This window comes from Pseudophryne corroboree, chromosome 3 (assembly GCF_028390025.1).
Source record: "Pseudophryne corroboree isolate aPseCor3 chromosome 3, aPseCor3.hap2, whole genome shotgun sequence".
NCBI lineage: Eukaryota > Metazoa > Chordata > Amphibia > Anura > Myobatrachidae > Pseudophryne > Pseudophryne corroboree.
In genome coordinates this window covers 362,049,953-362,122,041 of record NC_086446.1, presented here as the reverse complement: position 1 = coordinate 362,122,041, position 72,089 = coordinate 362,049,953, and the positions used below count along the sequence as shown (strand labels likewise).

The following is a 72,089-nucleotide window of genomic DNA, read 5'->3' as shown; positions in this document are numbered from 1 at the left end:
CCGAGCGCGCCCGAACGTCATCATCCCGCTGTCGGATTCTCGCGAGACTTGGATTCTATATAAAGAGCCGCGCGCCGCCGCCATTTTTCACACGTGCATTGAGATTGATAGGGAGAGGACGTGGCTGGCGTCCTCTCCGTTGTATTAGAAAAAAAAAAAACTGAGTGACTTAGTTTTAATTGTGGGGAGGATTGGGGACGGGGAGCAGCTGTTAGGGAGTACAGTGCAGGGTTTTGAGTTTAATCCGTTGTTTCTCTGCCTGAAAAAAAACGCTCCACCATATCTGTGCTCACTCAGTGTGCTGCACTGCTGCATGATATATCTGTGCTGAGTGCACTGCTCACACTGCCTAATTGTGGGGACTGAGGAGCAGTTATAGCAGGAGTACAGTGCACAGTTTTGCTGACAGTGACCACCAGTCCAGTATACGTTTGTCTGCCTGAAAAACACTGTGGTGTTTTTTTTCTCTTTCTTCATGCTAGTTTGTTTAGCAGTCTGCTGACAGTGTCCACCAGGTCCGTTATACAGTATATTATATATATAATTAAGCACCAAGCAGCAGTACGGTAGGCCACGGCTGTACCTACCTCTGTGTCGTCAGTGCACTCGTCGTCCATAAGTATAAGTAATACTATACTATCCATCCATCTACATTGTATACCTGTTGTGTTTTTTTTTCTTTCTTCATAGTCATACTAGTTTGTTTAGCAGTCTGCTGACAGTGTCCACCAGGTCCGTTATACAGTATATCATATATATAAGCACTAAGCAGCAGTACGGTAGGCCACGGCTGTACCTACCTCTGTGTCGTCAGTGCACTCGTCGTCCATAAGTATAAGTAATACTATACTATCCATCCATCTACATTGTATACCTGTGGTGTTTTTTTTTTCTTTCTTCATACTAGTTTAGCAGTCTGCTGACACTGTCCACCAGGTCCGTTATACAGTATATAATATATATAAGCACTAAGCAGCAGTACGGTAGGCCACGGCTGTACCTACCTCTGTGTCGTCACTCGTCGTCCATAAGTATAAGTAATACTATACTATCCATCCATCTACATTGTATACCTGTGGTGTTTTTTTTTTCTTTCTTCATACTAGTTTAGCAGTCTGCTGACACTGTCCACCAGGTCCGTTATACAGTATAATATCATATATATAAGCACTAAGCAGCAGTACGGTAGGCCACGGCTGTACCTACCTCTGTGTCGTCAGTGTACTCGTCGTCCATAAGTATAAGTAATACTATACTATCCATCCATCTACATTGTATACCTGTGGTGTTTTTTCTTTTCTTTCTTCATACTAGTTTGTTTAGCAGTCTGCTGACAGTGTCCACCAGGTCCGTTATACAGTATATCATATATGTAAGCACTAAGCAGCAGTACGGTAGGCCACGGCTGTACCTACCTCTGTGTCGTCACTCGTCGTCCATAAGTATAAGTAATACTATACTATCCATCCATCTACATTGTATACCTGTGGTGTTTTTTTTTTTTTTCTTTCTTCATACTAGTTAGTTTAGCAGTCTACTGACAGTGTCCACCAGGTCCGTTATACAGTATATCCTATATATAAGCACTAAGCAGCAGTACGGTAGGCCATGGCTGTACCTACCTCTGTGTCGTCAGTGCACTCGTCGTCCTTAAGTATAAGTAATACTATACTATCCATCCATCTACATTGTATACCTGTGGTGTTTTTTTTTTTCTTTCTTCATACTAGTTTGTTTAGCAGTCTGCTGACAGTGTCCACCAGGTCCGTTATACAGTATATCATATATATAAGCACTAAGCAGCAGTACGGTAGGCCACAGCTGTACCTACCTGTCACGATCCGGGTATCTGGACGCCATTACTTACCCTTCAGATGCCTCCTAAGGCTGGCTCAGCGTTCCAGGACCGGATCCCGCTGTTCCTGAGTTTCCACATGCAGAATGTCAGAGTGGTGATTTCATCAGCCGCGGCCTCCGCTGTGCCCGCGTGGTTAAATGTGCGCTTGTCAGTCTGGCGTCTCCTGTCTCCTGTGGCCGGCGTCGCCATTACTGTTTCAATTCTCACATGGATTACAAACCAAACTTCCCTCCAAGTGTCTGCATGGGCGCAGCCATCTTGGATTTTGTCATCTGATCATTTCCACCAATCTGCTGTCTGTATTGTTGATTTGCATAATTGCCTAGCCAACCCCTTCCTTGCTGCAGGTATAAGTAAGCTGTGCCTGAGCAAGGAAGGCGTCAGTGCTTTGGTTGTCTAACCTAGTTCCAGTTTGTCTCTCTCCTGTGGTTGTCTTCCAGGTTCCAGCTCCTGTCTCCAGACTTCTGCTATAGAGACCCGCACCAGCATTCCATCTGCGGTGTAGCCTGACTCTCCGATCCATTCTGGACTCACCTGTTTCCAGTTACAACAATCACCTGCTTCCAGCCCAGCTTCCAGCAGTGTACAGCTTCTCTTAAAGGGCCGGTGTCCTTTCTGCAGTTTACCACTCTCCACCGGTATTATTATTTCACCGCTCTCAAACTCCAAACTTCATTATTATTTCACCGCTTTCAAACTCCAAACTTCATTATCAATCACCTGCTTCCAGCCCAGCTTCCAGCAGTGTACAGCTTCTCTTAAAGGGCCGGTGTCCTTTCTGCAGTTTACCACTCTCCACCGGTATTATTATTTCACCGCTCTCAAACTCCAAACTTCATTATTATTTCATCGCTCTCAAGTTCGTTTATTATTTAACTGGTTCCAGCCAGTATCCACTCCGTACCAACAACAGTCTGGTTCCAGCCAGTATCCACAGCAGCCGTTTTATCTTCAGCAGCCCAGCCTTTCCTGGAACACCAGCTGGTACGATCCTGGGTTCTCTCCATTGCTACAGTCAGGCCTGGTAAGGACTTTCCAACTAGAAGATTATAAGAACTGTCTCACACTACCAGTGCCTGTGGCCCTTGCCACCCTGTAGTACCCAGGAATTGTATTTATCCTCTGTTGACTTTTATGTTTCCTTTACTGCTGCTGTGTTACGGAGTTTTGTCATAATAAACATCATTGACTTTTATCCTGGTTGTCGTGGTCACGCCTTCGGGCAGTTATTCTACATGTTACTTACATGTCTAGGGGTCTGATACAACCTCCCAGGTTCCGTTACATCTCAGCCGCTACAACTGAGGCTGCCTCCCGTCAGCTCAGGCCCTCAGTTGTGACAGTAAGCACTGACCTAATGAATCCAGCCGGAGACCAGGATCAAGCGACCAGGCCGATGCAAGAACTGGCAGCCCGACTTGAACATCAGGAGGCTGCACAGGGCCACATCATCCGCTGTCTCCAGGATCTCTCTACACGGCTGGATGGGATTCAAACGACCCTCCGTGGACCTGGCACGTCCGGTGCGTCCACTACAGTGACACCAGCTGTAACCCCACCCACCTTACCCATTTCCAGTCCACATCTTCATCTTCCAACGCCAGCAAAATTTGATGGATCTCCAAGGTTCTGCAGGGGATTTCTCAATCAATGTGAAATCCACTTTGAGCTTCTACCTGGCAATTTCTTCAGTGACCGTACCAAAATTGCCTATATCATCTCCCTTCTCAGTGGCTCAGCCCTTGACTGGGCATCACCTTTATGGGAGAAGTCTGATCCCCTGCTATCCTCCTATACTGACTTTGTAGCTACATTCAGGCGCATCTTCGACGAGCCAGGCCGGATAACATCTGCTTCATCTGAGATTCTCCGTTTACGCCAGGGAACACGTACTGTGGGACAGTATCTTATACAGTTTAAAATCCTGGCATCCGAACTGGCATGGAACGACGAGGCCCTGTATGCTGCATTCTGGCATGGCTTATCAGAACGCATCAAGGATGAGTTAGCTACCAGAGACTTGCCCTCTAAGTTGGATGAGCTAATTTCTCTTTGCACGAAGGTTGATCTACGTTTCAGAGAGAGAGCAACCGAGCGAGGAAGATCATCTACTCCTAAATCTTCTGCTCCTCCTCCTCGTCAACCATCTCCATCCAAGGATGAGCCTATGCAAATTAGTCGTTCCCGTCTATCTCCCGCTGAGCGCCGAAGACGTCTCTCTGAGTCTCTCTGTCTCTACTGTGCAGCTCCGTCGCACACTATCAATGCCTGTCCCAAACGTCCGGGAAACTCCAGATCCTAGCTCGCCAAGGAGAGGGCCGGCTAGGAGTAATGATCTCCTCTCCATCTCCTCATGACTGTAACCTCCCAGTGTCGCTCCAAATTGCTCAACGTTACAGGAACGTCATTGCCCTCCTTGATTCCGGAGCAGCTGGGAATTTCATAACCGAAGCTTATGTTAAACGGTGGTCCCTACCCACCGAGAGACTGTCCTCGTCCATCTCTTTGACTGCCGTGGATGGCAGCAAGATTTTTGACGCAGTCATTTCCTTAAGGACTCTTCCAGTTCGTCTGAGAGTGGGAGTTCTTCATTCTGAGTATATTTCTTTTTTAGTGATTCCAAGAGCCACACATCCAGTGGTTTTAGGCCTTCCATGGCTCCGTCTCCACAACCCATCAATTGACTGGACGACTACGCAAATACTGGCATGGGGTCCCTCCTGTGCTGAGACTTGTTTAGCCAAAGTTCTTCCTGTTTGTTCTTCCTTCCCCAGGTCATCTGATGTTCCGCCTCCTCCATATCAAGACTTCACGGACATGTTCAGTAAAGCCTCTGCTGATATCCTTCCTCCTCATAGAGAATGGGACTGCCCAATTGACCTCATTCCAGGGAAGGTTCCACCGCGAGGTCGAACTTATCCGTTGTCTCTGCCTGAGACACACTCCATGGAAGAGTACATCAAAGACAACCTGGCGAAGGGTTTCATCCGACCATCTTCTTCTCCAGCCGGCGCAGGCTTCTTCTTCGTTAAGAAGAAAGACGGTGGTCTGCGTCCGTGCATCGACTACAGAGGTCTGAACGACATTACCGTCAAGAACCGATACCCTTTACCCCTGATTACCGAGCTCTTTGATAGAGTTAGTGGTGCAACTATTTTCACAAAGCTGGACTTGAGGGGTGCCTACAATCTCATCCGAATCCGTGAGGGTGACGAGTGGAAGACCGCCTTTAACACCCGTGACGGACATTATGAGTACCTCGTCATGCCCTTCGGATTGAGCAACGCTCCAGCAGTCTTCCAGCACTTCGTGAATGAGATTTTCAGGGACATCTTGTACCGCCATGTCGTGGTTTATCTAGACGACATCCTCATCTTTGCTAATAATCTCGAAGATCATCGTTTCTGGGTAAAAGAGGTTCTTTCTCGTCTCCGTGTCAATCACCTCTATTGTAAATTGGAGAAGTGTGTGTTTGAAGTTAAAACCATTCCGTTTCTAGGTTACATTGTGTCCGGTTCCGGACTAGAGATGGATCCTGAGAAACTCCAAGCAATCCAGAATTGGCCTATACCCTTAAGCCTCAAAGGGGTCCAGAGGTTCTTAGGGTTCGCCAATTATTATAGAAAATTTATACGAGACTTTTCCACCATTGTGGCGCCTATCACTGCATTAACCAAGAAAGGTGCTAATCCGTCCAAGTGGTCCGAGGAAGCTACACAGGCCTTTCACCTTCTGAAGCAACGGTTCATCTCTGCACCAGTTCTGAAACAGCCCGACACCGACTCCCCTTTTATCTTAGAGGTAGATGCCTCCTCCGTTGGAGTAGGAGCAGTGTTATCCCAGAGGGCCAAAGATGGACATCTACATCCTTGCAGTTTCTTCTCCCGGAAGTTCTCCCCAGCTGAGCGCAACTATGCCATTGGCGATCAGGAGTTGCTAGCCATCAAGCTCGCTCTGGAGGAGTGGAGATACCTGTTGGAGGGAGCTTCCCACTCAATCACCATACTTACCGACCACAAAAATCTTTTATATCTCAAAGGCGCACAATGTCTGAATCCTCGTCAGGCCAGATGGGCACTTTTCTTCTCTAGGTTTGACTTTAAACTCCAGTTCTGTCCGGGTTCTCAGAATCGTAAGGCCGATGCCCTTTCCCGCTCATGGGAGCAAGAAAATGAGTCCGAGTCTGCAGACAAGCATCCTATTATTAATCCGTTGGCATTCTCCACGGTAGGGATGGACTCTACGCCTCCACCAGGGAAAAGTTTTGTTAAGCCAGTTCTAAGGAAGAAGCTCATGCATTGGGCCCATGCTTCCCGTTTTGCTGGACATACAGGCATTCAAAAAACCCTTGAATTTATTTCTAGGTCCTACTGGTGGCCAACTCTGAAGAAGGACGTTATGGAATTTATTGCCTCCTGCCCAAAGTGTGCCCAACACAAAGTCTCCCGCCAGTCGCCTGCGGGGCAACTGGTTCCATTATCTGTTCCCCGTCGACCTTGGACCCATTTGTCGATGGACTTTGTTTCCGATCTACCTATCTGCAACAAGTTTAATACCATCTGGGTGGTAGTTGACCAGTTCACCAAGATGGCACATTTCATCCCTCTCACCGGTCTTCCGTCAGCTTCCAAGTTGGCTCAAGTGTTTATACAAGAGATCTTCCGACTTCACGGTCTTCCTGAAGAGATCATCTCGGATCGTGGAGTACAATTTGTAGCCAAATTTTGGCGAAGTTTGTGTCAAGCCCTCCAAGTCAAGTTAAAGTTTTCCACGGCTTACCATCCTCAGACCAATGGTCAAACCGAGAGGGTGAATCAGGACTTGGAGGCCTTCCTCCGTATATATGTGTCTTCCTCTCAAGATGACTGGGTTCAACTCCTTCCTTGGGCCGAGTTCAGCCACAACAATCAATACCATTCCTCATCTTCTTCTACACCATTCTTCATTAATTATGGATTCCACCCTAAAGTCCCAGAATTCCAACCGCTTCCCGCAACTTCTGTTCCAGCAGTGGATGTCACCTTGCGTCAGTTTTCAAATAACTGGAGGAACGTCCGCGCAGCCCTGCTTAAAGCCTCATTCAGGTATAAGAAGTTTGCCGATAGGAAGCGTAGAGCGGTTCCTGCTCTCAAGGTGGGTGATCGTGTGTGGCTGTCCACGAAGAATTTGAGGTTGAGAGTTCCCAGCATGAAATTTGCACCTCGCTACATCGGACCCTTCAAGATTGAACAAGTCATCAATCCTGTTGCCTACAGGTTACAGTTACCATCCTTCTTGAAAATACCCAGGACATTTCATGTTTCTTTGTTGAAACCGCTGATCCTGAATTGGTTTCATTCCGCACTTCCTCCAGCTCCCAAAGTTCAGACTCAACGGGGAGTCGAGTACGAGGTGGCCAAGATTTTGGACTCACGTTTCCGTTACGGTCAGTTACAATACCTCATTGACTGGAAGGGCTATGGTCCTGAAGAACGCTCTTGGACCAATGCCTCAGACGTCCATGCTCCTGCCTTGGTCCGAAATTTCCACGCAAAGTTTCCTTTAAAGCCTAAGAAGTGTCCTGGGGCCACTCCTAAAGGGGGGGGGTGCTGTCACGATCCGGGTATCTGGACGCCATTACTTACCCTTCAGATGCCTCCTAAGGCTGGCTCAGCGTTCCAGGACCGGATCCCGCTGTTCCTGAGTTTCCACATGCAGAATGTCAGAGTGGTGATTTCATCAGCCGCGGCCTCCGCTGTGCCCGCGTGGTTAAATGTGCGCTTGTCAGTCTGGCGTCTCCTGTCTCCTGTGGCCGGCGTCGCCATTACTGTTTCAATTCTCACATGGATTACAAACCAAACTTCCCTCCAAGTGTCTGCATGGGCGCAGCCATCTTGGATTTTGTCATCTGATCATTTCCACCAATCTGCTGTCTGTATTGTTGATTTGCATAATTGCCTAGCCAACCCCTTCCTTGCTGCAGGTATAAGTAAGCTGTGCCTGAGCAAGGAAGGCGTCAGTGCTTTGGTTGTCTAACCTAGTTCCAGTTTGTCTCTCTCCTGTGGTTGTCTTCCAGGTTCCAGCTCCTGTCTCCAGACTTCTGCTATAGAGACCCGCACCAGCATTCCATCTGCGGTGTAGCCTGACTCTCCGATCCATTCTGGACTCACCTGTTTCCAGTTACAACAATCACCTGCTTCCAGCCCAGCTTCCAGCAGTGTACAGCTTCTCTTAAAGGGCCGGTGTCCTTTCTGCAGTTTACCACTCTCCACCGGTATTATTATTTCACCGCTCTCAAACTCCAAACTTCATTATTATTTCACCGCTCTCAAACTCCAAACTTCATTATCAATCACCTGCTTCCAGCCCAGCTTCCAGCAGTGTACAGCTTCTCTTAAAGGGCCGGTGTCCTTTCTGCAGTTTACCACTCTCCACCGGTATTATTATTTCACCGCTCTCAAACTCCAAACTTCATTATTATTTCATCGCTCTCAAGTTCGTTTATTATTTAACTGGTTCCAGCCAGTATCCACTCCGTACCAACAACAGTCTGGTTCCAGCCAGTATCCACAGCAGCCGTTTTATCTTCAGCAGCCCAGCCTTTCCTGGAACACCAGCTGGTACGATCCTGGGTTCTCTCCATTGCTACAGTCAGGCCTGGTAAGGACTTTCCAACTAGAAGATTATAAGAACTGTCTCACACTACCAGTGCCTGTGGCCCTTGCCACCCTGTAGTACCCAGGAATTGTATTTATCCTCTGTTGACTTTTATGTTTCCTTTACTGCTGCTGTGTTACGGAGTTTTGTCATAATAAACATCATTGACTTTTATCCTGGTTGTCGTGGTCACGCCTTCGGGCAGTTATTCTACATGTTACTTACATGTCTAGGGGTCTGATACAACCTCCCAGGTTCCGTTACATCTCAGCCCCTACAACTGAGGCTGCCTCCCGTCAGCTCAGGCCCTCAGTTGTGACACTATCTCTGTGTCGTCAGTCGTCGTCCATAAGTATAAGTAATACTATACTATCCATCCATCTACATTGTATACCTGTGGTGGCTTTTAGTTGTGCGCAAAATATGGAGAACAAAAATGTGGAGGTTAAAAAAATAGGGAAAGATCAAGATCCACTTCCACCTCGTGCTGAAGCTGCTGCCACTAGTCATGGCCGAGACGATGAAATGCCATCAACGTCGTCTGCCAAGGCCGATGCCCAATGTCATAGTACAGAGCATGTAAAATCCAAAACACAAAAGATCAGTAAAAAAATTACCCAAAAATCAAAATTAAAAGCGTCTGAGGAGAAGCGTAAACTTGCCAATATGCCATTTATGACACGGAGTGGGAAGGAACGGCTGAGGCCCTGGCCTATGTTCATGGCTAGTGGTTCAGCTTCACATGAGGATGGAAGCACTCATCCTCTCGCTAGAAAAAAGAAAAGACTTGCGGCAAAAGCACAGCAAAGAACTGTGCGTTCTTCGAAATCACAAATCCCAAAGGAGAGTCCAATTGTGTCGGTTGCGATGCCTGACCTTCCCAACACTGGACGGGAAGAGCTTGCGCCTTCCACCATTTGCACGCCCCCTGCAAGTGTTGAAAGGAGCACCCGCAGTCCAGTTCCTGATAGTGAAATTGAAGATGTCAGTGTTGAAGTACACCAGGATGAGGATATGGGTGTTGCTTGGGCTGGGGAGGAAATTGACAAGGAGGATTCTGATGGTGAGGTGGTTTGTTTAAGTCAGGCACCCGGGGAGACACCTGTTGTCCGTGGGAGGAATATGGCCATTGACATGCCTGGTGAAAATACCAAAAAAATCAGCTCTTCAGTGTGAAAGTATTTCAACAGAAATGCGGACAACAGGTGTCAAGCCGTGTGTTGCCTTTGTCAAGCTGTAATAAGTAGGGGTAAGGACGTTAACCACCTCGGAACATCCTCCCTTATACGTCACCTGCAGCGCATTCATAATAAGTCAGTGACAAGTTCAAAAACTTTGGGCGACAGCGGAAGCAGTCCACTGACCACTAAATCCCTTCCTCTTGTAACCAAGCTCGCGCAAACCACACCACCAACTCCCTCAGTGTCAATTTCCTCCTTACCCAGGAAAGCCAATAGTCCTGCAGGCCATGTCACTGGCAAGTCTGACGAGTCCTCTCCTGCCTGGGATTCCTCCGATGCATCCATGAGTGTAATGCCTACTGCTGCTGGCTCTGCTGTTGTTGCTGATGGGAGTCGATCGTCATCCCAGAGGGGAAGTCGGAAGACCACTTGTACTACTTCCAGTAAGCAATTGACTGTCCAACAGTCCTTTGCGAGGAAGATGAAATATCACAGCAGTCATCCTGCTGCAAAGCGGATAACTGAGGCCTTGACAACTATGTTGGTGTTAGACGTGCGTCCGGTATCCGCCGTTAGTTCACAGGAAACTAGACAATTTATTGAGGCAGTGTGCCCCCGTTACCTAATACCATCTAGGTTCCACTTCTCTAGGCAGGCGATACCGAGAATGTACACGGACGTCAGAAAAAGACTCACCAGTGTCCGAAAAAATGCAGTTGTACCCAATGTCCACTTAACCACGGACATGTGGACAAGTGGAGCAGGGCAGACTCAGGACTACATGACTGTGACAGCCCACTGGGTAGATGTATTGCCTCCCGCTGCAAGAACAGCAGCGGCGGCACCAGTAGCAGGATCTCGCAAATGCCAACTCGTTCCTAGGCAGGCTACGCTTTGTATCACCGCTTTCCAGAATACACACACAGCTGAAAACCTCTTACGGCAACTGAGGAAGATCATCGCAGAATGGCTTACCCCAATTGGACTCTCCTGGGGATTTGTGACATCGGACAACGCCAGCAATATTGTGCGCGCATTACATCTGGGCAAATTCCAGCACGTCCCATGTTTTGCACATACCTTGAATTTGGTGGTGCAGAATTATTTAAAAAACGACAGGGGCGTGCAAGAGATGCTGTCGGTGGCCAGAAGAATTGCGGGTCACTTTCGGCGTGCAGGCACCGCGTACAGAAGACTGGAGCACCACCAAAAAAACCTGAACCTGCCCTGCCATCATCTGAAGCAAGAGGTGGTAACGAGGTGGAATTCAACCCACTATATGCTTCAGAGGATGGAGGAGCAGCAAAAGGCCATTCAAGCCTATACATCTGGCCACGATATAGGCAAAGGAGGTGGAATGCACCTGTCTCAAGCGCAGTGGAGAATGATTTCAACGTTGTGCAAGGTTCTGCTGCCCTTTGAACTTGCCACACGTGAAGTCAGTTCAGACACTGCCAGCCTGAGTCAGGTCATTCCCCTCATCAGGCTTTTGCAGAAGAAGCTGGAGGCATTGAAGGAGGAGCTAAAACAGAGCGATTCCGCTAGGCATGTGGGACTTGTGGATGGAGCCCTTCATTCGCTTAACCAGGATTCACGTGTGGTCAATCTGTTGAAATCAGAGCACTACATTTTGGCCACCGTGCTCGATCCTAGATTTAAAACCTACGTTGGATCTCTCTTTCCGGCAGACACAAGTCTGCAGGGGTTCAAAGAACTGCTGGTGAGAAAATTGTCAAGTCAAGCGGAACGCGACCTGTCAACATCTCCTCCTTCACATTCTCCCGCAACTGGGGGTGCGAGGAAAAGGCTACGAATTCCGAGCCCACCCGCTGGCGGTGATGCAGGGCAGTCTGGAGCGACTGCTGATGCTGACATCTGGTCCGGACTGAAGGACCTGCCAACGATTACTGACATGTCGTCTACTGTCACTGCATATGATTCTCTCACCATTGAAAGAATGGTGGAGGATTATATGAGTGACCGCATCCAAGTAGGCACGTCAGACAGTCCGTACGTATACTGGCAGGGAAAAGAGGCAATTTGGAGGCCCTTGCACAAACTGGCTTTATTCTACCTAAGTTGCCCTCCCTCCAGTGTGTACTCCGAAAGTGTTTAGTGCCGCCGCTCACCTTGTCAGCAATCGGCATACGAGGTTACTTCCAGAAAATGTGGAGAAGATGATGTTCATTAAAATGAATTATAATCAATTACTCCATGGAGACATTCACCAGCAGCAATTGCCTCCAGAAAGTACACGGGGATCTGAGATGGTGGATTCCAGTGGGGACGAATTAATAATCTGTGAGGAGGGGGATGTACACAGTGAAAGGGGTGATGAATCGGACGATGATGATGAGGTGGACATCTTGCCTCTGTAGAGCCAGTTTGTGCAAGGAGAGATTGATTGCTTCTTTTTTGGTGGGGGCCCAAACCAACCAGTCATTTCAGTCACAGTCGTGTGGCAGACCCTGTCGCTGAAATGATGGGTTGGTTAAAGTGTGCAAGTCCTGTTTATACAACATAAGGGTGGGTGGGAGGGCCCAAGGACAATTCCATCTTGCACCTCTTTTTTCTTTCATTTTTCTTTGCGTCATGTGCTGTTTGGGGAGTATTTTTTAGAAGGGCCATCCTGCCTGACACTGCAGTGCCACTCCTAGATGGGCCAGGTGTTTGTGTCGGCCACTTGGGTCGCTTATCTTACTCACACAGCTACCTCATTGCGCCTCTTTTTTCTCTTCTTTGCGTCATGTGCTGTTTGGGGAGTATTTTTTGGAAGGGCCATCCTGCCTGACACTGCAGTGCCACTCCTAGATGGGCCAGGTGTTTGTGTCGGCCACTTGGGTCGCTTATCTTACACAGCTACCTCATTGCTCCTCTTTTTTTTCTTCTTTGCGTCATGTGCTGTTTGGGGAGTGGTTTTTGGAAGGGCCATCCTGCCTGACACTGCAGTGCCACTCCTAGATGGGCCAGGTGTTTGTGTCGGCCACTTGGGTCGCTTATCTTACTCACACAGCTACCTCATTGCGCCTCTTTTTTTTCTTCTTTGCGTCATGTGCTGTTTGGGGAGTAGTTTTTGGAAGGGCCATCCTGCCTGACACTGCAGTGCCACTCCTAGATGGGCCAGGTGTTTGTGTCGGCCACTAGGGTCGCTTAGCTTACTCACACAGCTACCTCATTGCGCCTCTTTTTTTCTTTGCGTCATGTGCTGTTTGGGGAGTATTTTTTGGAAGGGCCATCCTGCCTGACACTGCAGTGCCACTCCTAGATGGGCCAGGTGTTTGTGTCGGCCACTTGTGTCGCTTAGCTTAGCCATCCAGCGACCTCGGTGCAAATTTTAGGACTAAAAATAATATTGTGAGGTGTGAGGTGTCCAGAATAGACTGAAAATGAGTGGAAATTATGGTTATTGAGGTTAATAATACGATGGGATCAAAATGACCCCCAAATTCTATGATTTAAGCTGTTTTTTAGGGTTTTTTGTAAAAAAACACCCGAATCCGACAAAAAAAATTCGGTGAGGTTTTGCCAAAACGCGTTCGAACCCAAAACACGGCCACGGAACCGAACCCAAAACCAAAACAGAAAACCCGAAAAATTTCAGGTGCACATCCCTAGTTAGCACACAGTATAAATATTAGGCCATGCGAGCTGCAGCTTTCACCATGAGGGAGCTGCGGCTTTTAACAGCCATTATGGACTGCTGCGTAGGCCGTGCGGGACCATATATCCCTAATTCCAGGAATCGTGCGGCCTATGCGGCAGTCCGCAGAGCACTGCGGGTGAGGCTACGCACCAGGCGGGCCATTGTGCAACTTGAGCGGCGGTGATCCGACCTCTGCCGCCATCAGCCGTACTTGCTGGCGCAAGTGAGTAAGCCACATGAACAGTTGTTTGCGTTAGTGTGTATTTTCAAAAATAAATGCTTAACAATATTAGCAGAAATCTTCACACATAAATCCTGGAAGGTATGCATATAGACTGTGTGGGGGTAGTCCAGGCAGGACACACTAGGTAATGCAGTGGTAGGGACCCATGTGTAGGGGTGTGGCCAGTCTCTTTTGAGGTTATAGACAGACAACACTTTGGGTTTTGAAACTTGTTTAGAGTGCATGGACTGTGGCCATTCAGATATATATGCAGTAAACATTAGTAATGCTAGCATGTTAATAGCAAACAAATGGAGCTAAATAAATAGAGGCCAGCATAGGCAACGTTTACATATGTGTTCTGTCTAATGAAAGTGCACAAGCTATAGCATTATCCCTTGAGGTGCAGGTGGAGGGCCAAGGCACAGTGATTCATGCATGTATGTAAAATTCCATTAGTTGTGTTGCCACAAAAACAAAAACAATAAAAAGTAGTTTACAACAAGATAAAACATTCTGAAAAACAACTATAAAACATTTTAAATAAAAAAACACAATGGTAACATAACATATAATACTATAACATAAAATAAATGGGTTAAAATAGTATAGTAAACATAATTACATATTTGTGTGTTTCTATCTCTTTAGGGAGTGTACAAAGGCAGGCCACAGAAGCAGAGGGATCTGCACCATCTCCGCAACCCTCCCAAACAATCCTCCTCCCCTTCTCCACAACCCTTCCCCATCAAGCCTCTTCCCCCTCAAGAACGTGACCCCCATCAAGACTCCTCCCCCACTCAAGAACCCGACCCTCATCGAGACTCCGACCCCTATCAATCTTCATCCTCCACATCATCATCTTCCTCCACTCAAGCCCCTGACCTACCTCATACACTCTTCTCTTCCCCATCTCAAACACCCCCTCCCAATCCAAACATCCTGGAATTTCCAACACCTTCCCAATCCAATCCTTCTTCCCCCATCCAACTGCCAACACCCTTCCAAGACCCTTCCCCCATCCAAACTATCCCCCCTTTCAACACCCTTCCCCCATTCAAACTACCCACCCCATTCAACCCCCTTCCTCCATCCAAAGCTACCCAGGAGAGTGGGCAGCTGAGGCCCCTGAGGAGGTGGAAGGTGCTCTTCCGGCATCGGGGGAGAGTAAGTAATTTCGACAAAAGAAATGTATTTGTAAGCTATTTGAAATGTAGATACAACTACATGTTTTAAAAATGTGTCCCTGCAAATGCTGTGCTGAAACACATTCCAACATTCCCTGTCTCAGCTTAGGAATTAATGCATGCTATCGCTGAGTCAGGACATGCTTGGATATGCAGTTCCACAGCAGATGTAGAGATGCAGTCTGCAAGCCTGGGCCTACACCCGAAATGGTGAGGCCTGGCCACTCCAGATGTGGGTGAAGTACACATTCCAGCATGGCCTGCACCAGTTTTAGCATGGCTATTTAAAAAAAAAATTGCAGGCCATGCTGGTATGTATAGTTCATCAAGAGCTGGAGGGTCAAAAGTTCAACATCCCTAACCTAGGTATTGACTGGTTAAAATGTGCCTTGTGCCTTGCTTCTATATTGCGTAATGTGAGTAAATAATTTTGTATTGTTTACATTCATTACAGATGCTGCGTTTGGAGATCCCAGTGTGGGAATGTCTCAAATATTGGGCAGGATGGAGCACTACTGCCATGGCCTCCTGGATGAAATCCTGGCCTTGAAACAATTGTTTCACAAATTTTTTGTTTGTATATAAAAAAAAAAAAAAAAGATAAGCATGTTTTCAAAATAAAAAGTTCAAAATTGTTGTGTTGTGTTCTGTAAAAGGTAAATAGCATATATCTAGAGATGTTTCATCACTTGTAAAGGGTTAAAATGAAGATTGAGACATGAATAGTTAATCAACTACTAACCGACACTTAAAAACCAAAGGCTGTGACATGACAGTTAGGAGCTGATTGTTTGGTACTTTATCGCTCCCCATTTTAACACAGACTAAACCAAAAAGCATATATGGTAAACTGTGTAATGTACGTTATGTCAGTCAGGGATTACACACATTTAAATTATGTGGTATTGAACAAATAGGGCTACAAATATTTTAAAAGATATATATTTGAAGCCTTAATTGAGGATTGTTATTGTGCAATTAGGTTGCAAACACTTCATTTTTAAGACTTTGAACACTTAATTGGACAATCACATTACAAATCCTTAGCCTAATTGGTTTCTTAATTTAGAAAGGGATGGGATGAAATATTTACAAAAAAATAACAAGCACTGTGCGAATATTTGCAAACTAACGATATCATGTGCATGCCAACGAAGGAATAGCACATATATGACAGTCTCCGTGTTGATAGCGATGCATTTGGCACTCATGCGAAGCACAATAGTAAACACCCACTTTGTGCATTGCTGCACGGTCGTTTGCAGTTATATGTGGTAGTGATGAGCGGGTTCGGTTTCTCGGAAACCGAACCCCCCCGAACTTCACCCTTTTTACACGGGTCCGAGCCATACTCGGATTCTCCCGTATGGCTCGGGTAACCCGAGCGCGCCCGAACCTCATCATCCCGGATTTTCGCGAGATTCGGATTCTATATAAGCAGCCGCGCGTCGCCGCCATTTTCACTCGTGCATTGGAAATGTTAGGGAGAGGACGTGGCTGGCGTCCTCTCCGTTATTGTTGAACTTGATTGTGCTGTGCACTATTGCTTAATTGTGGGGAGGGCTGGGGAGCAGCTGTATAATATAGGAGGAGTACAGTGCAGAGTTTTGCTGATCAGTGACCACCAGTCATCCGTTCTCTGCCTGAAAAAAACGCTCCATATCTATGCTCACAGTGTGCTGCATATATCTGTGCTCACACTGCTTAATTGTGGGGACTGGGGAGCAGCTGTATTATATAGCAGGAGTACAGTGCAGAGTTTTGCTGACAGTGACCACCAGTATACGTTGTCTGCCTGAAAAACACTCCATATCTGTGCTCAGTGTCCTGCATTATTGTGGGGACTGGGGACCACCAGTATAATATTATATAGGAGGAGTACAGTGCAGAGTTTTGCTGACCAGTGACCACCAGTATATAATATATAGCATTACGGTACGGAAGGCCACTGCTGTACCTACCTCTGTGTCGTCATTAAGTATACTATCCATCTACATTCTATACCTGTGGTGCATTTTAGTTTTGCAGTTTGCTGACACAGTGACCACCAGTATACTATATATAATAGCAGTATGGAAGGCCACTGCTGTACCTACCTCTGTGTCGTCATTAAGTATACTATCCATCTACATTCTATACCTGTGGTGCGCCTCTTTTTTTCTTTGCATCATGTGCTGTTTGGGGACAATTTTTTTGAAGTGCCATCCTGTCTGACACTGCAGTGCCACTCCTAGATGGGCCAGGTGTTTGTGTCGGCCCCTTGTGTCGCTTAGCTTAGTCACACAGCGACCTTGGTGCGCCTCTTTTTTTCTTTGCATCATGTGCTGTTTGGGGACTATTTTTTTAAGTGCCATCCTGTCTGACACTGCAGTGCCACTCCTAGATGGGCCAGGTGTTTGTGTCGGCCACTTGTGTCGCTTAGCTTAGTCACACAGCGACCTTGGTGCGCCTCTTTTTTTCTTTGCATCATGTGCTGTTTGGGGACTATTTTTATGAAGTGCCATCCTGCCTGACACTGCAGTGCCACTCCTAGATGGGCCAGGTGTTTGTGTCGGCCACTTGTGTCGCTTCGCTTAGTCACACAGCGACCTTGGTGCGCCTCTTTTTTTCTTTGCATCATGTGCTGTTTGGGGACTATTTTTATGAAGTGCCATCCTGCCTGACACTGCAGTGCCACTCCTAGATGGGCCAGGTGTTTGTGTCGGCCCCTTGTGTCGCTTAGCTTAGTCACACAGCGACCTTGGTGCGCCTCTTTTTTTCTTTGCATCATGTGCTGTTTGGGGACAATTTTTTTGAAGTGCCATCCTGTCTGACACTGCAGTGCCACTCCTAGATGGGCCAGGTGTTTGTGTCGGCCACTTGCGTCGCTTAGCTTAGTCACACAGCGACCTTGCCACGCCTTTCTCAGCACACCTTGCTAAGGTTATCCGGCTCAGCAAGCAGCTCTACAAATTACCACGGGTTTGTACTACCCGCAAGCCGTCCACACCATCTATAGAGGCCGTAAGAGCAGCCGCGGATGTGTTTTCCCCGCTAGCCGTCTACACTAAATAACGGCTCTACACAGTGAATTGGCGACTCCCTCTCCTCTGCGGCATTCGCACCAGTGGGCACTGCAGGATACATCGCCGAGGACGCTCGGCTCTGGACCAGCCCACACAAAAAGAGGTACCAACGCTGTATTAATATTGGCTCAACCCGCCATTGGTGTTATGGGACATATATCCAACTGACCTCTCATTGCATCTCAAATATTCTACCTACGGTCATCCTCCTGAGTATACTTGTCACTCACTACTCTGAATACCAGCTGAATCTCATACGATGTGTGGACTTTTATTTAGAGAACCATTATAATCGTTATTCCTTTTAAATGGATACTTTTAAATGGATACTTTTATTTGAGGTGTGCTTTTTTTATAACATTTTATTGTTGCATCTTGATTATTAATCAATCATCTTACATTTATGGTTAATAAATTTATAGTATATACATCGGCTCTCATATCTTTTATTGCCCCCTTTTTTCCCCTGATATATTGCGCAGCTGATCCCTTTGTCCCACACAGCGACCTTGGTGCGCCTCTTTTTTTCTTTGCATCATGTGCTGTTTGGGGACTATTTTTTTGAAGTGCCATCTTGCCTGACACTGCAGTGCCACTCCTAGATGGGCCAGGTGTTTGTGTCGGTCACTTGTGTCGCTTAGCTTAGCCATCCAGCGACCTCGGTGCAAATTTTAGGACTAAAAATAATATTGTGAGGTGTTCAGAATAGACTGGAAATGAGTGGAAATTATGGTTATTGAGGTTAATAAAACTATGGGATCAAAATGACCCCCAAATTCTATGATTTAAGCTGTTTTTTAGGGTTTTTTGTAAAAAAACACCCGAATCCAAAACACACCCGAATCCGACAAAAAAATTTCGGTGAGGTTTTGCCAAAACGCGTCCGAATCCAAAACACTGCCGCGGAACCGAATCCAAAACCAAAACACAAAACCCGAAAAATGTCCGGTGCACATCACTAATATGTGGTGGGCATTTGCATTCGTGCGATGTGTTCGCTGCTGTGCGAATGCTGCTTGCATGCGCATCTGATAGCAATCAACTCAGAATGAGGGCACTTATCTCCGAAATAGACGTCATGGTAAGAACTTACCGTTGATAACGTGATTTCTCTTATGTCCACAGGTATCCACAGGATAACATTGGGATATGGTTGAGCGATAGCGGAAATGGCACCAACACGGTCACGAGCTTTCTGGCCTCCCAGGATGCATCGGGGCCTCACTATATAGTCCCGCCCACTGACTCAGTCAGATCAGTTCTTTCCACAGCGATTTAGGCAGGAGCATCAGGTAGAGACCTGTACAGGCGATAAGAACACACATGCACACCCTTCCATACAAGAAGGAAGAGGTTTAGTGATTGTCTAGATCCTCAAATCAGGTGCGTCAGGGTGGGATCCCTGTGGATATAAGAGAAATCACATTATCAACGGTAAGTTCTTACCATAACGTCTATTTCTCTGGCTGGGTCCACAGGATTATCCACAGGATAACATTGGGATTCCCAAAGCCAATTTTAGTGGTGGGGATGCTCCTGATTACACAGGAGGACCTTTCGCCCGAAGTCTGCTTCATGAGAGGCAAAAGTATCCAAGGCATAATGTCTGATGCATGTGTTTATGGAAGACCATGTGGCTACCCTACATATCTGTTCTGCTGAAGCACCCTGTTGTGCTGCCCATGAAGGACCTACCTTACGTGTAGAGTGTGCAGAGACATTAGATGGAGTAGGGAGATCTGCATGAGAATAAGCTTCTGATATTACCATTCGGAGCCATCTCGCCAGCGTCTGTTTACTAGCAGGCTATCCTCTTCTATGAAATCCGTAGAGGATGAAGAGAGAATCTGTTTTCCTGATAGCACTAGTACGATCTATGTAGATTCTTAAAGCTCGGACTACGACGCTTCTCCCGCAGATAGTCCCGATACCTGAAAAGCTGGGACTACAATCTCTTCATTCAGATGAAACTTTGAAACCACCTTCGGAAGATAACCAGATCTCGTTCTGAGAACTGCTCTGTCTGGAAAAAAACTTAGGAAAGGAGACTTACACGATAACGCTCCTAAATCTGACACTCTTCTGGCTGACGCCATTGCCAGTAAAAAAAAGTACTTTAGCCGTTAAACATTTAAGATCTGCTCTCTTAAGCGGTTCAAATAGAGGACCCTGGAGAAATTTCAGAACTAAATTCAAATCCCAGGCAGCTGCAGGAGGAACAAACGGAGGTTGAATATTCATCACTCCCTGAAAGAAAGTACGTACATCCTGTAAATCAGCAATCTTACGCTGAAACCATACAGTTAATGCTGATACTTGAACTCTCAAGGAAGCAACTTTCAAACCTTTATCTAATCCTGCTTGAAGGAAATCCAAAATCCTGGATACTTTAAAAGATCTTGGATTTAATTTTTTTCCAGTATACCAATGAATATAGGCTTGCCATATTCTATGATACACACGAGCTGAAGAAGGCTTTCTTGCTCTAAGCATAGTTTGGATTACTTGTTTCGAAAATCCTCTCGCCTCTAAGATAGAGGTTTCAACAGCCACGCCGTCAAAGACAGGCGATCCAGATGACTGTGGCAACAAGGACCCTGCATTAGCAGATCTGGACATTGAGGGAGCAGTATTGGTGCTTCCACGGACATCCTCAGTAGATCTGTGTACCAATGCCTTCTTGGCCAAGCTGGAGCTATTAAAATTACTGCTCCCTTTGCTTGCTTTATTTTTCTCACTACTCTGGGTAACAGAGATATTGGAGGGAACAGATACGCCAGATGAAATTTCCATTCTACTGACAGTGTGTCTACAAGGACCGCCCGGGATCCTTTGTTCTTGATCCATACTTCGGAACTTTGTTGTTTAGACGAGACGCCATGAGGTCTATCTCTGGTAGACCCCATCTGTTCACTAGTGTCTGGAACACTTCTGGGTGTAACGCCCACTCGGTTTCCTGAATGGTGTGTCAACTGAGAAAATCCGCTTCCCAGTTCAGTACACCTGGGACAAACACTGCTGACAATGCTGGGAGATGGAGTTCTGCCCATCTTATAATGGGAGTTACCTCCTCCATCAATCTTTTGCTGTGAGTCCCTCCTTGATGATTGAGGTACGCTACTGCTGTCGCATTGTCTGAGCGAATCTGGACCGGTCTTCCTTGCAGACTGTCCTTTGCCTGAACTCGAGCCAAGTAAATGGCCCTTATCTCCAACAGATTTATCAGCAGGCGACTTTCCCTTGTGGTCCATTTTCCCTAGAACCAAAGGCTTCCGAGTACCGCACCCCAGCCTTGCAGGCTGGCATCTGTTGTCAGGACTTGCCATTCTTTTATCCAAAAGGGTCTCCCTTTGTTTAAATGGTCTGTCTGTAGCCACCACGCTAGAAACCTTTTTACGTTTACTGGAAACTTTATCATCTGCTTTTTTATTGTCTGATGATTTCCGTTCCATTTGGTCAGAATAAGGTGCTGCAATGGTCTGGAGTGGAATTGCGCATAGTCCACCATGTCAAAGGTTGATACCATCAGACCCAACAGTCGCATTGCTGCATAGACTGACATTGTCTGGGCGTGCAACGCTTCCTGAGCCATGACCTGCACCTTGACTATCTTCTTCTCTGGTAAGAGAACTTTCTGTAGGTCTGAATCCAATATGGCCCCCAAATGAACCATCCGCTGTGACGGATTCAGAGACGACTTTTCCCAATTTATGAGCCACCCGTGTCTCTGTAAACAAACTATTGTCTGTTGAAGATGGCTCAAAAGTAAATCTTGCAAATGTGCTAAGATTAACAGGTCGTCGAGGTATGGGAATATTCTTATCCCCTGTCTGCGCAGACAAGCTGCCATAACCACCATGATCTTGGTAAACACTCTGGGTGCGGTTGCTAGCCCGAAGGGCAAAGCTTGGAACTGAAAAAGTTCCTGGAGGATGGCAAACCTGAGGTAACACTGATGAGACAGTGCTATAGGCACATGTAGGTAAGCATCCCGTACATCCAGAGATACCATGTAATCTCCCGGTTCCATGGCCAACATTATGGAGCATAACGTCTCCATGTGGAACTTCGGGATCCAAATGTATTTGTTCAACATTTTCAGGTTGAGAATTGGTCGATATGACCCATTTGATTTCTGGATCAGAAATAGATTGGAGTAAAACCCCTGTCCCCTTTGTGATGGAGGTACTGGGACAATCATACCTGACTGCAGTAATTTTTGGACTGCTTCTTGCAGGGCATTGGCCTTCGACTCTATACGAGACGGGCTGGTGCAAAAAAATCTTTGAGGGGGCTGCCTCCTGAATGGGAACCCATACCCCTGAGATACCACCTTCTGCACCCAAGCATCTGTTGTTGACTGTTGCCATATGTGTGCAAAATGAAGGAGTCGGCCCCCAACCCTGGAATCCTTTAGGCCAGGCCTGGCCAACCTGTGGCTCTCCAGCTGTTGCAAAACTACAAGTCCCATCATGCTTTGCCACAGTTTTGCTATTAAGGAATGGTAAAACTGTGGCAGGGCATGCTGGGATGTGTAGTTTCACAACATCTGGAGAGCCACAGGTTGGCCAGGCCTGCTTTAGGCGGAGGCCCGTCTCTTCAGGCTGATGGTTTCTGTTCAGGCTTGGAAGCTGGCTTTTTGCTAGCCCACTGCTTCTTACCCTTGGTTTTGAACTGGGGTTGCTTAGACTCCTCTTTAGCTTTCACTTTGCTTTGCCAACGAAATGAGCGAAACTTTGAACCCTTAGACTTAGGGTTATAAGTAGCCGGAAATCTGACCTTCTATGACTCAGCCTCTGATTCTAGGATATCAGATAATGGTTTCCCAAACAATATATTACCAATGAAAGGCAATGCTTCCAATTCTTTCTTGGACTCCGCATCTGCCTTCCAGGTACGTAGCCAAACTGCTCTGCGAGCGGCTACTGTCAAGGCTGAAGCTTTAGAAGCAACTGTACCCATATCAATTGCTGCTTCTTCCAAGTATTGGGCAGATTGTCTTACATGGCTTAAATGATACTCTTGCTCCCTAGTAGGAGAAGAGATGTCACTCTCTAGTTCCTCTATCAATTCGCCCATTGCCTTTGCTACCCAGGCCGAAGCCATAGCAGGTCTTACCGCTGCTCCTACTAGAGAAAATACATTTTTCATAAAGCTATCTACTCTTCTGTCTGTGACATCATTTAGTGAGGTAGATGACAGTGGTAAAGCAGATTTATGCACAAGTCGCAGTACATGTGCATCTATGTTTGGAGGAACTTCTTTTCGAACAATCCGCAGCTGGAAATGGATAATAAGAATTCCATCTTTTTTTCGGAATCTTATATTTCTTACTGGGCGTCGCCCAAGACTCATCCATCATTTCCGTCAGCTCATCTGATGCTGGGAATTCAGTTTTCACTGATTTTGTTCGTTTAAACACAGGTGCTTTAGATTTTAACACTGTCTTGGCTGGCTCTTCCAAAGAGAGAACAGCCTTCACAGCATTAATAAGTTCAGCTACATCCTCTGAACTAAAACTCTGCGACTGATCATCATACGGAGTATTTGAATATACTGTATCATCATCTGTTGTATCATCTTGTGTAGTCTGCCACATAGACACATCTGTCTTAGTCTTACCTGTCCCTTGGTTGCTTGTAGAGGCTACTGGAACCAAGCCGTACAAAGGGAGCTGCATGTATGGGTTAATAGTGTAACCTAACCCCTGAGGGGGTGCTACCGGAGTTAACCTGTCCGCTATTGAAGATAAAGTCTTTGCGAATATATTCCATGGTGGCTCTGTTGGTGGTTGAACCAACTCCTGTTTTTTACTTTGCTGAAAAGCAAAACAGTTCACACACAAGCCCTCATAAGTGACCAATTGGTCCATACCAATTAACCCTGTCTTACAAGATAAGCATGTTAGGGATGTAGGAGTGCTTGATAAATTCTCCTCGTCACTTTTGCCGCTCACAGACATGGTAATAATCTGTAATGACTACACAATTTGTGACTGAAAATCACCTATATATGAGTATATAGAAGTGAGATCAATCTGACCACAGTGCACCTGAATTGAGGGTCAGAACAGGACATACGTTACATAGAAAAGTCAGCACACATACTAGCAGTCAGTCACATGTTAAAGCATTAGACATTGCTATATGAGAATACAACCCCCATTACAACTTATAAATAAGTAGGAAAATTGTACTTCTGTTTTTAACTGGTTCTTTTTCAACATAACATGCAGAAAACACAGTAATATACAGATCTCATATGCAATAGGTATTAAAAAATTAACAATTCATACTAACAAGTAGAGAGAATTTTTAGTACTGTATACCCTTCCTCTGTAGAGCGGGATATAGGGAGACTCACCACACTTCCATATCCAAGCAAATGCGCTTGTAAGACGCTGAGTAGATTCAGACGCTACTGATGTACACTACCGCTCCTGATAACGGACACAGTCGCTTACTGACGGACACAGACGCTCAGCAACATCCCTGTGTATGCAGAAGCTAAGGCCTGCGACTCGGTCTAGGCGGGATCTCTAGTGTACACAACCGCAGCGTCTAAGCTGCGACCGAGTACCCTCGTGGTAGCGTTTGAGACAGAAGTGAGGTCATTCAGTTCATGGACGGGAGACGCGCGGAAACTGGTCATGAACTCGGAGGCGGGGCGGCCAGGAGAGCGTCTGAATCCCCCTGTTGACTTAAACTCTAAGGATCGCGGCCTCTACCTAGTCCTGGCGCCTATGATCCCTGGAGCGTAGCGCTGTCGCCCTTGAGATGTTCGGCGCATCAACACAGTGTTTGTAGTCTCCACCAATACAGTGTAGCTGTGTCCGGACCCCCCTAGTAAGATAAAATCCATAGACTTACCGTCCCCCCATGCTCCGGCCACAGCCTGGTTACGTCTGCAGGACCTGCTAGAACATCCGACACAGATGCCCGTCGAGACAGAACTATTACCGTGAAGGTAAGCGTTGTTGCGACTCGGTGGGGAGTTGTTGGAGCGACTCTTTCTAGTATGCGTTTAAGACGCTGTTAGAAAAAGTCGCTCAAAAAATACAGTAAGTCTATAAAAATAAAATAATAAAAGCTTGAGGCTGCTTTATTCACAGCAGCCCTGTGACCATGCGGCTTCCTGCCGCACCAAGAAAAAAACTGATCTGACTGAGTCAGTGGGCGGGACTATATGGTGAGGCCCCGATGCATCCTGGGAGGCCAGAAAGCTCGTGACCGTGTTGGTGCCATTTCCGCTGTCGCTCAACCATATCCCAATGTTATCCTGTGGACCCAGCCAGAGAAATCCCGGATTTCTCTGTTATGGTGGCTACAATTTTCTCACCTGGTAGAGGGCAGGAGTTTCAACATCCATTCGTGGATTCTTCTGACAACGGATGCCAGCCCCTGCGGTTGGGGGGCTGTGACCCAAGGGGCCCACTTCCAGGGGACGTGGTCGAGACAGGAATCTGTTCTGCCGATAAACATCCTGGAACGCAGGGCAATTTACAATGCCCTTCTGCAGGCTTCTCATCTACTGAAGGAACAGGCAATCCAGGTTCAGTCAAACAACGCCACGGCGGTGGCGTACATAAACCAACAAGGGGGAACAAGAAAGAGTGGCAATGCAAGAGGTGTCAAAAATCCTTCTCTGGGTGGAGGCCAATGCAAGGGCCATCTCAGCCATATTCATTCCAGGAGTGGACAACTGGCAAGCGAACTTCCTCAACAGGCATGACCTCCATCCGGGGGAATGGGGCCTACATCCCCAGGTGTTTCAACAGTTAATTCGCGAGTGGGGCTGTCTGCAGATAGATCTGATGGCTTCTCGTCTCAACAAGAAGCTATGTCGTTACTGTTCCAGAACACGAGATCCACAGGCTGTTGCAGTATATGCACTGACAACCCCGTGGATGTACCAATTTGGTTATCTGATCCCTCCTCTACCGCTAATCCCAAGGATTCTCAAAAGACTAAGAAGGAAAAGCGATCAGGCAATTCTAATTGCCCCAGATTGGCCTCGACAGGCGTGGTACTTGGACCTCCTAACCATGGCTCTGGAGGATCCCTGGCCTCTGCCGCTACAAAACGATCTTCAGCAAGGCATGTTCATTTATCCAGACTTACAGCAGCTGCGTTTGATGGCTTGGAAGTTGAGAGAAATTCTAGCTAGAAAGGGTCCCTCCCCTTCCCTCTTGAGTCATTTCCACCATGGTCCAGGCCAGGAAGATGGCTACGTCAAAACATTATCATATCTGGAAAAAGTAAGTTTCCTGGTGTGAAGGTAGAAAGGTTTCTGCCATGGAATTTAGAATTGGTCGTTTTCTACTTTTCCTGCAAGCGGGAGTGGATATGGGCCATCAAAGTCCAGAGTTCTGCACTCTCTATTTTCTTCCAGAAACAACTTGCCATGTTGCCTGAAGTACAGACTTTCCTAAAGGGAGTTCATCTGCAACCACCCTTTGTGCCTCCCACGGCTCCGTGGGACCTCAATGTGGTTCTCTCCTTTCTTTAATCAGATTGGTTTGAACCCTTACAGAGGGTGGAGTTGAAATTTCTCACCTGGAAGACGGTGATGTTATTAGCATTGGTGTCTGCCAGATGTGTCTCTGAATTGGGGGCCTTATCCTGTAGAAGCCCTTATTTGATATTTCAGTGGTGTCAGCTTTTCATGTGAATCAACCTATAGTGGTTCCAGTTTTGTCTGATGCTTCCGTTGGTCCTGAGTCCTTGGATGTGGTCAGAGCTCTGAAGATTTATGGCAAAAGGACGGCCCATCATCGGAAATCTGACTCGCTGTTTGTCCTTTATGATGCCTCCAAGATTGCTCGGCCGGCTTCTAAGCAATATATTGCTCACTGGCTCAGGTTGACCATTCCACAGGTCTATATTTCGGCGGCTCTGCCCTTACCAAAGTCTTTTCAGACCCACTCGACAAGGTCGGTGAGGTCTTCCTGGGCGGCTGCCCGGGATGTATTGGCCTTACAGTTGTGCCGCTCTGCAACTTGGTATGGTTCGAACACGTTTGTTAAATTCTATAGGTTCGATACTTTGGCCAAGGATGACTTCCGTTTGGTCAGGCGGTTTTATAGGGGTCTCAGCACTCTCCCACCCATTTTGGAGCTTTGGGACTTCCCCATGGTATTAAAGTACAAGTCCCCAGTATCCACTAGGACGTAAGAGAAAATAGGAATTTAATACCTACCCGTATTTCCTTTTCTCCTAGTCCATAGTGTATACGGGGCGCCTGCCTCGGTGCTTCAATCCTGCTTACCTGTGTAAGTGTTTGTTTGGACCAGCGTTGCGGTCCCTTAGGTTGATGTTATCCTCTGTTCCTGGTTAGCGCCCTCCTTCCATTTATGGTTGTGTGTTGGTTTGTTGCCTCACCGCTGTTGTATTGTTTCTTCTCTCATATTTTGTCCGTCTCCTCAGGCAGTTTTCCTAGACTGAGTCTGGTAGGAAGGGCACAGAGGGGAAGAGACAGCACACACTAAAAGTTTTAAAGTGCTAGGCTCCAGTGGACCCGATCTATACCCCATGGTACTAAAGTACAAGACCCCAGTATCCACTACGGACTAGGCAAAAAGGAATTACCGGTAGGTATTAAATTCCTATTTTCGCCCATGCCGTTTCACTTTTTTTTTCTTGTCGAATTGGCATGGGTGAAAATTGCGACAAAAATGCCCATGAATTCGCCAAAATGTGTATCAGTGGCAAATTCACGATACATGTGGTTTTTACCAGTGACTGATATTTCGACCAGTCAAAAAAATAGCACGGGCATTGAATAGGTCGAATGTAAATTTAAAAACGGGCGAAAAGTTCACTTTTTTGAGTGGTTGAAAAAAAACGTCACTAATTACATACCCCCTATGTTTTCTGAGAAATCTTACAACCCTAGGATGCAACTGGGAGCCCAGCAGAGGTACACAGGATGGGCCACTGCACACTTTCAATGATGATGTTATATAGAGTGAGCCAATTCAGTTCAAGAAATTGTACTAATTGCCTTTTCAGAAATTGTTTGAGATGCCCCCTCTGCATTCTCCAGAATTCTCATGTGTCTAATATTGTTGCATATGTGTTCTCAAAATCTTCTGTTCAGGCCACCATATTATCTTCTTAACATTTCAGGCTTTTGTAGGAGAAAGTAGGCTTTTAAGCTATAAATGTGACTTTGATAGTCTCATACTTTGGAGGAGCACACCTAAGATCAGGGCAGCAACTATGGAGGATATACACTGCTCAAAAAAATAAAGGGAACACTAAAATAACACATCCTAGATCTGAATGAATGAAATATTCGTATTAAATACTTTGTTCTTTACATAGTTGAATGTGCTGACCACAAAATCACACAAAAATTATCAATGGAAATCAAATTTATTAACCCATGCAGGTCTGGATTTGGAGTCACCCTCAAAATTAAAGTGGAAAGACACACTACAGGCTGATCCAACTTTGATGTAATGTCCTTAAAACAAGTCAAAATGAGGCTCAATAGTGTGTGTGGCCTCCACGTGCCTGTATGACCTCCCTACAACCCACACAAGTGGCTCAGGTAGTGCAGCTCATCCAGGATGGCACATCAATGCGAGCTATGGCAAGAAGGTTTGCTGTGTCCGTCAGCGTAGTGTCCAGAGCATGGAGGCGCTACCAGGAGACAGGCCAGTACATCAGGAGACGTGGAGGAGGCCAACAACCCAGCAGCAGGACCGCTACCTCCGCCTTTGTGCAAGGAGGAACAGGAGGAGCACTGCCAGAGCCCTGCAAAATGACCGCCAGCAAGCCACAAATGTGCATGTGTCTACTCAAATGATCAGAAACAGACTCCATGAGGGTGGTATGAGGGCCCGACGCCCACAGGTGGGGGTTGTGCTTACAGCCCAACACCGTGCAGGACATTTGGCATTTGCCAGAGAACACCAAGATTGGCAAATTCACCACTGGCGCCCTGTGCTCTTCACAGATGAAAGCAGGTTCTCACTGAGCACATGTGACAGATGTGACAGAGTCTGGAGACGCCAAGGAGAACGTTCTGCTGCCTGCAACATCCTCCAGCATGACCGGTTTGGCAGTGGGTCGGTAATGGTGTGGGGTGGCATTTCTTTGGGGGGCCACACAGCCCTCCATGTGCTCGCCAGAGGTAGCCCGACTGCCATTAGGTACCGAGATGAGAGCCTCAGACCCCTTGTGAGACCATATACTGGTGCGGTTGGCCTTGGGTTCCTCCTAATGCAAGACAATGCTAGACCTCGTGTGGCTGGAATGTGTCAGCAGTTCCTGCAAGACGAAGGCATTGATGCTATGGACTGGCCCGCCCGTTCCCCAGACCTGAATCCAATTGAGCACATCTGGGACATCATGTCTCGCTCAATCCACCAATGCCACGTTGCACCATAGACTGTCCAGGAGCTGGCGGATGCTTTAGTCCAGGTCTGGGAGGAGATCCCTCAGGAGACCATCCGCCACCTCATCAGGAGCATGCCCAGGCATTGTAGGGAGGTCATACAGGCACGTGGAGGCCACACACACTACTGAGCCTCATTTTGACTTGTTTTAAAGGACATTACATCAAAGTTGGATCAGCCTGTAGTGTGTTTTTCCACTTTAATTTTGAGGGTGACTCCAAATCCAGACCTCCATGGGTTAATAAATTTGATTTCCATTAACAATTTTTGTGTGATTTTGTTGTCCACACATTCAACTATGTAAAGAACAAAGTATTTAAAAAGAATATTTCATTCATTCAGATCTAGGAGGTGTTATTTTAGTGTTCCCTTTATTTTTTTGAGCAGTGTAGTTTTGGCCCTGATAAAAAGGTAACTTAGGTAAATATCTCTTATCGTCAGCCAAAAGCAGGTAAGATTCTATCACTAACGATTTCCAACATTGGAGTCTATTAGGGACTGCTGTCTAGTTGGAGCGATGGCAGTTTCAGACTTTAGGTCGAATCTGGATTCGACTTATTCAATGGGGCTGCCATTTTTCCGACTTGTCGGATAACATGTGGATCGGCAGATTAGCCGCTGATCCATGCGTTTTGACGGATTTGCGGCCAAATAAGTCAGGTTTCAGTCCAGTTTTCTTAAATGTCAATCGAACTTTGGATCCAATCTTGTCAGATTTGGCCTCAAATTGAACACTGAACGGTCAGAAAGGATTCAACATCAATTGAATAGACCCCATAGTTGGAAATTCCACTGGATAAGGCTATAAATGGCTTATACTGGAGATAAAGGCAACTTGCTAATGTGGGAGACTGATCCCCACCGAGAGATACCACCATTATACAATTGCGTGTATCTTGTTTAGGCCTGGCCAACCTGTGGCTCTCCAGCTGTACTGAAACAACATGTCCCAGCATGCCCTGCTACAATTTTGCCATTAGGGAATGCCAAAACTGTGATTGCATGCTGGGATGTGTAGTTTCACAACAGCTGGAGAGCCACAGGTTGACCAGCCCTGATCTAGTTTGTCTACAAGCATACCTGTGCCATCTTTGATGCCTCTGAAGAGGTGTACAAACTAATTTTAGCTGGCAGTTGTGCATAAAGAGTGGGCATTATGGATGTTTGTACATATGTGTGTGGCTACGGTTCTAGGCCCTGTGCAACATACTCCTTTACAGCAGAGAGATCAATCACCCCTTTTCACATCAGATGTTCTAAAACATCTGCCCTACTCTGCCATTCATGTAAATACAAGAACCGTAGAATACTACTTACTTTATTACAAATGCATCTTTTAATAATCTGCTTGAAATGGCTATTGTAGTGTTTGGAAAGCAAAAGCTTTTATATGACCTTGGTGTTCATAGCCTTAAGATAAACATGCAGAAAAAAAAAAATAAAAGCTTTCAAAGTCAACAACTTGTTTTAATACAATATTTTCACTGCAAAAATAATGACATTTACATCTTCTTGCTTAACAATATCTGTGGTTGGAAGTTTCTGGAGACAATCATGGGGATATTTTTGGGTGCCTGTTACGTGCAATGCCACCGAGAGATAAAATTAAGTGCAAACACTTCACGGAAAAGGAACCAATAGAATACTTTGTAAACCTGTATCAAAGAAAACATGAAGGTGCAATACGCACTAACAACTTTGGGCAAAGGAAGCTAAAACTGGAAATAAAGGTTTGACACGAAGTTAAAATTAGTATTTTTTTCCCTCCCATTTTCAGCAATGTTCAGTCTATCAGAGCTGCTTAGAATACAGGATGGGTTTTTCAAACTGTGCATACTCCACAATTGTTGATTCTATTCTGCACATCTGCCAAATCATCACCTTACAGTCAGATGTACTTGTAGGACTTTGCTATGCAACATGTTACAGCCACCCCTTTCTCCAAGAGGGTTTAAGCAGCAGAAGTCACAGTCCACACCAAAGTGCATAAAGCACCCCATTTGGTTTGGTTGTATCACAAGTAGCACTGGCTTCTTAAAGTCTCCTGGCTGCCTCCCTAATCTCAGTGCGGAGCTTCCTACAGCTCTTCGTGAACTCGCTCTGCCTCCTCTTCAGTCTTCAGTTTCAGCTCATCCGCTGTGATCTTATTATCTTTGTTGCGGTCCTGGTTAATGAACATATCTGCAATAGACTTCTCGCGATCTACTCCTGGTAGAAACCGACCCTTTCCTTCATCTACCTGAGCCTTCAGGAAAGTGGAAAACTGGAAAAACAAAAAATGGACAACTTTACTAATTTTGTGCAATACAACATGGCATTTATTACAGATTTCTCTAACGTCCTAAGTGGATGCTGGGGACTCCGTCAGGACCATGGGGTTTAGCGGCTCCGCAGGAGACAGGGCACAATAATAAAAGCTTTAGGATCAGGTGGTGTGCACTGGCTCCTCCCCCTATGACCCTCCTCCAAGCCTCTGTTAGATTTTTGTGCCCGGCCGAGAAGGGTGCAATCTAGGTGGCTCTCCTGAGCTGCTTAGAATAAAAGTTTAAGTTAGGTTTTTTATTTTCAGTGAGTCCTGCTGGCAACAGGCTCACTGCTACGAGGGACTTAGGGGAGAGAAGTAAACTCACCTGCGTGCAGGATGGATTTGCTTCTTAGGCTACTGGACACCATTAGCTCCAGAGGGAGTCGGAACACAGGTCTCACCCTGGGGTTCGTCCCGGAGCCGTGCCGCCGACCCCCCTTGCAGATGCCGAAGTTGAAGAGGTCCAGAGGTCCAGAAACAGGCGGCAGAAGACTTTCAGTCTTCATAAGGTAGCGCACAGCACTGCAGCTGTGCGCCATTGTTGTCAGCACACTTCATACCAGCAGTCACTGAGGGTGCAGGGCGCTGGGGGGGGCGCCCTGGGCAGCAATGTATTATACCTTTTTTATGGCTAAAATACATCACATATAGCCCTTGAGGCTATATGGATGTATTTAACCCCTGCCAGATCTCACAAACTCCGGGAGAAGAGCCCGCCGTTTTAGGGGGCGGGGCCTATTCTCCTCAGCACACGGCGCCATTTTCCTGCTCAGCTCTGCTGTGAGGAAGGCTCCCAGGCTCTCCCCTGCACTGCACTACAGAAACAGGGTTAAAACAGAGAGGGGGGGCACTTATTTGGCGATATGATTACATATGTGAAAATGCTATAAGGGAAAACACTTGTATAAGGGGTTGTCCCTGTATAATTATAGCGTTTTTGGTGTGTGCTGGCAAACTCTCCCTCTGTCTCCCCAAAGGGCTAGTGGGGTCCTGTCCTCTATCAGAGCATTCCCTGTGTGTGTGCTGTGTGTCGGTACGTGTGTGTCGACATGTAGGAGGACGATGTTGGTGAGGAGGCGGAGCAAATCACCAATACAGGCAATGTCACTCTCTAGGGAGTCGACACCGGAATGGATGGCTTATTTAGGAATCACGTGATAATGTCAACACGATGCAAGGTCGGTTGACGACATGAGACGGCCGGCAAACAAATTAGTACCTGTCCAGGCGTCTCAGACACCGTCAGGGGCTTGTAAAAACGCCCATTTACCTCAGTTGGTCGACACAGACACGGACACTGACTTCAGTGTCGACGGTGAAGAAACAAACGTATTTTCCTTTAGGGCCACACGTTACATGTTAAGGGCAATGAAGGAGGTGTTACATATTTCTGATACTACAAGTACCACAAATAAGGGTATTATGTAGGGTGGGAATAATCTACTTGTAGTTTTTACTGAATCAGATAAATTAAAGTGTGTGATGATACGTGGGTTTCCTCCGATAGAAAATTATTGGAGGTATACCCTTTCCCGCCAGAAGTGAGGGCGAGTTGGGAAACACACCTTAGGGTGGATAAGGCGCTCACACGCTTATAAAAACAAGTGGCGTTACCGTCTCCAGATACGGCCGCCCTCAAGGAGCCAGCTGATAGGAAGCTGAAAAATATCCTAAAAAGTATATACACACACATACTGGTGTTATACTACGACCAGCAATCGCCTCAGCCTGGATGTGCAGCGCTGGGGGGGCTTGGTCGGATTTCCTGACTGAAAATATTGATACCCTTGACAGGAACAATATTTTATTGACTATAGAGCATTTTAAGGATGCATTTCTATATATGCGAGATGCGCAGAGGGATATTTGCATTCTGGCATCAAGAGTAAATGTGATGTCCATATCTGCCAGACGACACGACAGTGGTCAGGTGATGCAGATTCCAGACGGCACATGGAAGTATTGCCGTATAAAGGGGCGGTCCATCGGACCTGGTGGCCATGGCAACAGCTGAAAAATCCACTTTTGTTACCCCAAGTCACATCTCAGCAGAAAAGGACACAGTCTTTTCAGTCTCAGTCCTTTCGTACCCATAAAGGCAGGCGGGCAAAAGGCCAGTCATATCTGCCCAGGGTTAGAGGAAAGGGAAGAAGACTGCAGCAGGCAGCCCATTCCCAGGAACAGAAGTCCTCCACAGCTTCTGCCAAGTCCGCAGCATGACGCTGGGGCCATACAAGCGGACTCAGGTGCGGTGGGGGGGTCATCTCAAGAGTTTCAGCACGCAGTGGGCTCACTCGCAAGTGGACTCCTGGATCCTACACGTAGTATCCCAGGTGTACATTGGAAATTCGAGACGTCTTCCCCTCACAAGTTCCTGAAGTCTGCTTTACCAACGTCTCCCTCCGACAGGGAGGCAGTATTGGGAAAAAATTCACAGGCTGTATTCCCAGCAGGTGATAATCAAAGTACCCCTCCTACAACAAGGGAAGGGGTATTATTCCACACTATATTGTGGTACTGAAGCCAAACGGCTCGGTGAGATCTAAAAGATTTGAACAATTACATACAAGGGTTCAAATCAAGATGGAGTCACTCAGAGCAGTGATAGCGAACCAGGACGATATGGTGTCACTGGATATCAGGGACGCTTACCTACATGTCCAAATTTTGCCCTTCTCACCAAGGGTATCTCAGGTTCGTGGTACAGAACTGTCACTATCAGTTCAGACGCTGCCGTTTGGATTGTCCACGGCACCCCGGGTCTTTACCATGGTAATGGCCGAAATGATGATTCTTCCTAAAAGAAATATGGACGCTTTCCTGATAAGGGCAAGGTCCAGAGAACAGTTGGCGGTCGGAGTAGCACTATCTCAAGTAGTTCTACGACAGCACGAGTGGATTCTAAATATTCCAAAATGGCAGCTTTTTCCGACGACACGTCTAATGTTCCTAGGAATGATTCTGGACACAGTCCAGAAAAGGATGTTTTCTCCCGGAGAAGAAGGCCAGGGAGTTATCCGAGCTAGTCAGGAACCTCCTAAAACCAGGAAAAGTATCAGTGCATCATTGCACAAGGGTCCTGTGAAAAATGGTGGTTTCTTACAAAGCGATCCCATTCGGTAGATTTCACGCAAGAACCTTTCAGTGGAATCTGCTGGGAAAATGGTCCGGATCGCATCTTCAGATGCATCAGCGGATAACCCTGTCTCCAAGGACAAGGGTGTTTTCTTCTGCGGTGGCTGCAGAGTGCTCATCTATGAAAGGGCCGCAGATTCGACATTCAGGACTGGGTCCTGGTGACCACGGATGCCAGCCTGAGTGGCTGGGGAGCAGTCACACAAGGAAAAAATTTCCAGGGAGTGTGATCAAGTCTGGAGACTTCTCTCCACATAAATATACTGGAGCTAAGGGCAATTTACAAGGCTCTAAGCTTAGCAAGACCTCTGCTTCAAGGTCAGCCGGTATTGATCCAGTGGGACAACATCACGGCAGTCGCCCACGTAAACAGACAGGGCGGCACATGAAGCAGGAGGGAAATGGCAGAAACTGCAAGGATTCTTCGCTGGGCGAAAAATCATGTGATAACACTCTCAGCAGTGTTAATTCCGGGAGTGGAAAACTGGGAAGCAGACTTCCTCAGCAGGCATAACCTCCACCCGGGAGAGTGGGGACTTCAGCGGGAAGTCTTCCACATGATTGTAAACCGTTGGGAAAAACCAAAAGGTGGACATGATGGCGTCCCACCTGAACAAAAAACTAGACAAATATTGCGCCAGGTCAAGGGACCCTCAGGCAATAGCGGTGGACGCTCTGGTAACACTGTGGGTGTACCAGTCAGGGTATGTGTTCCCTCCTATGCATCTCATACCAAAAGTACTGAGAATCATAAGAAGGAGATGAGTAAGAACGATACTCGTAGTTCCGGATGGGTCAAGAAGGACTTGGTACCCGGAACTTCAAGAGATGCTCACGGAAGAACCGGGGCCTCTACCTTTAAGAGAGGACCTGCTCCAGCAGGGGCCTTGTCTGTTCCAAGACTTACCGCGGCTGCGTTTGACGGCATGGCAGTTGAACGCCGGATCCAGAAAGGGCATTCCAGATGAAGTCATCCCTACCCTGGTCGAAGCCAGGAAGGATGTAACCGCAAAACATTTTCACCGCATTTGGCGAAAATATGTTGCGTGGTGTGAGGCCAAGAAGGTCCCTACAGAGGAATTCCAACTGGGTCGTTTCCTACATTTCCTGAAAACAGGACTGTCTATGGGCCTAAAATGAGGGTCCATTAAGGTTCAAATTTCGACCCTGTCGAATTTCTTCCAGAAAGAACTGGCTTCAGTGCCTGAAGTTCAGACGTTTGTAAAAGGGGTACTGCATATACAGCCTCCTTTTGTGCCCCCAGTGGCACCTTGGGATCTCAATGTTGTTTTGAGTTTCCTAAAGTCACATTGGTTTGATCCACTCACCACTGTGGAATTAAAATATTTCACATGGAAGGTGAAGATTCTATTAGCCCTGGCTTCAGCCAGGCGTGTGTCAGAATGGGCGGCTTTATCATTTAAAAGCCCTTACTTAATTTTTCATTCTGACAGGGCAGAATTGAGGTCTCGTCCTCAATTTCTCCTTAAGGTGTTTTCTGTTTTTCACATGAACCAACCTATTGTGGTACCTGCGGCTACTAGGGACTTGGAGGACTCCAAGTTACTTGACGTTGTCAGGGCCCTGAAAATATATGTTTCCAGGACGACTGGAGTCAGAAAATCTGACTCGCTGTTTAGCCTGTATGCACCCAACAAGATGGGTGTTCCTGCTTCTAAGCAGACGATTGCTCGCTGGATTTGTAGTACAATTCAGCTTGCACATTCTGTGGCAGGCTTGCCACAGCCAAAATCAGTAAAAGCCCATTCCACAAGGAAGTGGGCTCATCTTGGGCGGCTGCCCGAGGGGTCTCGGCTTTACAACTTTGCCGAGCTGCTACTTGGTCAGGGGCACACCCTGACTGAGGAGGACCTGGAGTTCTCTCATTCGGTGCTGCAGAGTCATCCGCACTCTCCCGCCCGTTTGGGAGCTTTGGTATAATCCCCATGGTCCTGACGGAGTCCCCAGCATCCACTTAGGACGTTAGAGAAAATAAGAATTTACTTACCGATAATTCTATTTCTCGTAGTCCGTAGTGGATGCTGGGCGCCCATCCCAAGTGCGGATTGTCTGCAATACTTGTACATAGTTATTGTTACAAAAATCGGGTTATTCTTGTTGTGAGCCATCTTTTCAGAGGCTCCTTCGTTGTTATCATACTGTTAACTGGGTTCAGATCACAGGTTGTACGGTGTGATTGGTGTGGCTGGTATGAGTCTTACCCGGGATTCAATATCCTTCCTTATTATGCACGCTCGTCCGGGCACAGTATCCTAACTGAGGCTTGGAGGAGGGTCATAGGGGGAGGAGCCAGTGCACACCACCTGATCCTAAAGCTTTTATTATTGTGCCCTGTCTCCTGCGGAGCCGCTAAACCCCATGGTCCTGACGGAGTCCCCAGCATCCACTACGGACTACGAGAAATAGAATTATCGGTAAGTAAATTCTTATTTTTACAGTGCATGTTTCCAGCTGTGTTTTATTCCCTTTTCACTTCTGGGCACTTTGTGAACTAGACAATGGCCCTAACTGTGTGTAGTTTGTATAGTCTCCACATGCTTGAGTGTGTTTCATCCAGGTACTCAGATTTCCTCCCACAATGCAAAAATATACTGGAAGGTTAATTGGCTCTCCACCAAAAAAAAGTAAATAAAATTAACCCTATTGTGTATTTGCATGCACACGTATTCAGGGTAGACGATGTTGCCCGTCAGACCTGCATGCAGGTCCAACGGTGGATGATCCTGGTGACGCATGGGAGCTTGCATAGTCAATGACATAGTGCATAAACACTAGATGATATTGTGAACGATGTATCAGAATTGGGCACATCGTCCACGATATATCATTTAGTGTGTACCCGGCTTTACAGTGACAGAGGATGCACCAGAAAATCTGAACACTTGAGTGCAGTGAGTTGGTTTCTACATGTGTTAAATGCCCCGAAACCATTTCAGATCTGGGTGTCATTCTCCTTTAAGGTTTGCAGAAGAGTCAATTGAAGAGCGTTGTGGAAGAATTGAAAGTGTGAACGTGATGGGTGACAAAACTTTGATAAAATTATAATGGTACCCCAGACATGAACATACATATGATCGACATGCATCAGACCAAACTAATCAGTGTTACTGAGCCTAACATTTTTCAGAATAACATTCTTGCTTATTTTTGTTAGACACTTTCTCAGCTTGAACAATTACTGAGGGTCTTATAAACTTAAAAATTTATTAATTTAATACAGATGAATGCTTCTAAACATCCCACTTAACTGACTGTTCTAGAGTATCCTGTTCCAGGTGGGAACTTAATAGCACTGTGGTCAGAGGCATATTAATGGAAGAGGGGGCCCCATGTAAGACTTCGTATTGGCCCCCTCCTGTCTACTGCGCCATAGACTCTGGCTCTACTGCGCATGTGCAGGTCTTCGCAAATATGGTACCAGCCACGTTCCAGCAACTAAACACTGCTGCACGGGCAGAGTAGCCATTTTCCTAGGGATTTTTTTGACACAGTTGCAATACTGGTTCAGGACTCCGGAAAGTTAAGTATTTAAACATGAGTGCAGTGTGGGCCCTCCAAGACCCAGGGGCTAATGTGCACCACAATGACTGTGGGACACACTTTTCCCAGGTCAAAAAGGTCATACACACCTCTTCCAAAGGAACCTCTCCATCCATGTTTAGGTCCATTACTTCAAAGAGATTTTCAGGAGTGTCACCAAGCCAGATAAACAGATAACCCTCTGGGATTCCTTCTTCTCTATGGTGCAATTCCAGATCAAACTTCATTACAGCACTTGGGGGTACACCACGGGCTGCAAACAGAAAATATGCAAGCAGTGAGTCTTGAATTGGTATTCTGATCTCTAAGTCAAGTATTTATGATATTCTTTGTTTTATGTGAAGAACCATAACCCAGGTATATTTGTTGGGAGGTATATACAGAACAGAAGTCTTTATCCACTGAAATAGAATTAGACTTCAAGTACTGATCTCATATTTAGACAGGTACAGTAGTTGTAGGGCCACAGGTAATGTGTTTTGCCTTGCACCATGTACACCATAAGGTGAAAACAGAACACTTGTCTGCAATTTTGGTTTAGTTGGTACTTGAAATGGATAGTGTGATTAGTGGCAATCTGCTCCATACAGCAATTAGTTTAATCACTTTTTTGAGTTCTGATGAATGCAGGGCATATCAATGCGCTACAGGTAGTCTACAACCACCCATGAGTGGGAGTCGGCAGCACTTCAGTCTAGAACAAATATACCCGGAACACAGAAGTGTGCTTGATCTAGCACACTACTGTGTTCAGAATACATTTTCTATAGACCAAGTGACTGGAAATTAATGTTACCGCTTTTCATTATACTCTTGGAACAAAAAGGTCCACATTATGTGATTTTAGCTTTTTTTGGTCAACTAAAAGAAAAATGCAAATCCAAAACCAAATGACGAATCAGAACCAAATCCAGCAAAAAACTGGTCCAGCGCATATCTCTAGTTGTAACACAAGTTTGGGTATGATATGCCGGCAGCCAGAAAACCGACCGCAGCATCCATATGGTGAGAGTATACTTACCTTCACCCAGTGCCCCCCTAAACCTCCCTTTTCACAGCCTAAACCTAACCCCCTCCTTCCCCCTTCCCACAGCCTAACCCTCTCCAGGGCTGCCTAAACCTAACCGCCCCCTCAGCTTAACTTCAACCTTACCTTTCCCAGAGCCTAACCCCCCACCGACTGCCTAAACCTAAACTCAGTAACCCCCTGCCTGCAGCTTACCCGACTGCAGCCCTGGCAAACACTCATTCGGGATCCCGGTGCTGGGATTGTGATCCTTGTCGAAATTCTGGTGTTGGTATTTCGACTGCCGGGATCCTGATCCCCGAACACACACTGTTTTAAAGGGACTGGCCTTTCTCACTCTCAGACTGCCTAGCTTATAGTCTTTTTTTGTGAAATGCAACAAAATTAGAAGACTCACCTCCACTCTCTCCATGACCCAGATGTGGGGGCACAAGGACCGTCCGTCTCTCTCCAACACACATCCCCAGAAGACCCATATCAAGGCCATCTATAACTTTATTCATTCCTACGGAGATCTGCTGCGGATTTTCAAAGTCCTGCCTGGAACACAAGAATTATTAACATCATTTAAGAGCTGACCACTTCTGCGTCCATCAGAATTAAAATGTAATGTGTTCTGCAATAGGATCCACTTGGCCCCTGGGGCTTTGGCTGCATTAACCTGGGTTTTAATTAAAAGATTCATTTTTACATTAAACTAATTTTTATCTTCTCTACCATTACCTTCTCATCATTTGATTAAATAAGTGGGGATTCCTTTGCTGGGTGCACAGTTCTCGACTGGAGTATGAAGGGCTCAGTGGTAGCAGCCCATACTTAAGAGGTGTGACCAGCCACCACAGAGGCTTGTCAACCATTAACGAGGACTCTGCCTACAGACAACATGACTTTAATGCATGGTCTGTTGGTCCTTGTTCCTGCTCTTCCAGGTAATGGACCATGTCATAAAGTAACAATGTAGAATTTGAGTGTATGGTCTGAAACCTGACATTAGAAGAGGAGGTGGGGCAAACCAGGGATTTCCCCTGTATCCCAGTCAGAACGTGTGGGTGCAATATACAGTACTCAGAGTTACTGGGGATCTCTACTAGACAGCTTCTTTAGAATTGTAGAACAAGGGTCTAGCATATGCATAGAAAAGCCAACCCGATTAGATGGCAATTGAAATGAACCCAATTAAAATGTCTGTCACTTAAAGACTATGCATTGGAAGTTGGAACCCTCCTGTGACCTGCATACTTTGTTAGAGACCTTGTCCAGCAGAGGGTACTTTAATTACTGGTACCCTATTGTATTGACCACACTGCGGTGCTCCCATGGGGAGAGACCACCAATGATTTCAGTCACTACATAAAAGTGGCAAATATGGAAGCAGACTAATACCTCCAAGATGAAATAGATCTTAACATCTATAGTGCAGTAGTACTGTATGAAATATTGGTGTATATGGATGAAATTAGTGATGAGCGGATTCGGTTTTACTCTGTTCTCAAAACGGCATATTATTGGCTCACGGATGTCACGTGTTTTGGATAGCCAATAAGATGCCGTTTCCGTTTTGAGAACAGAGTAAAACCGAATCCGCTCATCACTAGATGAAATAAATTAAAATTGGAGTAAATTGTCCTTGGTCAGTTATAGCCAGTTGGTTAGATGTACTCACGATGAGAAGAGCAAGGTTCCATCCAGCAGGGAGCAGTTGTAGTGATACTTGATGAAATCACCCTTTTTGGCAGTAATGTTACACTCTTCTGGCTTGTAAGTCACCTCTATATCTACAGAGTCTTTTGGATTGTGGAAGTCAATCACATGGACATCAAAAACCAAGACAGCAGATCCAGGAATATTATCACCTAGTGAGAAAAAAAAAAAAAAATATGGGTACAAGATTTTGTATGAACTGTGCAACAACCACTCTTCTGATGATTAAATTAGTCCCCTTAGAGAATGGTCACCAGAAACGAGAAGGAAAAAAAAAAAAAAACACACACACACACACACACACACACACACACACACACGACTCACAACTTTGGCCTGGGATGCAAGCAGAAGTTGCACATGTTACAGCATCACCATAATAGGTTTTAAAAAAAATAGACTGTTGCTTGAAGGCATGTAGAGATACATAGAAATAATCATTCAGGATCTGTGTCCTCCTACAGGATAATAATGGTTATGACCATTTGTTCTCCTTAAGGGGTATATGCAATTGCGGTCGAATTCGCGGCAATTTTCGCCGTTTTTTAATACGACTCAATTCGACAGGTGAATCCCGGAAGGTGGCTTCCGGAATTCACCATATTCAATGAAAAACGGATTCGCCAGAGTCGCGGGCGAAAATCGGCCGATTTGGCGGATTTTGCAGCGATTTTAAAAAACTGTAAAAAAACGTGAAAAACCCGGAAAAAAAATGGCGTGGGGTCCCCCCTCCAAAGCATAACCAGCCTCGGGCTCATCGAGCTGGTCCTGGTTCTAAAAATGCAGGGGAAAAATTGGCCAGGGATCCCCCGTATTTTTAAAACCAGCACCGGGCTCTGCGCCTGGTGCTGGTGCCAAAAATACGGGGGACAAAAAGAGTAGGGGTCCCCCGTATTTTTAACACCAGCATCGGGCTCCACTAGCTGGACAGATAATGCCACAGCCGGGGGTCACTTTTATGCCGTGCCCTGCGGCCGTGGCATTAAATATCCAACTAGTCACCCCTGGCCGGGGTACCCTGGGGGAGTGGGGACCCCTTCAATCAAGGGGTGTCCCCCCCAGCCACCCAAGGGCCAGGGGTGAAGCCCGAGGCTGTCCCCCCCCCCCCCCATCCAATGGGCTGCGGATGGGGGGGCTGATAGCCTTTTGTGATAATAAAAAGATAATGTTTTTTCCAGCAGTACTACAAGTCCCAGCAAGCCTCCCCCGCAAGCTGGTACTTGGAGAACCACAAGTACCAGCATGCGGGAGAAAAACGGGTCCGCTGGTACCTGTAGTACTACTGGGAAAAAAATACCCAAATAAAAACAGGACACACACACACCTTGATAGTAAAACTTTATTACACACTACCGACACACACATACTTACCTATGTTGACACGCCGACTGCCACGGTCTCCGACGATCCGAGGGTACCTGTGAAAAAATTATACTCACCTTCCAGCGTCCAGAGATAAATCCACGTCCAGAGAGTAAAATCCACGTACTTGTTTAAAAAAAAAAACACGCAAAAACCCGCTCCATACCGGACTAGAAAGGGGTCCAATGCTTTCACATCAGACCCCTTTCTCCCGAATGCCGGGACATCACGTGACTCCTGTCACTGACGTCCCTTCAGCCAATCAGGAAGCGCTACTTCCGTGGCGCTCACCTGATTGGCTGTGCGCTGTCTGTACTGTGACAGCACATTGCAAAGCCGCTCCATTACTTTCAATGGTGGGAACTTTGCGGGTAGCGGTGGGGTCACCCGCCGGTCAGCCGCTGACCGGCGGGTGACCTTACCGCTAGCCGCTAAGTTCCCACCATTGAAAGTAATGGAGCGGCTTTGCGATGTGCTGTCACAGTACAGACAGCGCACAGCCAATCAGGTGAGCGCAACGAAGTTGCGCTTCCTGATTGGCTTAGAGACCTTTCTGTGACAGCTGTCACTGACAGGTCTCATTCGTGGAAAGGTGTCCCATGTGTCAGCATGGGACCCCTTTCAGTCCGGCATGGAGCGGGTGTTCGGTTTGTTTTTTTGCCAAGTACGTGGATTTATCTCTGGACCATGGCTGAGGTGAGTATATTGATCTTTTCTTTTCAGGTATCCGTGGATTCTACATGGAGAAGAGGACCGATGTCGGCGTGTGAACATAGGTAAGTATGTGTGCGTCGACGTATGAAATAAAGTTTTACTGTCGACGGTGTGTGTGTCCTGTTTTTATTTGGGTATTTTTTTCCCAGTAGTACTACAGGTACCAGCGGGCCCGTTTTTCTCCCGCATGCTGGTACTTGTGGTTCTCCAAGTACCAGCTTGCGGGGGAGGCTTGCTGGGACTTGTAGTACTACTGGAAAAAACAATATCTTTTTATTATCACAAAAGGCTATCAGCCCCCCCATCCGCAGCCCATTGGATGGGGGGGGGGGGGGGGGGGGACAGCCTCGGGCTTCACCCCTGGCCCTTGGGTGGCTGGGGGGGGGGACCCCTTGATTGAAGGGGTCCCCACTCCCCCAGGGTACCCCGGCCAGGGGTGACTAGTTGGATATTTAATGCCACGGCCGCAGGGCACGGCATAAAAGTGACCCCCGGCTGTGGCATTATCTGTCCAGCTAGTGGAGCCCGATGCTGGTGTTAAAAATACGGGGGACCCCTACTCTTTTTGTCCCCCGTATTTTTGGCACCAGCACCAGGCGCAGAGCCCGGTGCTGGTTTTAAAAATACGGGGGATCCCCTGTCAACTTTTTCCCCGCATTTTTAGAACCAGGACCAGCTCGAAGAGCCCGAGGCTGGTTATGCTTTGGAGGGGGGACCCCACGCCATTTTTTTTTATGATTTCACCGTTCCAGCATAAAAAAAAAAAAAAAAATAATAATAATATTTTAAAAAATATATAAATAATATTTGTGCCTCCAAAAAAAAAAAAAAAAAAAAAAAGTACCTAATCCCTTCTAATATAAATAGATCTGCTATTCCCCCCAAAAAAAAAACAAAAAAAAACATGTTTAAAAATGTTTTATTTGTTTTCACCCTCCAAAGTGTGGCGGATTGAAAATGACGAATTTGCTGTCTAAAAGCACTGCTGTCGAATTTCCAAACTTGAATTGAATATGCTTTGGTCGAATTGCAGCACTTGTATCATTGCAGAAAAGTCGAATTTGCAAAAAGTCGAATTTCGAAAGTCCGTTTTTTGGTCGGAAAGCACTGAATTGCATAGGCGATTTTTTTTTTTGGTCGAAAATGACCCGAAATTCGACAATTTCGGGAATTCGACCGCAATTGCATATACCTATAAGTCTTCTAACATCATTTACTGTATTAAATGGGCCTACAATATCCAAATGAGTGCTACATACTGTGACAATATACTGCTAAACTGTCTGTTCTTGCGGACTACCGTAAGCCTTTAGTGCCTGCCAGAAACCTGTAAAAAGAGGTTACTTAAGTTGAGGGGCAATACCTCTATTTGCCAAGTCTCCCATTAATTTACGAGGTATGTAAAGGCGACGAAGTAGGTAAAGACATAAGCTTTGCCTTCCCACTTCAGGCAGGAAAGCCAATCATTGTAGCAGATCCAGACAACCTGTGATCGAGTCAGGTGACCAAACTAATCAAGGGCATGGAGTCACTGGAATACGAGGAAAGGCTTCCAAGGCTAGGCATGTTTACATTGGAAAAGAGGAGACTAAGAGGACATGAACATCTACAAATATAAGGGGTCAATACACAGAGCTTGGGAGGGACCTGTTTTCTATAAGATCAGCACAGAGAACACGTGCTCACTCGCTTAGGTTAGAGGTGAGGAGTTTCCGCACATTGAGGCGAAAAGGTTTTTTCACAGTAAGGACAATACGTGTTTGGCATTCCCTGCCTGAGTTGTAATGGCGGACTAAGTCAACACCTTTAAGAATGGGTTAGATTAATTCCTATTGGATAAAGATATTCAGGGTTATGGTGCGTAGGCACGCATTATAGTTAATTTAACTAGTCCTAACCTAAAAATAACTAGTCCTATAATAAGACTGTATTGGAGACCACAAATAGGTTGAACTCGATGGACACTTGTCTTTTTTCAACCTTAGTTACTAGGTTACTATGATACAGTTCAGTAGAGGAATGGCCACATGCAGGGGCGTAGGCAGAACTTTGTAGGCCCCATAACAACATTTTGAAGGGGCCCCCGTCCCAATGCTTCTAGAGAGACACTTCTCTGCAGCAGTTGTTAATTTTATGCCCTAGTTCATTTTCTGAACCATAGTAGTGCCTTATTTAATGTTATGCCCCATAGTAGTGCTCTAGTTTCTTTTATGAATCGTAGCAGGATCAGTACGAGAGCCCTGCGGTCAGGTTCCCAGCAGTCAGGAGACAGACGCAACGTAGGAGTCAGGAGACGTATCGAGCGCAGCGTGTCCCCTCATGGGCTTGCTACACTTCATGCCCGGTGGCATCTTTCGGTCGCCACAGGTTTCTATTCCCCTCCGGGTGGTGGCGTGGACCACCACCCAAGAGGTGTAACCAGCCAGCGGCCAGGACTTCGACCGCTGGTATTTCAGCTGGCAGCCAATGGACTGCCTCCTTCGCAGTATTGCTAAAATTCACCCTATGTCACATTTCAGAGCTGCCAGTACACATAATGCTGCACAGTACCCCCAATTCACATTAGGATATATAGTGCTCCCCGTTTATATTGCGCCTTATTACAGTGCCCCGGTTTATATTATAGAACATTAAAATGCCCTCCAGTTCATATTATACCACACTACAATGAGCAGGTCCAGGGGCATACCTAGATATATTGCTGGCTCTCAGCTCTGGGCCCCAGTGCAGCTGCACTACCTGCACCTATGGTAGCTACGCCCTTGGCCACATGGTGCCAACCTATTCTAGTATAAAGCAATAAAAAGTTTAAAATCAAAATCTATTCTGTTGGAATTGGAAACCATTTGATGATGCAGAAGATAGTGTTCAAATAGATACTTGTTCACTTTCACTCCACAACTCCTGAATGGAGGCGAGCGACACCGGTGCCTTGTATATGTGCCGCTTACATGGTCTGTTTGCCTGTACACAGTATAAACACATTTTCTAACACATTTGTGACAATTTTTGCCCACTGGCTTCTTAGATTCGATGCCATGTGCAAGTAGGTCATACAAGTCATCTCATTACCAAGGACTAAATGTGCGGAAATAGTGGAAACAGCATTCAATGTAGTCATTGCAGACAGAGGTCAGAACATGCAGCATTTTGATAACCGTAACAATAAGTACATAAAGAAATCAACATTAGGCACAAGAGGTGATTTTTGTACATAAGCTTTAACAGTATTTTGTTAGCAGATAATTTTGTAATAAAATGGCACTATAAATAACATTTGATGGTTAAAAAAAAAAAAAATTATAATAATGAAGTAGAGGAAAATGATGAGATGAAAGCCAGGTATAGTTTGTTAACTACTGGACCTAACAAGTGAAACAGCCACTTGGTTCACAAAGCAGTGATGAGTGAGTCTCCATTAATGGTGGGAGTGGCTTGCCCTGAATTTCTATGCATAAATAAGATGTACGAGGTGTAATGTAAAATTTATTAACAACAGCAGTAAAATCAAATAAACTCTTCACCTTCCTGATAGTCTTGCCAAAACGGTGATAGCTCGGAAAAACAGTGTACATGTATATTAATAAATGAAAGGAAAAAAAAAAAAAAAAGGGGACACAACACCACTTCAGTATTGCCCAGTACAGTTAGCCATATTTGGTACTGTATACATTCCTTAGGAACCTCTCAGCTTTTGAATAGTGCTGAAAATGGGCCTAATTCAGATGTGGATGTTCTTGCAATTGCTATGTTTTGCCGTTTGCAATTGCAATTATATGCAAATATGGGCAGAAGCTTACTTGAGTATAGGGATGCTTACTGGTCTCTTTACGTCCGTCCAAAGGCGTACAACTGCTGATACATCGGTACCATCGTCGCAAATACGGCCATGTCACAGAGTCAGAGTGCCTTTGAAGACGTGCAGGCTGACCTGCTCTCCAGTAGCAAGATCGCAACTGCTAATTTATGCACGCCCAGAAAACGCCACCTGAATGGCCATGACACACCTGCATTTACCTGACCACTCCCCATTCAAACTCCAAAAATGCTATCTACCAGTCACTCACTTTGTGACTGCCACCGCAATTCAATTGCTGCTTTTGTGCAGTGTGTCTCGGATGCATGTGCAGTGAGAAACCATTGACCGATTTGCGTACAAAAGCCACTTTGCGACCGCATCTGAATTAGCCCCAATGTAACAAGTTTTTTTCATAGTAACAGACTGTACAGAAAAATTAATCATCCTCTGTTTAAAAGGGATGTCACCTACATAACTTGTAAAAGTTCAATACACAGCAGTTATTAATAATGTTGTTCTAAATTTAACAAAGTATGTTAAACTGGAGGATGTATGCATGGTAAACCGACAGGTGGTGTAATGTATGAAGATTAACAACAGTGTACTTCAAATGGCATGTTTTTATGCACGCAATCAATAGCAAAATGTCTTTATAGACACAAAGTATTGTTTCTATAGTGTTTGAACTTTGTCATACAACATTGTATATGCATCTGTTCAAATACTGAATAATTTACATGATACTGTAGGAATCTGTAAAGGTTATATTCCAATGAATAGAACCATATGCATTGAATGAGATCTTCACAAATAGTTACTTACCTACGCCATTCTCCCCATATCCAAGGTGTGGTGGGATGATTATTTTCCTCCACTCCCCTATGCAAACACCTTGTAGGCCAGCATCCATACCTGGAATAATATACCCCATTCCAATATAGGTGTTGTATGTAGTATTTCTGGAGTAACTGAAGAGGCCACAAAACATGTTACTTAGAACTAAAAACTGGATTATTTCTTGCGCATGCAGTTTACAGGCATTTGAGCAATAGAAACGTTACTACAATAAGCAATGGTCTCCCTTTTCCATTACTATGAACATTGCTTTTTTCTTTTTTCAATAGCACTAGCATATTCCACAGCACTTTTACAACTGGTAACATAAGCAATAATACACCTTTCACATCGCACAAATAACCCGGTATCGACACGGCATATTGCAGTGTCGAAACAGGTCAGTGCGCAATGTGAAAGGACTTTGGCCGAATTAGCGGGTCAACTGACCCGGTAATTCAACCAGGTAAAAAAAATAAGATTTTACTCACCGGTAAATCTATTTCTCGTAGTCCGTAGTGGATGCTGGGAACTCCGTAAGGACCATGGGGAATAGCGGCTCCGCAGGAGACTGGGCACAACTAAAGAAAGCTTTAGGTCACCTGGTGTGCACTGGCTCCTCCCACTATGACCCTCCTCCAAGCCTCAGTTAGGACACTGTGCCCGGACGAGCTGACATAATAAGGAAGGATTTTGAATCCCGGGTAAGACTCATACCAGCCACACCAATCACACCGTATAACTCGTGATACTATACCCAGTTAACAGTATGAATATAACCGAGCCTCTCAACAGATGGCTCAACAATAACCCTTTAGTTAGGCAATAACTATATACAAGTATTGCAGACAATCCGCACTTGGGATGGGCGCCCAGCATCCACTACGGACTACGAGAAATAGATTTACCGGTGAGTAAAATCTTATTTTCTCCGACGTCCTAGTGGATGCTGGGAACTCCGTAAGGACCATGGGGATTATACCAAAGCTCCCAAATGGGCGGGAGAGTGCGGATGACTCTGCAGCACCGAATGAGAGAACTCCAGGTCCTCCTCAGCCAGGGTATCAATTTTGTAGAATTTAGCAAACGTGTTTGCCCCTGACCAAGTTGCAGCTCGGCAAAGTTGGAAAGCCGAGACCCCTCGGGCAGCTGCCCAAGATGAGCCCACCTTCCTTGTGGAATGGGCTTTTACAGATTTTGGCTGCGGTAGTCCAGCCGCAGAATGCGCCAGCTGAATTGTGCTACAATTCCAGCGAGCAATAGTCTGCTTAGAAGCAGGAGCACCCAGTTTGCTGGGTGCATACAGGATAAACAGCGAGTCAGTTCTCCTGACTCTAGCCGTCCTGGAAACATAATTTTTCAAGGCCCTGACTACGTCCAGTAACTTGGAATCCTCCAAGTCCCTAGTAGCCGCAGGCACTACAATAGGTTGGTTCAAGTGAAAAGCTGATATCACCTTAGGGAGAAACTGGGGACGAGTCCTCAATTCTGCCCTATCCATATGGAAAATCAGATAAGGACTTTTATATGACAAAGCCGCCAATTCTGATACACGCCTGGCCGAAGCCAAGGCCAATAACCTGACCACTTTCCGCGTGAGATATTTTAGATCCACGGTTTTTAGTGGCTCACACCAATGTGATTTTAAGAAACTCAACACCACGTTGAGAACCCAAGGTGCCACTGGAGGCACAACCGGGGGCTGAATATGCAGCACTCCTTTTACAATGTCTGAACTTCAGGTACTGAAGCTAGTTCTTTCTGGAAGAAAAATCGACAGAGCCGAGATCTGTACCTTAATGGAGCCTAATTTTAGGCCCATAGACACTCCTGCTTGTAGGAAATGCAGAAATCGACCTAGTTGAAATTCCTCTGTTGGGGCCTTTTTTGGCCTCACACCAAGCAACATATTTTCGCCATATGCGGTGATAATGTTTTGCAGTTACAGCTTTCCTGGCTTGAATCAGCGTAGGAATGACTTCCTCCGGAATGCCCTTTTCCTTTAGGATCCGGCGTTCAACCACTATGCCGTCAAAACGTAGCCGCGGTAAGTCTTGGAACAGACAGGGCCCCTGCTGCCGCAGGTCCTGTCTGAGCGGCAGAGGCCATGGGTCCTCTGATATAATTTCTTGAAGTTCTGGGTACCAAGCTCTTCTTGGCCAATCCGGAACCACGAGTATTGTTCTTACTCCTCGCCTTCCTATTATTCTCAGTACCTTTTGTATGAGAGGCAGAGGGGGGGGGAACACATAAACCGACTGGTACACCCACGGTGTTACCAGAGCGTCCACAGCTATCGCCTGAGGGTCCTTTGACCTGGCGCAATATCTTTTATAGCTTTTTGTTGAGGCGGGACGCCATCATGACCACCTGTGGCCTTTCCCAATGGTGTACAATCCTTTGGAAGACTACTGGATGAAATCCCCACTCTCCCGGGTGGAGGTCGTGTCTGCTGAGAAGATCTGCTTCCCAGTCGTCCACTCTGGGAATGAACACTGCTGACAGTGTTAACACATGATTTTCCGCCCATCGGAGAATCCTTGTGGCTTCTGCCATCGCCATCCTGCTTCTTGTGCCGCCCCGTTGGTTTACATGGGCGACTGCCGTGATGTTGTCTGATCGGATCAGTACCGGCTGGTTTTGAAGCAGAGGCCTTGCCTGACTCAGGGCATTGTAAATGGCCCTCAGTTCCAGAATATTTATGTGTAGGGAAGTCACCTGACTTGACCAAAGTCCCTGGAAGTTTCTTCCCTGTGTGACTGCCCCCCAGCCTCAAAGGCTGGCATCCATGGTCACTAGGACCTAGTCCTGTATGCCGAACCTGCGGCCCTCTTTAAGATGGGCACTCTGCAGCCACCACAGTAGAGATAACCCTGTCTTCAAGGACCAGGGTATCAGCCGATGCATCTGAAGCTGTGATCCGGACCACTTGTCCAACAGGTCCCACTGAAAAGTTCTTGCATGGAACCTGCCGAATGGGATTGCTTCGTAGGAAGCTACCATTTTTCCCAGGACTCGCGTGCAATGATGCACCGATACCTGTTTTGGCTTCAGGAGGTCTCTGACTAGAGATGACAGCTCCTTGGCTTTCTCCTCCGGGAGAAACACTTATTTCTGTTCTGTGTCCAGAACCATCCCCAGGAACAGTAGACGTGTCGTAGGAACCAGCTGTGACTTTGGACTGTTTAGAATCCAACCGTGCTGTTGTAGCACTTTCCAAAATAGTGCTACCCCGACTAGCAACTGCTCCTTGGACCTTGCCCTTATAAGGAGATTGTCCAAGTACGGGATAATTAAAACTCCCTTTTTTCGAAGGAGTATCATCATTTCGGCCATTACCTTGGTAAACACCCTCGGTGCCATGTACAGTCCAAACGGCAGTGTCTGGACTTGGTAATGGTAATCCTGTACCACAAATCTGAGGTACTCCTGGCGAGGATGGTAAATGGGGACATGCAGGTAAGCATCCTTGATGTCCCGGGATCCCATGAAATCCCCCTCGTCCAGGCTTGCAATAACCGCCCTGAGCGATTCCATCTTGAACTTGAATTTTTTTATGTATGTGTTCAAGGATTTTAAATATAAAATGGGTCACACCGAACCATGCGGTTTCGGTACCCCAAACCGTGTGGAATAGTAACCCCGTCCTTGTTGAAGTAGGGGCACCTTGAGTATTACCTGCTGGGAATACAGCTTATTAATTGCCTCTAGCGCAGCCTCCCTGCCTGAGGGAGTTGTCGGCAAGGCATATTTGAGGAAACGGCGGGGGGGGGGGGGGGGGGGGGGAGACATCTCGAATTCCAGCTTGTACCCCTGAAATACTACTTGAATGAAACAGGGATCCACCTGTGAGCGAGCCCACTGATCGCTGAAATTTTTGAGACGGCCCCCCACCGTACCTGGCTACACCTGTGGAGCCCCCGCGTCATGCTGTGGACTCAGAGGAAGCGAGAGCAGAATTTTGATTCTGGGAACAGGCTGACTGGTGCAGCTTTTTCCCTCTTCCCATGTCTCTGTACAGAAAGGAAGCGCCTTTGACCCGCTTGCTTTTCTGAAGCCGAAAGGACTGTACCTGATAATACAGTGCTTTCTTAGTCTGTGAGGAAACCTGAGGTAATGGATACGAGGTCCCAGAGACCATCCCCAAATAATTCCTCACCCTTATAAGGCAGAATCTCTATGCGCCTTTTAAAGTCAGCATCACCTGTCCAGTGACAGGTCTCTAATACCCTCCTGACAGAATGGACATTACATTCATTTTGGATGCCAGCCGGCAAAATATCCCTCTGTGCATCCCTCATATATAAGACGACGTCTTTAATATGTTCTCATGTTTGACAGGGTCACCGACCACGCTGCAGCAGCACGATCTGCAGGTCTCAGTCTAGTACCTGAGTGTGTAAATACAGACTTCAGGATAGCTTCCTGCTTTTTATCAACAGGTACCTTCAAAGTGGCCGTTCCTAAAACGGCAGTGCCACCTTTTTTGACAACCGTGTGAGCGCCTTATCCACCCTAGGGGATATCTCCCAGCGTAACTTATCCTCTGGCGGGAAAGGGTACGCCATCAGTAACTTTTTAGAAATTACCAGTTTCTTATCGGGGGGGAACCCACGCTTTTCACACACTTCATTCATTCATCTGATGGGGGAACAAAACACTGCCTGCTTTTTCTCCCCAAACATAAAACCCTTTTTTAGTGGTACTTGGGTTAATGTCAGAAATATGTAACACATTTTTTATTGCCGGGATCAAGTCACGGATGTTCCTAGTGGATTGTGTATATGTCTCAACCTTGTCGACACTGGAGTCAGACTCCGTGTCGACATCTGTGTCTGCCATCTGAGTGAGCGGGCGTTTGAGCCCCTGATGGCCTTTGAGACGCCTGGGCAGGCGCGGACTGAGAAGCCGGCTGTCCCACAGCTGTTACGTCATCCACCCTTTTATGTAAGGAGTTGACACTGTCGGTTAATATCTTTCACCTAACCATCCACTCTGGTGTCGGCCCCACAGGGGGCGACATCACATTTATCGGCATCTGCTCCGTCACCATATAAGCCTCCTCATTAAACATGTCGACACAGCCGTACCGACACACCGCACACACACAGGGAATGCTCTGACTGAGGACAGGACCCCACAAAGCCCTTTGGGGAGACAGAGAGAGAGTATGCCAGCACACACCAGAGCGCTATATAATGTGGGGATTAACACTATAACGGAGTGAAATTTCCCCAATAGCTGCTTGTATATATAATATTGCGCCTAAATTTAGTGCCCCCCCTCTCTTTTTAACCCTTTGAGCCTGAAAACTACAGGGGAGAGCCTAGGGAGCTTTCTTCCAGCTGCACTGTGAAGAGAAAATGGCGCCAGTGTGTCTGAGGGAGATAGCTCCGCCCCTTTTTTGCAGACTTTTCTCCCGCTTTTTTCTGGATTCTGGCAGGGGTATTTACCACATATATAGCCTCTGGGGCTATATATTGTGGTCTTTTTGCCAGCCAAGGTGTTTTTATTGCTGCTCAGGGCGCCCCCCCCAAGCGCCCTGCACCCTCAGTGACCGGAGTGTGAAGTGTGTATGAGGAGCAATGGCGCACAGCTGCAGTGCTGTGCGCTACCTTGGTGAAGACAGAAGTCTTCTGCCGCCGATTTTCCGGACCTCTTCTTGCTTCTGGCTCTGTAAGGGGGACGGCGGCGCGGCTCCGGGACCGACCACCAAGGCTGGGCCTGCGGTCGATCCCTCTGGAGCTAATGGTGTCCAGTAGCCTAAGAAGCCCAAGCTGGCTGCAAGCAGGCAGGTTCACTTCTTCTCCCCTTAGTCCCTCGCTGCAGTGAGCCTGTTGCCAGCAGGTCTCACTGAAAATAAAAAACCTAATTCTATACTTTCTTTCTAGAAGCTCAGGAGAGCCCCTAGTGTGCATCCAACCTCGGCCGGGCACAAAATCTAACTGAGGCTTGGAGGAGGGTCATAGTGGGAGGAGCCAGTGCACACCAGGTGACCTAAAGCTTTCTTTAGTTGTGCCCAGTCTCCTGCGGAGCCGCTATTCCCCATGGTCCTTACGGAGTTCCCAGCATCCACTAGGACGTCAGAGAAAGAAGGGTTATTACCGGGTTGATTACCGGGTCAGGCGCAGTGTGAATGGGAGCAGTTTCGATGAGTCATGGCTCCCATTCACAGCATAGGGAGAGGCAGCGCAGGAGATGAGCTTATCTCCCAGCGCCGCCTCCACCCCCGCCCCGCCCGCTGCTATGGCAACCGACCCGGTATATTGCCGGGTCGGAAAGCCACCAAAGCAGAGCAAATGCCAGATCCCACCCGGTAAGGATACGTTTCTCTTCCCGGGTGGGAGCCGGCATTTGCCATCTGAAAGCGGTATTGGACTGGGCATTAACAGACATACAGAAGAAGACAAAGGGGAAGAGATCCCTACAAAGCTTGCAATCTATAGGAGTAATGAAGATACGTATTGGGTTTAATATACAGATACCATTACATTGCAAAGGGAAAAAGGTGCATAAAGGGGGTCACATTTTTAGTCACACAGCAATGTTTGTTTGGGAGTCAGTAGGTCATGGTGGTAATCTGGTAGCCTATGGAGAGTGAGAAGATAGCTAAGGAATTTGATAACACGTGCCTCGGAAGGGGAGTCTTTAAGAAACACTAAAGTATTTGGAGTATAGAAGAGTCTTCTTCTATGAGGGAGGGTTGCGGTCTTTAATAAGCTAGCAGTTTGCAGAGCGGAAGGGTTGAGGTGGGAGATATTTTCAGTGAAGGGATGGACGTAACTTGGTGCAGTTATGTTAATAGCATTCTAGGTTAGTACTGCAAATCAGCAGAAAGAAAGAGAAATGTCAGGCAGGTAGCTTCTTTTGACTGATAAATGATGAAGTTGGCAAGAATTATTGTGATAGCATATGACATTTGTTACCTTGAATCAAATAACACTCCATTCATTAAGGTGCCATTGTAGTGGTAACGAACATAGTCTCCTGTAACCGCCTTGCGCTTACAGAGCTGGGGGAGAACTTGATTTTGCACAGTAATTCCATCTTTGGGGTTGTGGAAATCTATCAGAAGAACAGTGAACACCAAGGAGGCCTGTGGTGGTATGACAGTTCCTAGAATGAGGATCAAAACAAAAGACAATTTCAGATGTGCTAGTCCAAAAACCTATTTCACCATTAGCTTCCAGATTTTCTAGCTTCATTTTAGATGTACATTATATAGCCAGTTCCACCAAGTCTCTTCTCACATCCTTCTCTCATGGCCAAATCAGTGAAGTTATTTCCTAAATATATCTTACTGTATATAGGAAAGGGGAGGTGCATTTTACATACTGTACAGAGACAGTGATGTGCAATCAGGGTAGGCAGAGCCTTACCTGTCATACTTCAGTATATTCCAGAGTTTTGACTATAAAAATGATTAGAATAATACAAAGATGTGATATTTAGATCTTACCACAAATATAATCTTTGTATTATTCTAATCATTTTTACGTGAACAGTGTGTGAGTGAGTCTAGCCAGTGCCTCCTAGCCACTGACCTCACTGTCAAAGAGTGCCAAGTGGGAGTACCACTCTCGTATACAGAATACATTCCTAGCATAGTTTATGTTCTTACCGAGAACTTAGGTGATTAAAAAAAAAAAAAAAAAAAAGAGAGAAAAATTTGTAGAGTTCTCCCATGTATTTTTTTTTTTGGACAGAGGCTCCTGTTTCCTCCCACAGTATAAACACACACACTCTAGTTGGTTAAATGGCAAAGGTGGCCCTGGTATAGACATTGGCCAGAGATACAGAAATTAGATTGCAAACTCCATAGATGTAGGAATGCATTAGCCTCAACAGAATTTTCTGATGGTACGGTAACACAGACTATGTTAGCACTAAATAAGGATAATTCAAAGTAACTGCCAAAATAGAATTAACATTTTTTTTATATTTGTAACACTGAGGACTCATCCATCTCCTTATCGAATCCATTATAAGTGTGACCAGTCACAAAAATTACCATATCCCTTTTCTCCATAGGCCAAATATGGTGGAACAATTATTTTCCTTAATTCTCCAGCGCACATGCCCAGTAGACCTTGATCCATGCCTTTAATAAGCCATCCTGACCCCACGTACGTATCATATGTGCTAGAACGACTGTAGCTGTAGAGAAAAATAATAGGATACAATTAACTGCTTTACTCCATTATGGAGAGATTAAGGGGGGTATTCAATCAGGGCCGTTTTGTCGCCTAGGCCAAAAATTCAGCAGGAGAGAAAACATCTGGATCAGCGAATCCATGTGTCTTTGCACCTGCGAAAACGCGGCCCGTTTTTGCCAATGCTTTTTTGCTTAATAAAAATAAAAAAAGTGAAAAGGCACTATCGGAAATGCCTTACAAAATGGCCCACAATTGAATACGCAGGGGTAGTGAATTTGATGGCTTTGAAAATTTCAGACCCAATTGAATACCCCCCTAAACTTTTTGCAGATGTATTGCTAGAGATGATGATGTAAACAGAAATCGATAACAAAAACATTGCTGTACTGATTATGGAAATAATGAATGCAGACCCATACATGAGAATATAAAACAAATGGTTATTTAAAAATCCCTCACATTTCTACTTGCAAACCAAAAAAGTTACATAGTATTATCTTCATTTGTGTACCAAGACACACCGTTTTAGAGCAGCGTATGTAGTCTTTAGATGTAAAGTCAAGGCTATAAGGTGGTAAATGGAACTTTAAGAGATGAAGGCTATCAAATTGGCTATTACCTTGAGTCAAAGTATGTTCCATCCAAGAGCGTGCCATTATAATGGTATCTGACAAAGTCAGAGTCCACAACCGTCCTGTTACATTGGCTGGGTTTCTCTAGAGTGGTGATCTGCACCTCATCTTTCTTGTTCCACACATCTACCAAAATGATGTCAAAGTAGAGAGTAGCATCTGCAGGGATCATGCCGGCTGGAAAGGAGAAAATGAAGGTCAGGGGAAGTATTAAAAAGCTTGTTTAGTTTAATCTGGAAAGGTGTATGTAAATTTAGCATGTGCCATAATATATTGTATAAAAAAACATTTGTAGTCAGATACAAGATTTGCTATCTTTAGAATAAAACAAGCTAAATACCAGAAGGGAATAGGTACAATGAAAAAAAAAAACTGCATTGCAGATTACCATGGACTGTACTTACGCACGCCTATGCTCCCATATCCCAGGTGTGGGGGTACAACTAGTTTTCTTCTCTCGTTCACACACATACCCAGAATCCCTCTGTCCAAACCAGTGATAAGACGGCCCACACCTACATATCCTGCAACAGCAATCCCTCTGTCATAACTGCAAGAAGAACAGGGACACCAGAATGAATACATGTTTAGAGAATGTGGCCACTCTCCACAGAGGCTTGGCCAAACATTAAAGAGTGCATGGGTTTTTTTTACACAACACACCTCATCTATGCATGAGTGGCAGCTTTTATACAGTATGTAAATAAAATATGAACAAATGGAGTAAATAGAAGCGCCTAATAGTGTCGGTGAATAAAACCTGTGCAGTCAGGTGCAGTTATTAGAATAAATAACAACTTTGCTTCAAATACTTTCAGGCTGATGACATTTGGAAGCCGAACATGTAAAGAGAAAATAAAAGCAACATAGTGTGTACGGTTTTAAGACACAATATTTTACAGTGGTTTCAGAAATTAGGAATGTGGCTCATTCCAAAATATTAGGTAAGCAGAACTGATGATACTAAAAATATATAGAAGACGAAAGCTATAAAAGACAGCGTTTTCACAACATCTTAAAAGCTAGGAATGTGGCTCATCCCAATCAATGTTACGCAAACGTGATAAAAAAATAACAATTTAATAGGCACAGTCCTGCCACGCTTATTTTGCGTTCCAAAGCCATAATTTTGACCAAAGACGTAATTTTGCGTTCCAAAGCCATCGTGGGCGGAAATGACGCGTTTTTGCGTTCCACCGCCGTTTTTCACCCTTTGCTATTTCTTATCTTTATATTTCGATTGTCTATAAACTATTTCTGCTCCTGATATACAACACCTCTGCTAATCACCCATTGTTTTAAACACTGGTTTTGGTCTTTATGTGTAGGAAGTGATGTCACACCCACATGTTCACATGTGACCTCTCACTAGCACTATAAATATCCTGTTTGTGCCCATAATGACTATCCCCTTGATGAAGTCCACCTAATAGGATGAAACGCGTTGGGCCAGGGACCTGCTACTTACCCCTTGGACTCCCCACATGCGGACAGATAAAAACAGCTTATTACTGAATCCTGTACGTGTGCTACCTGCATTTATGGACAGATGAACTGCCTATTCGTTTTAATTGTCTTGTACGTTTGCTACCTCTAAGCGTGGCAGGACTGTGCCTATTAAATTGTTATTTTTTATCACGTTTGCTTAACATTGATTGGAATGAGCCACATTCCTAGCTTTTAAGCTGTTGTGAAAACGCTGTCTTTTATAGCTTTCGTCTTCTATATATTTTTAGTATCATCAGTTCTGCTTACCTAATATTTTGGAATGAGCCACATTCCTAATTTCTGAAACCACTGTAAAATATTGTGTCTTAAAACCGTACACACTATGTTGCTTTTATTTTCTCTTTACATGTTCGGCTTCCAAATGTCATCAGCCTGAAAGTATTTGAAGCGAAGTTATTTATTCTAATAACTGCACAGGTTTTATTCACCGACACTATTAGGCGCTTCTATTTACTCCATTTGATATTGAACATACATACATACATACATACACTAGTAGAAACGGTGCTGCATGCATGATAATGTGCCAGATTAATTGCACCAATGCAAAATAGAAAATACACCATAGTCCCCTGTGTAGTATAAAGGTGACATATGTACAGTACAATGTACAATTCAAATGCACAGTGTGAAAACTGATCTCTAGAGGAGGCGGTGGGGCCCCAGGGTTCCCCTGTGGGCCAGTCCAACCCTGTACAATACCAAGCAACAAATGGCTTTTACTTGCTTAGTGCAAGTTAGAAAATGTCTGATTGGCTGCTATAGTTTAGTGTAATTGCATTGATAGTTCTAAAACCAAGTTGGAGAAGGGACCTCTGATGTCACAAAGGGGAGGAGCCATGCTTGAAGAGGGTACCCAAAATGAACGCCCGTAGGCTCGCTTCGCTCGCCACGCTTCAGGTACGGTGGCTCCTCTCCACTTGACACCGGGTTACTAAAGGGAGTAGTTGGTGGCATGGATAGCAGAACTGGCCTAGCTCCTCCCCCTGACGTCAGAGGTCCTTTAGCCCACTTGATTCTAGCATCTACCAGTTGCCTATGCGTTGGACTTTCCCTCTGAGAGATTGCGGAACAGCAGTGCATGTGCTAGGCCTTGATAACACAAGTCATGTCATCATGGATCCTCCCCCTTCTGTGCAATAATGCCGTTTGCTAGCACTGCAAGATAATGCCAATTACACACTGCTACAGCAAAAGGCATGATGGCATGAAAGGTGTTATCAAACCTTGCCCACTTTACAAGAAAACTAATCAGTATAAGGGAGGGTGACCTAATCTCCCTGGAGGACTCCCTAAAAATCAGGGATTCTCACAGACATTCCAAGAGAGAAAGCAGGCATACATGTTGGTAAATGACCTTCACATTATCATAGTCAGAGATGGTCCCAGTTTCTACAAAGTGTCAAATATCTCCAGTTCCACGCACACTTTTATAGCAGCTTGATTACAGATTATATAGAAGCATATAATACAGTAAAATGTATTCCTTGGTTTTCATTGACAATCAAGTAAATATCACTGAGACTATGGCCTTCTCTGTATAGTGTCCGTTGCTTCCACCTCAGCTGACAGACTAGTACGTACATTCCATTAGCATTTTTACTCATTTCTGATGTGATTTGTGTTGAAAAACCTAGAGGATAGGATGAGCTGGAGGTCACACAGGAGGTTCTCTTATTATAATTCTGTCTAAATGCACTGCATGTAGGGTATTACAGGCCTGGGCATGTTCTGGTGATGTAAAGCTGTACACTATAGCCAGGTTCTTACACGCTCCCCACTCCTAGCTATTGCATTCTTTCATCATTGTCTCCATGTTACGTTTCGTTTCAACTCTTCACAATGCGATGTTACCAGTCTATTTATGAGGGAGAGGGAGAGGGAGGAGAGATCCTCTTGATCAGGAACAGAGGGGCAGATGTATTAAACCTGGAGAAGGCATAAGGAAGTGATAAACCAGTGAAGAGTGCAAGATGATAAACGCATCAGCCAATCAGCTCCTATCAATTTGCATATTGGCTGATACTTTTATCGCCTTGCACTTTTCACTGGTTTATCACTTCCTTATGCCTTCTCCAGGTTAACACATCTGCCCCAGAGTTTGAAGTATGAGATGCTGTAAAATCTACCACTCAACAGGCTTTTATAGTGGCTCTTATTTTCACACAGAATCGCTGGTTGGATGTAGAGTACATATGGGCCCATGAGTCAACAGGGTAGAACAGGGGAAGAGATCACCCCAATTCCCCCCTGACCCAGTCACTCACTGCTGCTCTGTGCATGTATCAACACATTGTGCTGCTATTACAAGTAGCTTTATTCAGGCAGCACTCATACAAAGGAGCAAATTCAGGCGCAAGGGTGGGTGGGTGAAGGTGGTGTTTGAGTGTATGCTTTCTATACTTGTTCCTGGATAAAAATACAATACATTGATAGTATTACAAATTACATCTAAAACCTACTTTTCAGCAAGAGCCAGTGGAGAAGTTGCCCAACCAATCAGCATTGAAGTAACATTTATAATTTGCAAACTATAAAGTGCAGCTGATTGGTTGCCATATGCAACTTCTCCACTGGCTCACTTCTCCACCCTTTTCACTGAATAGTACATCTTCCCCTCAAACATCAGTCATCACCAGCCAGTTGTGTCGGATTACTTCTTACTTGCTATGATTTATTCTGTCTGAGTGAGTGAATTCATATAAACTTACTACTATACAGGTGTGATCAGGCACAGTAGGAATTTTACTAGTTCTGTACCGTTCTGGCGCTTGCATACCACAGGCTGCATGTACTGAAAGTTGGGCATGACAGAAATCCTGCTGAGCGCATCTACAGATCAGTAAGTACTGGGAGGGGATCGTGCCTAACTGACCTAATTTAGGTGGGGTGCTCCTGCTCTAAGAGCATAAGAGTGGGTAGAGATCTGAATAACTTAGAATATAATTGAGGGGGACAAATATTGGAAATGTATCTTCCAGTATCATTGAGGATTTACCCGCCAAGATTAAGCAGTCATAACTACCATAGTGGTGCGAGGCACTGTCAGAGGCCTCATCAACAAGGATGTGGGATTTTTGGACGGGGCAGGATAGTGGAGCACCACTATTCTTGTGTACAAGCCCACTGTATTATTATATATTTAATTTTTGGGTGAATGGCAAAATTAGAATCCTTACAGCCAATATCCTGTGTAATTTATTCATTCAATTGAAATTATAGATGAAAACTCTTTGAAACCTTTTTGTAACATTCCCAAATGTTTGTTTTCGCAATTAAGTGCAGGACTGAACTTGAGCTGTATACATGTTTTACCAAACAAAACATCAGGTAAAGCAACGGATAATGAGATACACACAATGGAGCACTCAGCACATGTATAGAATATGCTACTATTCGGTTCTTTTGAGTGTGATGGAATGACTATGCTTTTTTTCCAATATAATCTACTAAAAAAACATTTTGCACAAAATAAAACTGTTATTTCACTAAAAGCCTTCGTTCACCTAGGCTAAATTGGCAGATATCGGCTTCCTTAGTTGTCCAGTTTGGAAAGCATTACATGACCCCAGTTCCAATGTTTAAGGGGCGGGGGAGAGAGGGCTTACATTCAAATGTAGAGCATAATTGCCGACTTTGTGGGATTTTTCTTGGGAATGTACCAGGGGCAACTGTATGGGACATGGCAACATGAATTATTACTACCCAACATCACTGCATTTTCCTGTAGGGCCATGATGATGTGATTGACAGCAAATTGCATCATCAATGCAGAAGGCTGGTCTACTCCTAGAATGGGAGAGCAGGCAATATGATTTAGGGCCATATGTACGATTTACTTTCTAGCCAAGTCTTGGCGGTGTGTGGTATTCCCCTTCCTGCACTCAGAAGTAGTGCCCCTATTTCTGCTGCTTCTTACCTTGACATGGGAGAGGTGCCACCACTGCTGCACCGATATACAGCGGACAGGTAAGAAGTGTAATGGGGGAAAATCACAGTGATCTGTCCCTATGCAGGACATACAGTACAGTGCAGGGGAGGTGGGGGGCACCAAGGAATCGATTGGATCCTTCTTTAGGCGCTCCTTCTCACCACATTGGTTCCTGCTGGCAAACTCTGAAACTTTTAGTTTTTGAAGTTTAGGCCCCAAATATTGAATGGGCCAGTTCCAAAAAAAAAAAAAAAAAAAAAAAAAAAGCAGAAATTAGCATTTCCACATGTTTGGCCACTTAACTGACGGTTATTCCATTCAAAAGCGATAACAACATTGTTTTTTAAAATGCAATTTATTTAATAAAGTTGAAAATTTATTTTTTAAAATATTTAAAGATTATATTATGCACATCTGCAGAACGGATCTCCTCATCAAAAACGGGGGGACAGGGTGGGACGGCGCAGTTTCATGAAATCTGACCATGCCAGTTAAGTGGTTTTAATGGGCCATAAGAAATCACAAATGGGCCCTTTTAGTCTATTCGGATCTATGCTAAATACAGGCATCCTAGACCAGGGCTGTAATTAGGAGTGTGTAGGACTCTGGGCGGCAGTTTCTCTGCCCCAATCTCTTTGTTTTTGGCTTCTTGCATCTGGCTAGCAGGGTACCTGAACAGCACCCTATGGCCAGGATTGCTGCTGCAGCACCACCGGAGCATCCTTCAGAATAGGGGTGGGCAAGATACGTCCCGCAGGCTGTATACGGCCCACGAACTGATCCTTCTCGGCCCTCTGCCTACCACCACTGAGCAACGACAAGCGGCCCGACCGACTGCTTGTCATTGTGCTACAATAGCTTCAAGCCGCGGCCACCGCTGAGTGTGTGGAGAGAACAGGTCACAGAGTGCAGCAGCAGCCGAGTGTGTCCTGTAGCTGGACCGAAGGACCTGGTAGACGTCAGGCATTGGGCAGAGACTCTGAGTTGGGGGTGGAGCCAACAGCAGCACTCGGACTCAGGAGATTTTAATTAAGCTGCACTGTCTGCAGTTAGGGAGCGCTGTCTGCGTCTGTACTGTGGATTGTCAATGCTACAGTAGGTCTGCCCAGTATGCATGGGGTGGGTGGGGGGAGCTGCTAAGTGTGCCTTGGGAGGGCGGGGGGAGCTGGTTTACTGTGACCCTTTCCAGGAGGCCTTCATTGCTTGCGGCTTATATACATACTCTTGCATGTAGAATAGCACTCTTGGTTCAAATAGATAAGTACAGCTGGAGTGCCATTCTCAGAAATGCATATATAAAGAGGTGTCCTTGTACAATAGACCAGGCGGCACTCCTGTCTCCAGTCTTTTATAAAAAGAGTGAAGTTTAATCCATGATATCCAACATTTCAAGGCCCTGTGGCCTTTTCCTCAGGGTATGTGCATATTGTACATAGACACCCAGAGGCATCACTTACTTGATATACACTCAGTGCGGGTGAAAAGAGGTGTGGCTTTGTGGCAGGGGGCATGGCTTCGCGCCCTGACCCCCCATTTTTGGCACATCGTGGGTCTGGGGGATGCTGGCTTCCCCCGGAGACTGGTGCATCTGCAGTGCTGGCTTCTGCACTGTGACAGGAGTCGGGCTGCAGCATGTTATTATATAGTACAGCACCTGGCTCCTACCACTGAGTTGGTGTTCCATAACGCGAGGTGTACAAGACAATGCAGGTCATGTACATGGTATATAAACATTGCTGCATCATGACACTGAAATAAGCATCAGGGTGGCAGAATCAGTGTTAGTAATTTGTGTAATCCCAGGGTTCTGGCAGATGCAGGAACATTCCAACTGAGTCCACTATGTGGAATGCCCAGTACACACTACAACAATATCTTCATAATTTGTCATTTCCAGACAAATCGGAAAAAAATTGTGCAGTGTGTACCTGTGACTGAACACTCCCACAGGTCATTAACAATATCTTCTGGTTGGCCAAGCTGCATGGTCAATCAGAAAATATCATTAATGATACCATGCTGCTGAATGCAGCATAACATGTTACATCATCCCATAGTACCACTGACATTGCACGATGCAATATGTATGCCAGCAAATAAGCCAGGGACACATCATTCTGATCAGTGGCAGAACTTCTGAGTTGTGGGCCCAGGTGAAAAAATATACTTTACCCATCCCCCCCGTCCGCTTCCCCCACCATAACCCAAGTTCACAATATGCCACAAGGCATTGGGTGGTAGGAAGAGGCAGAGGGTAACAACAAGAGAGTCAAAAGGAAGCAGAGCGTGACAGCGGAATGCAGGAGGAGGCATTGGGTGACAGGGGTACAAGCACAATGTCCTGCACAGTGCAGATAATAGGGGGCAGGTATCCTGGTGTGGGCAGGAAAACAGAGTCCTCCCCTCTGTCCCTGACAGGGCCCCCCGCCCCTTGTGCTTTCCTCCGTTTGGCACTGACATCAGGCAGACTCCGATAGTGCCAGTTACACTGGTTGTGAGCTGCATTTAATTCACAGACAGCAGTGAAAAATAAATAAATAATAATAATAATGTACATCTTTCGGTTTATTAGAGGCAGTATGTGGCTGTGATCATCAGCGCTGATAGGTGGCAGGACTCCCCTATAAGTCTGGCACACACAAGGTTAGCCCTGCTTCCCTAAGGCAAGAGGCAGATCCCTCACGCTGTGGGGCACACATTGGGGGTAATTCCAAGTTGATTGCAGCAGGAAAGTTTTTAGCAGTTGGGCATAACCATGTGCACTGCAGGGGAGGCAGATATAACATGTGCAGAGAGAGTCATAGGCCCTACACACTGGCCGATTTTTTGAAAGATATGAACGATCTCGTTCATAAATGAACGAGAACTCGTTCATATCTTTCAGTGTGGAGACTCCAGCGATGAACGATGCGCGGCCCCGCGCTCGTTCATCGCTGGTCTCCCGTCGGCTGTGCATGCAGGCCAATATGGACGATCTCGTCCATATTTGCCTGCACTTCAATGCAGCCGCGTGACAGGGGGAGTGAAGAAACTTTACGCCCCCCAGCCGCCGGGTCGCTCGTCGGCCGTATCCGCCGTCGGGCAGCTCGGCGGTGGGTCGGCCAGTGAGTAGGGCCCTTTAGATTTAGGTGTGGTGTGTTCAATCTGCAATCTAAATTGCAGTGTAAAAATAAAGCAGCCAGTATTTACCCTGCACAGAAATAAAATAACCCACCCAAATCTAACTCTCTCTGCACATGTTATATCTGCCTCCCCTGCAGTGCACATGGTTTTGCCCAGCTGCTAACAAAATTCCTGCTGCGATCAACTTGGAATAACCCCCCTTGTTCTCTGCACTGGGCCATTCATTGCTCAAAATGGTCGGGGTAGGGAGACCAGGGCATAACTCATTGCTGGTCTGGCCAGCAGTGGATCCCTTAAGGCCCATACACATTAGACGATGTCGCTCTGTGAGCGACATAGTCTAATGTTTCCCCCTCCCGGGCCCCAGTGCAATGCACCTACTGTACAAATGGTAGTTCCACCCCTGGTTCTGATGTGTGCCTGGCCTAGTTTTTGTGGCTTGACAAAAAAATAAAAATAAAAAATAAATAAATAAAATAAAATAAAAAGGTAAGGGATCCACAAGGGATGTCCTCATAAATTTTATGAAGACTCCCACATGTCATGGCATGGTAGACTGAATTCTTGTTAAATCTCCCCACCCCTAATAAAGAACTATATATTATTTTTCAGGGAGCAGGGCAATTTCCACATTCATTTTAAAAATTAATGAAACTACTCCTTACAGCTTATTCTTTCCACATTTCCTGTACTTCCTACAGTAATGTGTATGGCCTTTAGACAACACTGCCAAATATAGGAGGCTACTAGCTCTTTGCACTACTAATAAGATGCATGTGGGTTATATAATATTTTTAAGACAGACATTTTTAAACATAATTTGATTCATGCGACAATTAAAAAACTTAAGACTAGCAGACTCAATGGTGGAATGTGTTTGAGAGAGATAAAGCACCAACCAATCAGCTCCTAGCTGCCATGTTACAGGCGGGGTTTCAAAAATGTCAGGTAGAAGCGGAGTGATGCTTTCTCTCTCTACAAGGTTTGCCCCAAAATATTCTTCTAGGAATGTTTTACTGTACGTTCACATTTTTCTCAAATAAGTTATACTCTTGATGGTAGAGGTGACTACAACTACACTTTTCACATAAATCAAATTTTAAAATTGCTCGTCTTAAATTAAAAAACAAAATATATATCTATCTCTGTATCTATCTACATGCAAGCACATATTTGCTTGGTTATATTATATACAAATAGCCACAAAAACAATAAAATATATAAATGCACTTTATAAACAACTAATAATACTACTAATCTAATACTAATAAATATATTGTTCCTAAACCCACGTTGGCACAAATCTTAGAGAAATGTACAAAACTACATAAATTTAGAGCAAGAAAACTATAGGATTTTATTACAATTATTCCGAGAGGAAAAAAGAAAAAGAGAAAAAAAAAAAAAAAAAAAGCCAAAAAAACCCACCCCTTTAGAAACAGAGCATCTTTAGTCTTCCTGTGCTGCAGGCAATGCTTGGCTCAGCCACGTCTACAAATAGAGGGCCTGACTCCCACCCAATACACATGCACGCCTTCCTTATATACAGATGCACACTGTTACATCCATTTATTATGTGCACAGCAACTGAATCAAGCCATTATAGCATGCTCTGGAGGTGGGCTGAGGGGTCTGCTGCAAAATTGGGAACAAAGGCCATCTAGCACTCTTTATAAAAAGTATATGGTCATTTGATTGTGTCACTGGACACAATTATACATTACCCGAGGTGTAGAACATGAAGTTTCCTGTACTATTTTTATTTAATGTTTTACAGAGCACCAGATTATTTAGAGAGTTACAGGAATGAATGAACACGTAGTATACAGTAAATAAAAGCCATATACAGACATAATGAATAGTCTATGCATGGATGTACTTATAATCTAAATAAAAGGTTAAATATAGGATATAAATAAAAAGCCTCCTGATTTTCTACCACGTAGCTGTTTTTCCAGCACAGTTATATAACAACATTGTTTCCAGTAAACACACAATACATTTTATCACATTTGCAGAAAAATAATGAAACATAAAAAAGTAATAAGACAGAACACAAGAACTATAAATAAAAATCTAATTTGATATGCACGAAATAAATGCATGCCCTCTCTTGTTAATGTCGCTAAATATAATTAAGTGGGGAGCACAAACCCTTTGCCCCACCATTCCACTAAACATTTTCAGTTATTTTCAGGCATTTTACATTTTAATAATATACTAGCAAAATGCTGGTACCATCTCAATTGGGTGGCTGATCTATATATCCACTACCTTTAGGGAAGTTCTTTCTCTCCTCTCCCCGGCCCAACTACCAGCAATTATTCCAGCCCTGCAATATGCCTGGTAAATGTAAATCTGAGTTTATACTACTATGATCCCTTAATTAATGCAATAAAAAGGTGTGTATTAAACACGTGCAAAGAAAATTTTTGTAAATCTATCGTAAAAACAAGAGAATCTATCGTAAAAAAAACAGAAAGAAACAAACGGAGAAGAATACCTGGCATCAAACTTCTGTCCATCCTTTAGAGTTCCGTTGTAATGGTATCTTACAAAATCTCCCATTTGCACTTCTCTCGGGCAGGTTTTAGGGATTTCATATCGGTCTATGACCACATCTTCCAACGGTCCGGAATCAGAGGACACACACAGGATTAAAAATTGTAACCAAACTACGAGACTATTAAAAATCATATTTGCAGGAGATTAACTGTTACACTGGTGCACTGCAGCCTGGGACTTCTACTTCCTCTCTTGTACGCTTCTTTCATTGACTGACAAGTCTCTGGTTATAAAGGAATTTTTGTTAACGTGGAAAGGGGGGCTTCAGGCTGACTTTTTAGCTGGCTGAGGATATCTCAGAAGGGGAGGAGACTGTGACTTTTCCGCAAAGAAAGAATGAAAAGAAATCTGATTCTTCCCTAAATCTGGTTCTTAAACTTTATTCCAGAACAAGGTTTCTTTACCTTGTCTATTTTTTTTTTGCAAATGGATCCACAAAAAAGGACTATATTTAGGTAACTAAAGAGATTGCGAGGAGGAAAAGGTGGGACTTATCCCAAAGCAGGGCGAGCAGCTGGAAGTTGCAGGGTCCTAGTGCAGCCTTATAATATAAAAAAAAAAAAAAAAAAAAACAGGCAAAAAAGTATTCATTCCTTGATGGCTTTTCCACCTTTCTTACATAGTGGTTAAAAAAGATTATATCTGGAGTACAGTAAGGGTCTTGTTACAAAACTATTCTGAGTCTTCATAAAAACAAAGAACAACTGATTGCATGAAAATTAACCCTTATTGTCTAAGCAGGGTCACTGCTATTGCTAGGCAAATCTAGGTGATTGTATGTGGTGCTAGTGTTTATGAGGTGCCCAAAGCTATCAATGTGTAACATAATGCTACTTATGGGGTCTATTTACTAAGCCTTGGATGGAGATAAAGTGACTGGAGATAAAGTACCAGCCAATCAGCTCCTAACTGCCATGTCACAGGCTGGGTTTGCAAAATGACAGGTAAGAGCTGGTTAGCTGGTACTTTATCTCCGTCCACTTAATCTCCATCTAAGGCTTAGTAAATAGTTTCACTGCAGTGCACCCCATGGGATGTAGTCAAAAGTTCAATAACATCAGTGTCGGCAGTAATGATGTCAACATTGTTAAAATGTCTACAGGCAACATCGACATTCTTAAAATGTCAACAGGTGAAATGTCAACATAACCAGAATGTTGACATTATTTACTTATTAACCAGGGCCGGCTCTACCATTAGGCAGCTTTAGGCGGTTGCCTAGGGGCGCCAGCCTCTGGAGGGCGCCACTGAATTTATCTAGCAAAAATGTAAATGATGTCTCTGTATGCAGCCTCCTCCTTTTACACTGCACTGGCTGCTGCTGCAGGTCTAATCCAGTGCAGCCGCCGCTATCAGGCTGTACCACCTAGTGTCTCAGCGCTTCCTCTGTGCTGACAGGTGTAACATCAAGTCATGTGACAGCACATAGGAGGCAGATGTAACTATGGCTCCCAAGGGGCGCCCCCACAGCCGCTCCTCATAGTCTTGATACACCTCCTGACACTCAGCAGAAATGTGAAATTGTCCTCAGAGTCCATCCTATACAATACCTAACATACCAAAGGGGACACCCATACCAGGCCCCTGACGTTGTGAGGGACCCCAAGGTTCTGAGGGGCAGTCAGCGTGGATGCATCAGCTGTGGCAGTGCGGCGCCACTAGTAATAGATTTATTTAGTGGTTTGTGATGCCCGCCCTCCTGGAAGGGACTTCAGAACAGGTTGGGATGCCATGTCGGGCCCCGTGCTCCCCTTAGCGGCTGGTCCCCCCCACCCCCCACCCCCGCGGTTAGGCTGATTTATATGAAGCTGCCACGATCATAGTTTCTGCACATGTGCAGAAGCTCACTCAAGCTCCCAGAGCCGCCCCGCTTTCCTGACCTTGCTCCTCCTCTCCCAGATACCACACTCACTGTCTGGCTGCTGAGTGCCATGAGTGAGGAGCCCTGCGGACATCCACAGCAGGTAAGTGTACTTTGCTGGGGTTGGGGGGCCTGGGGGACAGCTGTGGGCATTATCTGTATGATTGGCACCACTGTGGGCATTATCTGTATGAGCAGCACCACTGTGGGCATTATCTGTATGAGCAGCACCACTGTGGGCATTATCTGTATAAGCGGCACCACTGTGGGCATTATCTGTAGGAGTGGCACCACTATGGGTATTATCTATATAAGCGGCACCACTGTGGGCATTATCTGTATAAGCGGCACCACTGTGGGCATTATCTGTATAAGCAGCACAACTGCGGGCATTATCTGTATGCGCTGCACCACTGCGGGCCTTATCTGTATGAGCGGCAATACTGCAGGCATTATCTGAATGAGTGGCATGACTGTGGGCATTATCTGTATAAGCTGCAACACTGTGGGCATTATCTGTATGAGTGGCACCACTGCTGGCATTATCTGTATAAGTGGCTGTACTGTGGGCATTATCTGTATGAGCGGCACCACTGCAGGCATTATCTGTATGAGCAGCACCACTGTGGGCATTATCTGTATGAGCGCCACCACTGTGGGCATTATCTGTATGAGTGCCACCACTGTGGGCATTATCTGTATGAGTGGCACCACTGCGGACATTATCGGTATGAGCGGCACCACTGCAGGCATTATCTGTATGAGCAGCACCACTGTAGGCATTATCTGTATGAGCGCCACCACTGTGGGCATTATCTGTATGAGTGCCACCACTGTGGGCATTATCTGTATGAGTGGCACCGCTGCGGACATTATCGGTATGAGCGGCAATACTATGGGCATTATGTGTATAAGCGGCACTACTACTATGGGCATTATTTGTATGAGCAGCAATACTGTGGGCATTACTACCATCGGCATTATGTGTATAAGCAGCACTACTTTGGGAATTATGTGTATACTGTAAGTGGCACTTCTGTGAGCATTATGCATATAAGTGACCCCACCACTGTATTTTATGTGGATCTGGCTTTTTTTTTTTTTAAATTATGTGGATGTGACTCTTCAATGTATTTTACGTTGGATCTGGCTTTTAAAATGTAGTTTTTGTGGATCTGGATCTTTCAATGTATTGTATTACAGTGTCTTATATTTGGCAATACACTTATTGGCACATGCAGGGGAGGGATGTGTGGTCGGGCGTGAAGCGTGGGGGGCCCCCCAGAGATATCAGTGTACATGGCGCCAAGATTTCTGTTGCCGGCCCTGTACATAGGCAGCAAGGACGGTCATCACTCAAGAATTTGAAAGTGAAAGTATATTGAGAACAAAGTCACAAAATTTTGTTTACAATATAATTTTTCATGTTAAGTAGTCATTCAGTGTTGTCCCTTGTCTCTGTATGCTGAATGTATAATGATGCAATTCACCCCAGCCAACCTAGTGCCCTCCTGCATATCCCCTCCAAGGGGTGGTGAGGGTTGGAATTGCAGGTTAGGTGGTGCTAGGCTGAAGCTTTGCCTAGGATGCAGAGAGACCTTGCACTGGCCCTTTTATTAACAGTTTCTTATATAGCATACAAATTCCATTACGCTTTACAATTGGATAAGGGTTAAGCTGCATGTAGATTAAGCTGTGAGGGGAAGTTAGGGTTAGGTGCATGGGACGTTGGGGTTAGACTGTGTGGGGGGGAGGGGGGCTAGGCTCTAAAGCAGAGGTCCTTAAACACGGCCATCTGCATGGCTGTACACCTGGTGCTTGTGGGCTGGTGGCTACGTGTAGTTCCACACGCCCTGACGTCTACTGCTGTGTTGCTGCTGCTGCTCCATCTTCTCTCCCTGCAGCCGCCCTCAGAATGCCATGCGCATCGGCATTTTGGGTAGGTGGGAGGGAAAGAGCTCACCAGCAGCAGAGCTGTGAACCTGGGATGGATGAAAAAAATATAGCAGTGGACGAGAGCAGATGAATGCTTCCAGCGGGGTGCCTGCGGCTGCGCCCTCAGCCCGCAGCTACTCGGGCAATGGCCCTGCTTGCTCGCCGCTAGAATAACCACTGACCTGAACACCGAAGTATTGGAGGTCTGACCAAGAAGTAGCATTCACATGACCACTAGGACCCAGAAGATGTTCCTGGAGCTGCGGCAGCCGCCAGCACAAGTCAGCACTGTGCCACCAAGGATGATATGCCGACATTCTAACATGTCTACATTATGTCAACATTATGACTGTCATATAGACATATTCTACCCAACCCACTGAGTATTGGCTACAGTGGTTTCCAAAGTATTTTGAATCATGGCACCCTAGAATATCAGAATTTTTTTCACGGTACCCCTAGGCCAAAAATGTCTTATTGCATTAAGTAGATTGCGTTTATATGTCATCCTTAGGGTCAGTTGTGTGGTGAGGGACAAGATTTGCTTCTGTTTGGCCACATATTTTATGACTGGCAGCCACCAGCACTGGTTTTGCCTATTATATTGACCATGAATAATTTGAATTGGTCCTGGACCACCAACCCAGGGCACCCCTGCAAGTGTCCCGAGGCACCCCAGGGAGCCACGGCACACAGTTTGGGAACCTTTGGGCTACACACATAAAAGGGCAGCAGCCAGTAA

At 45.7% G+C, this 72,089-nt stretch overlaps 1 protein-coding gene across 1 annotated transcript; it reads right to left on the bottom strand.

The window, feature by feature from the left end:
• Positions 1–30,643: 30,643 nt before the first annotated feature.
• FKBP10 (FKBP prolyl isomerase 10) lies at positions 30,644–67,919 on the bottom strand. The gene is made up of 10 exons (XM_063959839.1): positions 67,490–67,919; positions 56,828–56,973; positions 56,411–56,600; positions 55,647–55,792; positions 54,562–54,751; positions 47,624–47,769; positions 40,889–41,078; positions 39,623–39,765; positions 38,288–38,451; positions 30,644–31,460 (listed from the first exon to the last, which is right to left on the bottom strand). Exons 1-10 carry the CDS (start codon positions 67,681–67,683, stop codon positions 31,275–31,277), a joined length of 1,695 nt encoding a protein of 564 aa, XP_063815909.1. The 5' UTR covers positions 67,684–67,919; the 3' UTR covers positions 30,644–31,274.
• Positions 67,920–72,089: the final 4,170 nt, after the last annotated feature.

What these genes read in the sequence shown, in the direction of transcription:
- FKBP10 (XM_063959839.1), bottom strand. Translation starts at nt 67,683, where the DNA reads ATGATTTTTAATAGTCTCGTAGTTTGGTTACAATTTTTAATCCTGTGT. An exon ending in ATATGGGGAGAATGGCGTAG is followed by an intron (nt 41,079 to 47,623) that starts GTAAGTAACTAT and finishes TTTTCTCACTAG; the next exon opens with GTGATAATATTCCTGGATCT. An exon ending in GAGAGGTTCCTTTGGAAGAG is followed by an intron (nt 31,461 to 38,287) that starts GTGTGTATGACC and finishes TTGTTTTTCCAG; the next exon opens with TTTTCCACTTTCCTGAAGGC.